The sequence below is a fragment of the Arachis ipaensis genome, chromosome B3 (genome assembly GCF_059453495.1).
Source record: "Arachis ipaensis isolate K30076 ecotype BB chromosome B3, ASM5945349v1, whole genome shotgun sequence".
Taxonomy (NCBI): domain Eukaryota; kingdom Viridiplantae; phylum Streptophyta; class Magnoliopsida; order Fabales; family Fabaceae; genus Arachis; species Arachis ipaensis.
The window spans coordinates 137,664,264-137,733,429 of NC_142438.1; the positions used below are offsets into that span (position 1 = coordinate 137,664,264).

At 34.0% G+C, this 69,166-nt stretch overlaps 10 protein-coding genes and 1 long non-coding RNA gene across 14 annotated transcripts; 6 read left to right on the plus strand and 5 right to left on the minus strand.

Annotated features, from left to right (window-relative positions):
• Positions 1–10,036: 10,036 nt before the first annotated feature.
• LOC107631327 (polygalacturonase At1g48100) lies at positions 10,037–15,132 on the plus strand. Its single transcript, XM_016334739.3, has 7 exons — positions 10,037–10,537; positions 12,041–12,172; positions 12,622–12,849; positions 12,976–13,020; positions 13,111–13,318; positions 14,030–14,220; positions 14,495–15,132. Exons 1-7 carry the CDS (start codon positions 10,118–10,120, stop codon positions 14,885–14,887), a joined length of 1,617 nt encoding a protein of 538 aa, XP_016190225.1. The 5' UTR covers positions 10,037–10,117; the 3' UTR covers positions 14,888–15,132.
• LOC107631328 (uncharacterized) lies at positions 12,137–16,349 on the minus strand. Of its 2 annotated transcripts, XR_015907424.1 has the most exons (3): positions 16,076–16,349; positions 13,981–15,907; positions 12,137–12,209 (listed from the first exon to the last, which is right to left on the minus strand). It is a non-coding gene; the product is annotated as an uncharacterized LOC107631328 (long non-coding RNA). The 2 variants fall into 2 exon arrangements; XR_001618543.3 differs by lacking the exon at positions 12,137–12,209 and having other exon boundaries at positions 13,551–15,907.
• Positions 16,350–17,730: 1,381 nt separating this feature from the next.
• On the plus strand, positions 17,731–21,461 carry ECHID (enoyl-CoA hydratase/isomerase D). The gene is made up of 9 exons (XM_016334737.3): positions 17,731–18,819; positions 18,896–19,018; positions 19,438–19,539; positions 19,734–19,772; positions 20,060–20,158; positions 20,289–20,336; positions 20,471–20,566; positions 20,807–20,929; positions 21,152–21,461. The coding sequence occupies exons 1-9, from the start codon at positions 18,526–18,528 to the stop codon at positions 21,266–21,268; spliced, it is 1,041 nt and encodes a 346-aa protein (XP_016190223.1). The 5' UTR covers positions 17,731–18,525; the 3' UTR covers positions 21,269–21,461.
• Positions 21,462–22,959: 1,498 nt separating this feature from the next.
• Positions 22,960–25,130, plus strand: LOC107631325 (ADP-ribosylation factor 2). Its single transcript, XM_016334736.3, has 6 exons — positions 22,960–23,129; positions 23,472–23,542; positions 23,648–23,767; positions 24,145–24,263; positions 24,356–24,437; positions 24,879–25,130. Exons 1-6 carry the CDS (start codon positions 22,982–22,984, stop codon positions 24,882–24,884), a joined length of 546 nt encoding a protein of 181 aa, XP_016190222.1. The 5' UTR covers positions 22,960–22,981; the 3' UTR covers positions 24,885–25,130.
• A 1,739-nt stretch (positions 25,131–26,869) lies between these two features.
• On the plus strand, positions 26,870–31,428 carry PANK1 (pantothenate kinase 1). The gene is made up of 10 exons (XM_016334733.3): positions 26,870–27,167; positions 27,620–27,829; positions 28,430–28,476; positions 28,660–28,776; positions 29,239–29,358; positions 29,453–29,547; positions 29,635–29,728; positions 29,880–30,011; positions 30,493–30,605; positions 30,913–31,428. The coding sequence occupies exons 1-10, from the start codon at positions 27,083–27,085 to the stop codon at positions 31,139–31,141; spliced, it is 1,242 nt and encodes a 413-aa protein (XP_016190219.1). The 5' UTR covers positions 26,870–27,082; the 3' UTR covers positions 31,142–31,428.
• Positions 31,429–31,676: 248 nt separating this feature from the next.
• LOC107631324 (uncharacterized) lies at positions 31,677–34,627 on the minus strand. The gene is made up of 6 exons (XM_016334735.3): positions 34,360–34,627; positions 33,761–33,904; positions 33,510–33,671; positions 33,029–33,151; positions 32,642–32,785; positions 31,677–32,183 (listed from the first exon to the last, which is right to left on the minus strand). Exons 2-6 carry the CDS (start codon positions 33,896–33,898, stop codon positions 31,749–31,751), a joined length of 1,002 nt encoding a protein of 333 aa, XP_016190221.1. The 5' UTR covers positions 33,899–33,904; positions 34,360–34,627; the 3' UTR covers positions 31,677–31,748.
• An 846-nt stretch (positions 34,628–35,473) lies between these two features.
• On the minus strand, positions 35,474–37,889 carry LOC107634698 (putative nucleoredoxin 1). The gene is made up of 4 exons (XM_016338124.3): positions 37,734–37,889; positions 37,090–37,569; positions 36,533–37,012; positions 35,474–36,259 (listed from the first exon to the last, which is right to left on the minus strand). Exons 1-4 carry the CDS (start codon positions 37,824–37,826, stop codon positions 35,681–35,683), a joined length of 1,632 nt encoding a protein of 543 aa, XP_016193610.1. The 5' UTR covers positions 37,827–37,889; the 3' UTR covers positions 35,474–35,680.
• An 8,714-nt stretch (positions 37,890–46,603) lies between these two features.
• LOC107631322 (putative nucleoredoxin 1) lies at positions 46,604–48,892 on the minus strand. The gene is made up of 4 exons (XM_016334731.3): positions 48,603–48,892; positions 48,024–48,503; positions 47,461–47,940; positions 46,604–47,388 (listed from the first exon to the last, which is right to left on the minus strand). The coding sequence occupies exons 1-4, from the start codon at positions 48,687–48,689 to the stop codon at positions 46,726–46,728; spliced, it is 1,710 nt and encodes a 569-aa protein (XP_016190217.1). The 5' UTR covers positions 48,690–48,892; the 3' UTR covers positions 46,604–46,725.
• A 10,418-nt stretch (positions 48,893–59,310) lies between these two features.
• Positions 59,311–60,132, plus strand: LOC107631319 (uncharacterized). Its single transcript, XM_016334730.3, has one exon. It carries the CDS (start codon positions 59,442–59,444, stop codon positions 59,919–59,921), a length of 480 nt encoding a protein of 159 aa, XP_016190216.1. The 5' UTR covers positions 59,311–59,441; the 3' UTR covers positions 59,922–60,132.
• An 886-nt stretch (positions 60,133–61,018) lies between these two features.
• LOC107631318 (basic helix-loop-helix (bHLH) DNA-binding superfamily protein) lies at positions 61,019–64,274 on the plus strand. Of its 2 annotated transcripts, none has more exons than XM_021119642.2 (8): positions 61,019–61,356; positions 61,793–62,002; positions 62,116–62,170; positions 62,274–62,339; positions 62,424–62,975; positions 63,068–63,289; positions 63,367–63,543; positions 63,870–64,274. In XM_021119642.2, the coding sequence occupies exons 2-8, from the start codon at positions 61,875–61,877 to the stop codon at positions 63,930–63,932; spliced, it is 1,263 nt and encodes a 420-aa protein (XP_020975301.1). In that variant the 5' UTR covers positions 61,019–61,356; positions 61,793–61,874; the 3' UTR covers positions 63,933–64,274. The 2 variants fall into 2 exon arrangements, with proteins under 2 accessions (XP_020975301.1, XP_016190215.1); XM_016334729.3 differs by having other exon boundaries at positions 61,061–61,667.
• A 25-nt stretch (positions 64,275–64,299) lies between these two features.
• LOC107631317 (proline-rich receptor-like protein kinase PERK12) lies at positions 64,300–68,297 on the minus strand. Of its 2 annotated transcripts, none has more exons than XM_016334728.3 (8): positions 67,187–68,297; positions 66,592–67,041; positions 66,407–66,493; positions 66,038–66,108; positions 65,854–65,930; positions 65,518–65,665; positions 65,108–65,269; positions 64,300–64,963 (listed from the first exon to the last, which is right to left on the minus strand). In XM_016334728.3, the coding sequence occupies exons 1-8, from the start codon at positions 67,992–67,994 to the stop codon at positions 64,673–64,675; spliced, it is 2,094 nt and encodes a 697-aa protein (XP_016190214.1). In that variant the 5' UTR covers positions 67,995–68,297; the 3' UTR covers positions 64,300–64,672. The 2 variants fall into 2 exon arrangements, with proteins under 2 accessions (XP_016190214.1, XP_088364890.1); XM_088508764.1 differs by having other exon boundaries at positions 65,854–65,923; positions 66,031–66,108.
• Between the last annotated feature and the right edge of the window lie 869 nt (positions 68,298–69,166).

The window sequence follows — 69,166 nt, forward strand, 5'->3', positions numbered from 1 at the left end:
ATCAAATAGTTTTATAAATTATTGGACCTAAGATTATATTTTTATAAAGATTAAATTATATTTTTATCAGGGTAATGTTTTGGTTTTTTTGGTTCATTTTTTTTTAGTCTATAGAAACATTTGTATAATAATGTTCTAAAAAACGATAGATCTTAAGCAGCATGAAAACAAGGTTTTAGATAATTAAAGCCGCCAACAGTGTGTCATGTTTGGCATTTTCCGTCTCAATATAATTTCTCTTTATGACTTTATTTGAATTCTTATTAGGGGAAAAAACAAAAGAAAGTTGCTACGTGTGACGTATTTATGTAATTTATGTGGCGCAAATTAAATATTAAACGATTTTGTTGGCTTCTAAATTTCTTCAATAGATAATACGATAGTGCAATAAGATTATTAGAGAATGGCAAAGTGACCCTACATGAACGAGTTCCATAGTATATATATCTAATCAATGTATTTAATATAAGAGAGATGTATAATTATTATTATTATTATCGTTATTAAACCAACTTGTTGAAAAATCAAACAACAAGAGACATTTCACTCTTTTGGAGGTTGGTGCAAACTTGCAAAGGAATCTATTTATAGTATAAATGATTTTCACATATTTTCTTGATCATCACTAATTGTTTTAACAAAAGAGTGCAATTTTTTTTTTTAAAAAAAAAAAGAAAAAGGCAATAAGTATGTATGATGTATCTCCCTAGCTACCTTATTCTTAGGGAGAAAAAAAAATTAATTCCTTTGAATATCGTAATAATTAGTTTTACTCTTCAAATTTTTTCAAATCAAAATTGTAGTATATCTCTAATACTATATTAACATGCTTTTTTTTTCATTTTTATATATAAACATAAATAATATACTAGCTAGCTGCTAGTGGGGTAAGGAATAAATAATGTGCAAGTAACATACATTACTGTCTCAGAGTGTCTCTAATTATTGGTTTGGTTCATATTTTGTTGTGTATGTGGACGAACGTGTGAAGTGAAAGCATGAAAATGAAATTGTTTATCATTAGTTTGTCCATGAATAATGAATCATATTCACAACAACTTAATAATAATTGTTAGAAACAAGAGAATGAAAGAGTAATCTGAAAAATGTATTATTGAGTTATGATCAAAAGGTACAATATATAAGGGGTATTTATAGGTGCTAAATGAATCAAAGTAATAAAGACATAGAATCCTACAATTAATGTACAGATATACTATATAAATATAGACGATACTAATTGATCTAAATTGATTTTAATGATTCTCTAACATCCCCCCCTCAAACTCAAGTGGGAGCTAAGGATACCAACTTGAGTTTGGATAACAAAGTCCGGAAACGAGTCGGGTGATGAGCTTTCGTGAAGATATCAGCAGTCTGATCTAGTGTTCCAACAGCAATGAGACGAACAGCATCAATAAGGATACGTTGCCGAACAAAGTGACAATCAATCTCAATGTGTTTGGTGCGTTCATGAAACACATCATTATGGGCGATCTGAATAGCACTGCGGTTATCACAAAAAACATCAGTAGGGGACGACTAAGGAGCACCGAAATCTTCGAGAAGCCAACGAACCGAGATAACTTCAGCAGTGGTGTCAGCGAGGGCACGGTACTCAGCTTCTGTGCTTGAGCGAGCAGTGAACGTTTGCTTCTTAGCACGCCAAGAAATGAGAGCGTCGCCAAGAAACAAACAGTAACCAGTAGTAGAACGACGATCAGTGGGATCACCAGCCCAATCAGCATCGGAGTAAGCCTGAAGAGACAAAGAGGAATGGGCAGAAAAATAAAGGCCATGAAATAGAGTGCCTTTGATGTAGCGAAGAATGCGAAGAACTGCCGCATAGTGAGTAGTACGAGGAGCTGACAAGAACTGGCTAAGTACATGAACCGGATAGGCGATGTCTGGTCGGGTGACAGTCAAGTAGACGAGATCGCCAACTAACTGTCGATAGAGAGTCGGATTATCCAAAACAGTGCCATCCATAGGGGTAAATCGAACATTAGGCTCAAGAGGAGTAGACTCAGTGCGACTATCTGTAATCCCAGCGCGAGCAAGAAGATCTGAAGCATACTTAGCCTGAGAGAGATAGATGCCATCATCGGTGGAGATGACCTCGAGACCAAGAAAATAACTGAGAGAACCAAGATCTTTCATCTCAAAGGTACGGTGAAGTGAGGCCTTGAGATCAGAGATACCATCAACATCATCCCCAGTAATGATCATGTCATCCACGTTCGCTTTTACGAATGAAGAGCGCATTCTCATGAGGGCTAGAAGTAAAACCAAGACTGCATATGGTAGTGCTGAACTTGTCAAACCATTCACGAGGAGCTTGCTTAAGTCCATAAAGTGCCTTGCGAAGGAGACAAACCTTATTAGAAGGACAAGGATATCCCGGAGATGGTTTCATATAGACTTTCTTTTTCAAATCCCCATTAAGAAATGCATTCTTCACATCCATCTGACTGAGAGACCATTTTTTAACCGCGACAATGGCAAGAAGAGCTCTAACAGACGTAAGACGAGCGACAGGGGAAAAAGTCTCTTCATAATCAATACCATACTCTTGCGTACAACCTTGAGCAACCAAGCGGGCCTTATAACGGTCAATAGAGCCATCAGAGCGAGTCTTGATCTTGTATACCCATCTACTGCCCACAACTTCCTGATCAGAAGGAGGATCAACCAGATCCTAAGTGTGTGCTTTTTCAAGTACCTGTAATTCTTCTTGCATTGCTTGTTGCCAATTTGGGTTTGAGGAGGCTTCTCTGAATGTCTTAGGTTCATGTTGATGAAGAATAGTAGAAAAGCAATGGTAATCAAAAAGATGAGGAGGTGGATTTCTTACCCTAGAAGAACGAGCGGGAGGAGGAGGCATGACGGTAGGAGCAGGATCATCGTCCGGTCTGGAATCATCGGGAGATGGAGAAGGCGGAAGAACAGGAGACTGTGGAGGGTCACTCGAGATAGAATCTGTAGAATCATCACTAGGAAAAAGATCAACATTGGAGTTAGTAAACAAAGGTGACTCAGTAGTAGGAATGGACTCAAAGGATGAGAATCGAGAAAACATGTGGTGCTCCCAGAAGACAACATGACGAGATATACGAATACGTTTAGAGAGAGGATCCCAACAATGATAACCCTTGTGTTCAGTGCCATAACAAAAAAAACAACACATACGAGACCGAGGTTCATGTTTACTATGTTCATGAGGCTGACGAAGAACAAAACATACACAACCGAAAACTCGAAGAGAACTATAATCTGGGGAGGTATGATAAAGACGCTCAAAGGGAGTAACATTACCAAGAACAGAAGAAGGGAGTCTATTGATAACATGAACAACAGTAAGAACTGCTTCACCCCAAGTACGTTCAGGACACGAAAAAGAAAGGAGCATTGCCAAGACGGAGTCAAGAATGTGACGGTGTTTGCGTTCAGCTCTACCATTTTGTTGAGATGTACCAGGACAAGAAAACTCAGACAAAGTACCCTGTTCTATAAGAAAGGATAAGAGTTTGGAATCACGGTATTCCATAGCATTATCACGTTGGAAAACCTTAATGACCTTGGAAAACTGAGTTTTAATCATAGTAGCAAAGTTGATATAGATCTGAGGTAACTCATGGCGATTAGTCATCAAATAAACCCAAGTAAAACGGGAATAATCATCAATAAAAACGACAAAGTATCGAGCTCCGCCCATAGAGGCAGTGGGAGCGGGGCCCCAAACATCAGAGTGAATGAGATCAAAAGGAGAGCAAGCAATAGATGAATTATTGTGAAAAGATAAAGCAGGTTGTTTGGCAGTTTGGCAAGAAATGCAATCAAAAGATTCATTTGGAACCTGACCTAAAACACCCTGAGAGACAAGAGGACGCAGTTTTCCTAAGGAGGTGTGGGCAAGACGCTGATGCCATAAGTGGAGGGTAGAGGGAGAAGAAGCAGCACATAGATTTGGTACAGGAGGAATATGAAGATTCTCGAGTTCGAACAACCTTCCGACCTTACGTCCAGTCTTGATGATTTGTCCCGTCCGAGGATCCTGTACATGACAACCAAAAACAGAAAAAGTGACTTCAAAACCCAGATTAACAAGTTGACCAACAGAAATAAGATTGAAGTTTAATTTGGGAATATAATAAGTATCAGGAAGATTAAGAGTTGACTGGGATATAGAACCCTTGTGTATTGCGTGCAAGAGGGAGCCATTTGCAGTATTGACAGAAGGTCCATTTATAGTGTTAGACATGGACGAGAAAATATTACGCAACAGAGACATGTGATTAAAGCAACCCGAGTCAAAGTACCATTTAGAATTACCTGGAGGGGTGGAAAAAACAGCAGGGGTATTACCAGAAATAGAGAGAAGACGCTGAAGAAGAGATGCAATATCAGAAAGAGAGACAGGAGACGAGTTGAGTGGACTAGGATGTGGTGGATGAGTAGGACAGGCAGCAATTAAATGTCCCGAGAGCTTGCAGTAACGGCAGAACAGCTGTGAACAATGGTAGCTAATATGACCTTTCTGGTGGCATGTGCGACATTCAATAGAAGGACAGTCGGGGAAGAGGTGCCTAGAACGGTTACAGCTTCGACAGAATTTACCATTTCTGTCGGTGGCAGCAAAAACATCTGGCTTTTCCATGATAGCAATCACAAAGATCAAAGAGAGAAGAGAAAACGGCAATTTCAGAGCAGAAAATGAGAAATCGGAGTGCAGAATCGGAAAGAGCCCACCAAAAAACCTTAGGGAGGGTCCCACTTGTCTGCCACATCAGCGCCATGTCAGTGCCACATCAGCAGTCTCGTCAGCGCCATGTCAGCAAGACAATGACACGTGGCGGCACCTGAGAGGAGGGAGAGAGACACACTGGCAGCGAGGTGGAAGTGCGGGTCAACCAATGATGGCTTCGGGCCACACGTGGCAGCACCAGGAGCGTTGGATCTGCACCAAGATCAACGGTTGCTGAAAACTGGAGGCGAGGAAGGCTAACGTCGCGACACGTGGGAGCGTGAGGAACGTCCGATCGGCGCCGAGATCTAACGACTGCTGAAGCCTCTGGAAGGAGAAATAATGGAGGTGGACAGCGAACTTCCGGCGGCGCGTGACGGCGCATCCGGTGGGTGATGGCGGCGATGTCGGCGGCGTTGGAGAGCTGACGAAGAGAAGATCACAATGATGCCGGAGGTGACGAACCAAAGCGTCGGAAACAAATCGAAAAATGCGAGCAAAGAGGCACGGGTGGAATCTGGAAGGAAGATCAACCTGGTCGTGGTAGCGTCTTTCGACGGCGCGTGGAGGCATGTCTGGAGGCGTATGGCGGCGGTTCTGGTTGCATTGGAATCACGGTGACAAGACGAACAAGATGGTTACAGGGGTGACGAACCAAAGCGTCGAAAAGGAAACGAAAAAAGAGGCCAAAGAACATTGTCGGAAAGGAAAAAACAATGGGGCTATGAACTAATATTCATTGAAAAAAAAAAAGATCTAAGCTCTTGATACCTTGTTAGAAACAAGAGACTGAGAGAGTAATCTGAAAAGTGTATTATTGAGTTGTGATCAAAAGGTACAATATACAAGGGGTATTTATAGGTGCTAAATGAATCAGAGTAATAAAGACATAGAATCTTACAATTAATGTACAGATATACTATATAAATATAGACGATACTAATTGATCTAAATTGATTCTAATGATTTTCTAACAATAATAAATAAATTATATACAAATCAGAATCGAAGAATCTAATCATCTTTGTGTGCATGAAGGTCACGAGAATACTTTAAAAGTTCACGAGCAATATAATTCAAATAGACCACTACTAAGGAACTTGTGTGGTGCAACATTTTCTTCTTCCCACTCTCTATCTCTATATAAATTAATTCATCATATATATTAATTATGAAAATGAATCGAAAGTTTAAACTATTTTTCTCTTTATTTTTCTAATTTTAATAAAAGAAATTTTGGATATTTTAAACTTTTTTATCTTTTAAAAATTAAATATACATTTGAATTATTAATTAAAAATAATTAAAATTCTTAATCATTCCTCTACATTATTATTGGATAGAATGTGAACTTCAATTAAAACTATTATATAATTACTAGCTAGTACAAATATAACATATAGTGTAGGGGGAAATAATAATAATAATAAAAGAATAAATAGTACACACATGTGGTTTTAAATTTTAATGTCCTAGGGTTCAGGGGTGGGACATTATTATAAATGCATATATATGTTGGATATAATTTTCTTTTCTTAATTGACAAAAGGATATATCATATCATTGTAAATATGTGAGTTCATAATTACATGTATATATGGGCTAAAAAATTTTGATATAAAAATAAAATGAGTGATATATTTTAATATTGTAATTTTTAGTGTTTTTTAAAATTGTGGAGTACACAAATCGAACCATCCGATTTGTATTAAAAATTTGAAAAAATTTAAGGTACACAAATCAGACTCTCCGATTACTGTAATCGGACCGTCCGATTACTCTCCTTCCCATTGGACCGTCCGATTTGCTTGACGCAATCATCACAACTTGATGAAACACCCTATATCCCCATAACTATGCTATACACCATTACTTACTCCATATCAAAATTAAAAAAGTGGTATATATGCATTCTTTGAACCAAAAGTAAATAATGTTATTTATTTGTGAAATAAACTAGTCACCAATAATGAAACAGATAGAGTGACAGGTAAAAATAAAGTACAAAATCTATTATAATCGTTGAACCAAATCAAATTGTTGTTTTAATTGAAGTTCTTAACCGTACTACATACTATTGTTTATTTCTAGTAGCTTCTATATTTTATATCTTTGTTAATAAGATTTTACTCATTTAGAATCAATCTTAATTACTACATGCTATTATACCTGGAGGGAAAGGGACATGTGAAAGGGTATCTTTCAAGCTGAATAGATGAAGAAATTAACCTGCAGTGGCATTATCGTAAATATGTAGCCACCATGTTTCATGTTTCATCATACATCACCCCACCTCGTGCCTTTCTTTGTCATCCTAAACGCCAATATTAATATAAGTGTATTAACTTTAATTAATTTCTTCAATCTTTTTGGTGACTTACTATGTTTCCATCAATTTATCCAATTATATATTATTACCATGAAAATAAAAACAATTAACTTCCATGTTTATGTAATAATAAGCAACTCTATCTGTTATGTAAAATATATGTTTCACTTTTTGTTGAAAGCACATCTATGTTTTGAATTTAACCATGTGGAAAGTTACTTTTTTTTTAAACTATTATTTTTTAAGAGGATTTAAGATTTAGAATTTATAATTTAAGGTTTAAAATTTAAAATAAAAAAATAATTTAAAGTTGATTGATTAAGTGAATAAAAAAGTGTTAAAGGACAATTTTTTTCATTAATATTAACCAATATTTTTGATCAATACCTTATTTTTATACTATTAAAATTTATAATTTAAAATTTAGAATTTATTAAATATTAACCTAAAATGATAAATTTATCGGTGATCTAGCATTGCATGGTTGTTTATACATAATTCATAATTTTCTATGTCTAGTGAAAGAAATATGTCTATGACATCTTTTCTACTCTACAATGTGCTGACTTGCTGATTAATTGAAATTCAAATTCTTACCTGAAATTCTTTGCCAATGGCACCTATACTCCATTATTATTATTATTATTATTATTATTATTATTATTATTATTATTATTCACTTAGACTCTTAGAGTTACACCAAAAAATTTTCACTTTGTTGAATAAAGAGGAAAAGAAAGAAAAAGAGGGAGAATCATAAAAAGGGAAGATGGAAGGAATTAAATTAAAAGTTAATAATAAGGAGTGTTTGTGTGACAACAGAAATATTTTGTAAGTAAAGAAAATTAATCAAAAATAATTATAATTTATTTTATTTAATATTTATTAATTATTATAATAATTAATAAATATTAAATAAAATAAGTTCTTTTATTATTTTTTTTTGTCTCTCTAACATTATGAGGGTAACAAATATAGGAATGGTTGATGGCTTAAGAAGACAAAATTAAAGTGAGAAAGAGTAGTAGTATTATAGACCCGTGAAGTTTGCATGTGACCGTATATAAAAGATTTATAGACCCACTCACGTGGATTTCTTTTGCCATTTGCATCAAAATCTTGGTTTATTGCATTACTAATTAATACAAGTTAATTATATATATTAATTCCTTTTTATATGCACAATTTGCATGGACCAATAAATTTGATGAACACCTCTCATAATTATTGGTAATTGACAAAAATGAATAACGAGTGACAATTTCTCTTGAACTAACAGTTCTTGTTGATTGCATCTACAAGAATCTTTTCTGAACTGATGACATGGTTTTATTCTGGTGATGCTGAAACATGCTTGCCCTTGAAGAAATCTCTGTCATTTTTCACATTTTAAGTTCTTTACAATTATATATTGTTACTAAGCAAACCAATATTATTGCTATACTTACTTTGAGCTAAGGAATAAAATTCAATGATACTAATAAACTTGGACACTATTAATTGAGAAAGTATATATAGAGAACCAAAATTTAGTTAATTAATATTAGACATTTTTTTTTGAGAATTTACGGCTTAAGAATTTATCATTTAAGAGATAGAATTAAAAATTATAATTAAGAACTTAAAATTAAATATAAACAAAATAAATTTTAAAAAATTAATTAATGTTAGCTAAAAAATGTGGTTCCTTAATAGGGTTGAGAAATTCTTTTAGGTTTAATATTGACCTAATTACTTCATTACCAAAAATTATTCTATATATGTACAGAAATAAGAGAATAATTTTTTAAAATTTATAATTCCTTTATAAATAAAAATAAGATAACTCATTTTTTTGTGTATTCAGTGAAGGCTTGTCAGTTACCAAGAGCATGTATGCATGGTTAAAATGCAAATGGCAGTTCCCCAACTGTCACTTTGTTAGGTCACATGAAATGATGACTTTGGAGTTTGGATATGTGGCAAGAGATATAGTTGCAGCCATACTGCTCATCAATTTAAACAAAAATTAAAATATAGTCCTTCTAACCAAAATTCACAAAAAGAAAAACCAATCAATTAATGAAATAGAAAAAGAACAAATGGGAATGAATCATTAATGCCTGGCATTATCAAAGAATAAAATATTTTATACTTTTGTGTATGTATGTATGTATGTGTGTGGCTGATGCACAATTATTATTATTAGGTGAATGTTATCCTATCCTCTCTAAAATAACATATAAATTTTTCTCTGATGTGTCACATTTTAGTTGGATGTTTATTTTAACCTGAATTACTTTAATCTCATGAGAGTTAATATTTTTAGAGGACGGTGATGGCCCAACAGAAGGAGAAAATGGGACACTTAATGAGACGGTGATACTTGGGAGGCGCAACGACGACGAAGGAATAAGGAGGAGTAAACGCAACTAAAAAATTACTAAAGGGGTAATTGTATAATATTTTAAAATATTAAAAATTAAACCTTGTCTTTTTTTTTTCCAAAGCATTCTTCGAGAAAAGGTACTTGAACTCTCTCTAATTACGTTTATTTCTCCCCACTACTTTATTATTGTCGTTGTTGCGCCTCCCAAATATCACTGTCTCATTGAGTGTATCGTTTTCTCCCTCTGTCAGACTGTCACCATCCTCCAAAGATATTAACTCATAATATTAAAGTAACTCAAATTAAAATAAACATCCAATTAGAATGTGACATCAGAGATTGTAGAATAGTATTCATCTTATTATTATTAGGTGAAAATGCAGGTGTAGTCAACTTTACATGAAGTTGATAGTTGAGAGTCGTTAAATAATTTGATTAAATTTTCATCTAACAACTCTCTGTTATCAACTTCACCTGAAGTTAACTGCACCTAAATTTCTACCTTATTAATTATTATTATTAATAATAGTATTAGCCTTTAGGTTCAGCTGCTTCCCTTTATATAAACTTAACCGTCACTTGTTTATTTGGCAACACAAAGAGCTACTTACTTATTCTTCTTTTTCTTTCTTTCTTTCTTTCTTTCTTTCTTTCTCACACTACATACCACGAAAAAATGATAGGTGGCTTTAGCTTAAAGAGCTTCACATACATTTTTCTAATTGCAATTCTTATTTGGTGTTCAAATTTTGAGTCATGCATTGCAAGGAGAGGGAGGCATTGGAGGCATAACAATAATAGAGCTTTCTCTTCTTCTCTTATGAAGAAAAAAGTGAAGAATTATGGTAATCATAATAATAATGGTGGAGGCTCAAATTCAAAACCAAAACCAAAGTCACCATCATCATCATCATCATCACCAAAGTCTACTCCACCACCATATAAAATCACTCCTTCATTACCACCACGAATTCCTAACCCAGATTACCCTCCAAGTCCTCCAACAAAAGGTTACAACAAGGGTGGCTCTTCTTCTACCACATTCAATGTGCTAGATTTTGGAGCTAAGGGTGATGGAAATTGTGATGATACCAAGGTAACTTACTCACTAACTCTTCAATCTCATTACACTCAGCTAGTAAATTTTTATAACACTAAGATTTTTCAGTTTGTGCCCCCATGAGAATTCAGGGGAATGCATTGTTATGCCATGAAACTTGATGAGAATCTTTATGTTGCTTAAGGTTTTACGCATGCTATCATCCAATTATATATTACACGTTAGCAGAAATAATTACTTCTCAAAAACAATAATGGTCGTCCAAAATTTTACATTGTTAATAAATCAAAATTAAATTCTTAATTTAAACACTTAAATTTACACATTCTGTATGGACATTTATTTTACTCCATCCAACTTTAGTGTGGTCCCGCTCAAATATTTAAACTCTTAGTTCTTTTACTATTAGATTGGTCCAATGTCTATAAACGCCTTCTGTTTTTGATATTCAATTAAAATAACAGTAACTCTAAATGTAAACAATAAATAAAAATATTATTTTTATGTTAAAATTAACTATTAAAATTAGTTATTATATATTTATATATAAATATATATAATTTAATTTATTTTTAATATATTTTTTATATTTTAAAATAATTAATTTTAATATATACCTAATATAGTTGTACATAAATATAAATATATTATTTAATATCATTCACATTAGAAAGCAGGGGAGTTCAGTAGTTCACTCACGAGAGAACATTTGGTTAATGAAGACAATGTAAGAATCTTTTTTTTCTCTATAATAAATGTTAATGATTATGTGTGTGGTCTAATCAATTTGAACGGCAAAGTAATATTCCATTAGGAGCAACAAGAAAGGTTTGTCCTTCTGTCCTTTTTGCTTTGGGATGTTATTTGGAGTTAACAATTTGCAAATAAAGAAACTACAATGAGTCATGACTCATAAGCTTGATTATAGATAGAAAGTTTAAGAAATGAAAAAGAATACACAAAGGTGGGACCTACTTCACAAATGATTCTCGTTAGACAGTTAGGTCACAGTCTCTTAATAAATAAAAATATGTTATTTATGTACGGTTTAACTTTTATATATTAGATGTTTGATCTTATTATTATATTAACAAAATTAAATATTTATCTCATTAACTATAGAAATTTAATCTTGAATAAAATAATTTTATACATGAATTTAATTACGTAACCTTACATCAATAAATCTAATTACTTTTTATATTAACCGTATGAATAATAATTTAAAAAAAACGAATTACGAAATATAAAATACTTTATTTAAAGTTTGATATCCTATTGTTAAATTTATGGTGTCTAATTATTTTTTTCTTTCTTTTTTTTTTTTTCAATGTATCAAATACAATTTTTCCTTTCCAAATAGAACAATTTTTTTGCCCCGGAAAATGAGTAATCTATATCACCAAATACCGATCACTTAATATAGTAAATTTTATCTTTAATTGAACATATATATATATATATATAGTGATGATATTCTACTATGGTTGTGGTTGGTGGCATTAAATAAAGTTGCTATGCATTGAAAATGCAATGCAGGCATTCGAAGCTGCGTGGGCAGCAGCATGTAAGGTAGAGGCATCAACCATGGTGGTACCAGCAGATTACACCTTCTACGTGGGGCCCATCTCATTCTCGGGCCCATACTGCAAGCCCAGCATCGTTTTTCAGGTACTCACAACCACCCCATCAGGAAAGGTAGCTCAGCCTGTGACTCAAACCACAACAAAAATACATTTACTGATTTACATGTACCAAAATAACCAACACTAAATTTCTACTCATCATATACAAAATTACATTTACATGTACCATTGTACCTCTCATATTTTTGCAAATTTCAGAATAATTACATACCAAAGAATAGCTATCAAACTTAGCAGTCAGCACCACCATCTCTTGGTATTTGTTATTCTATTATTATTATAGTTTAAAGGTTTATAATAGAATTAAAATAAAAAAAATTCATAAATAGGATTAATTTTTTTTACTAAACCCCTAAATTTTACATATTTTCAATAAAGTCCCTAAATTATATAAGAATTCTTATAGTTTAAAAATCTTATGATCAGACAACACTTTTGTATTAAGTGAGGCTAATGAAGTCATTCTTTTGTTAGCTTGATGGCACCATTGTTGCTCCAACAAACTCCAAAGTTTGGGGTGGAGGAATGTTCCAGTGGCTGGAATTCTCAAAGCTAGTGGGAATCACCATTCAAGGAAATGGTGTCATTGATGGAAGAGGCTCGGTTTGGTGGAAAGACCAACCATATGATGACCCTATAGATGATGAAGAAAAGCTCATAGTCCCATTGAACCACACAATTGGGAAGCCACCACCAATGCCAGTAATTACCCTTCTTTAATTTAATTTGCTTTTGCACCTTAATATAGCATCATATCATTTCAATTAAATTCATTCTTCTAAAACTTAGGCTAATCAATTGATAATTTTACTTTCCAAATTCTACTAGGTTGAAAGTGAGCTTGGAGTAAAGATGCCAGGCATCAAGCCAACTGTGAGGACCATTCTATAATATTTCAATTTCATTTCCATGTTTTGTTGCATTCCAAACACACTCATAATGATTGCAACCTCTCTGAATCAGGCATTAAGGTTCTACGGGAGTTTTTACCCAACTGTCACAGGCATAACTATTCAGAATAGTCCACAATGCCATCTCAAGTTTGACAGCTGCAATGGAGTCCTGGTCCATGATGTGACCATATCATCGCCGGGCGACAGCCCCAACACAGATGGAATTCACCTTCAGAACTCTAAAGATGTTCTCATCCATAGCAGCAACCTTGGATGTGGTAATATTAATAATGCATTTCAATGATTCATGAGTTATTCCACTTTTCTTATTCATTTGAATAACAGATACTATAAGCTAAGTTTGAGGATATAGAAAAAGACTTGTGAGCAAAAATACCAGTATATTAAGATGGGTATGTAGTAGATACTACAAAGGAACAAGGTAGAGTGAAAACAAAGATTCCAAAAGGAAACAAAGAGTGAAAAAACAGAAGGAGAAAGCGTAGAGTAGATGCAAGTTATATGATCCTTAAAAAGAGCCTGACATTATCTTATCCTTTCTACAGAAAAGTTGGACACTACTAAGCAACAAACAATCTCACAACTCATTGAAAATGAATAATCAGCCACATGGCAAGTGTCAAGTTCAGAAGCCCAAACAGCATAATCCAAACATGAAAACTTAATACTATGTTTGTCTTGTTAGAAAATAGAGCTTCAAAGATGGTCATGGTCCTGAGCCAAAGTTCTCACAGCATGTAAAACCTTGTTATAAATAATGAATGGATATGGTAAAAGAATAAAATGACAAAACACATTGATCTTCCTAATTACTAAATGATTGAATAAATTAATTGTTTTTTAAGATTTAAGATATTAGAAGTATCTATTTTATACTTCATATAGTATTTAGGAAGATTACTAAGGTGATATATCTTACTCTTCAAAAATTGGCTTAAGTGTTGTTTCGAATTTGAACTGTTTCGCAGGAGATGATTGTATTTCCATACAAACTGGGTGCTCAAATGTATATGTACACAATGTCAATTGTGGACCAGGACATGGAATCAGCATTGGGGGCCTAGGAAAGGATAACACCAGAGCCTGTGTCTCAAACATTACTGTCAGAGATGTCAACATGCACAACACAATGAATGGTGTCAGAATCAAAACATGGCAGGTAAAATTGCATTAAAATATATAGTCATAATTCCCATGATTCCTGAATTTAAGGTAAAGAAAAAACATCTGGAGTAACACTTCCAATGTGCAGTAAGCATTGTATTTTGTTATAGCCTACTATCCAGTAGTATACCATTTCTGTGTTATCAATTTTGAGTATGATTCAATCAAATCCTGCATAGTTCTCTCTCAATCCATGTACTGCATCACTTCCAAGATCTGAGCTTGATGAAAATGGTTAAAGTCATACTAATTAAGTGACATTTATGCAGGGTGGATCAGGTTCTGTGCAAGGAGTACAATTCTCAAACATTCAAGTTTCCGAAGTTCAGCTCCCTATTGTGATCGATCAATTCTACTGCGATAAAAGATCCTGCTCGAACCAAACAGCCGCTGTGGCGCTAGCAGGAATCAATTATGAAGAGATAAAGGGAACATACACAGTTAAGCCAGTACACTTTGCATGTAGTGATAGCCTGCCTTGCGTTGATGTTTCTTTGACCTCAATCGAGTTAAAACCAGTTCAAGAACAATACCACCTGTATGATCCATTCTGCTGGCAAACTTATGGTGAATTAAAAACTCCGACACTGCCACCAATTTCTTGCCTTCAGATTGGGAAGCCGCCGAACAATCGGATTCAGACAGATCATGATTTATGTTGATTTATCTTAGATATTATTTCAAAATGGTTAGCAAGTTAGATAAAGCATGTATATTTTAGAAGTTCTATATAATAGGAAATTTTCTTCAATAGGGTAATATTGATTTACTATTGTGAGAGAGTATACTGGCCCTGCTTTTAGCAAGAGGCCAATAATAGTGTGAAAAGCAGCTATGTAACTATAGCATATTGTGAGAGCTATTATATTATATATACAAGTTTCAACATCTGCATATGCAACTAAAATATCATCATTTATATAAGTCCAATATTATGAAATTTTAATCCAAGGACAACAAGACCAGAACATAGTAAGCTGTAGAACATCAGTTTCCTGAACTATAGAAAAGAATGACCAACTATATATATATACACACAAATGCAAAATAAACTAATAGAGTTTTGAATTTTAAACTACGCTAACAAACTAACAAAATTTTGAATTTTAAACTTCAACGGAGAAAAATGCTCATGCATGACATGAACAAAGAAAGGAAGATGACATCAAGCATAAATAATGGAAAAAACGTCAAATTATATATTGGTGATTATGATGAGGATTTAACATAGAAAAAGCAAAAATATCAACTGCATACAGATGCACTGGTAAATGGAAGCTTCCAACACAAGCTCAAATATCAAGCTGCCAAAAGATTAAAGGATAAACTCTTGGTTATAACCTTCTCAGAAATCATGTTTCTTGAAATACAATTTCAAACATTGAAATAAATGCCTCCTAAGAATTCATGTTCAAACAAGAGAAGAGAAGATACCTTCCTCTTTTGTAACTCAGCTCTATCAATGTACATTTTTAGTTAAAAACACAGCAATGCATCAACCAAGCGGTTCTAGTCTTTAGAGTAACTCAACCATGAACCTGCTGTGCCTTGGCCCCATAATCAAGTGCTGATGAAGCACAAGACTCCATCAACCAAAACTTTTCAGTCATGTATTGAAAAAGCTCTGTTAAAAATCAATGAAGATTCTGTGTTACCACTTACCAGACATCTGCTTTTACTACCTGTCACATCAAAATATTAAAGTGCTATCAACTTCCAAATCAATATTCTGAGTTACAGTGATGTATATATCATTTGCATTATTTCGGAAATAACCATAATAAAGTACTTGCATGTTTTTTGTCCATTCAAAGGAAAGAAAGCATAGTGAGAGAACAAAAACGGCTTACTTGCCAGAAATCAAATCAGAATCAGCAACTTTCACCGGAGTTGGATCTCTTCATGAAACAGAGGCTCCAAAATTATGAGTTAAAACGAAAGAAACTTGGTACTCGAATTGGACAGACTAAGTTCCCCTTCTGTAATACTCCGAAATTAGGTCATCTTCTTCTTGCACTAAAACTGTTCGATGAATTGCCTCACTCACCTGTCATACAAAATTTCAGCTAACCTCCGGGTTCACTCCCTAACAAGTTGCATATGAGAATAATTAATTAATAAACTGATGTGTTTATCTGAATTATTTCACATTAAACCAAGGTTCGAAAAACCGGACCGATCATCAAATCACTCTAGTTACTTATTCATTGGTTCACTAGTCTAACGGATTCACCAGTAATTTAACCGAAAAAATCATTTTAAAATAAAATAATAAATAAATTATAAATAAACATATAAAAAATAATTATAGTCTAATATAAATCTTAAATATCTTCCAAATTTAAAATATTAAATAAAATGTGAACTAAATCCATATGATATTATTAAAATACAATCTCAAAAGTTAAATAGTGAAAAGAGCAATGGTGCACGGCAATATAACTAGAAATAATCATTAATCACTCCTAAATTAATTCAAAACAGTAACATAACAAATCATAGTTATCAAACCCAGATCGAACCGGTCGGTTCGACCGAAAAACCGATGAACCGGATTCCAAACCGATCCGGGTTAGCATTTTAACCGTATAAGTAAGCGAACCAATCAGATTCGGAAAACCCGGTCAAACCCGGTCTAAACTGTGATTCAAACCGGACCGGTCGAACCGCTGATGCCAGCCCAGCATCACTCCATTTCAAAAATTTAGAAAACAAGTCAGGCACTTTGGGGGTTCGAACTTGGGTCTTTCAAGTTGAAAAAAAGCCTTCAGCCACTAAGACAAGTTTTTCATATGTATTATATGATGTCTTTTAATAAATATATTCCTAACTATTAAACATATCTTAATTAATAATTTATGTATTAATTCTTTTAGTCATGTAAATTTAAGATATATTTTTTTTACTCTAATAAATAGTGTTCATATTAATTTGATTTATTTTTTATTTTATTCTTACTTTTTTCAAAAATTAATTATTTTTTAAATTATATATAATTATTAAAATAAAAATTAAACTTTGTTCAATATCTATAAATTAAGAAAGATAAGCAAAAAAATTTTATTAATCAATGACATATTTTTGTTATTGATAATTATATGACATCTATTAATATTAATATTTTTTAACATATATTTAAATAATATAATAAATACTAATTAATTAATGAATTAAAAAATAAGTTACTTTGATATAAAAAATTAAATTTTATATAATTATTTTATTATGACTGGGTTAACCGGTTAAATCTGTGACTCATCGGTTGAACCAGTAATCCAGTGACCCAGTGACCTAGCCAGATCGATTGCCGGGTCAGTTCTGATAACTATGTAACAAATAATCACCCCTAAATTAATTCAATACAGCAGCATAACAAAATCACAAATCACAAATCACTTATTACAAATTCAAAATTCAAAACACTCACTGCCATAAGTCCATAACAAAACAGCAACATAAGTACATAACAAGTTAACAACAGCAGCTTAATAAGTCACTAATCAATAATCACAAATTTCAGTAGCATTACAAAAGACTCAAGAAATCACAAATCACAAATTCAACCTCAACTCCCTGAAACAGAGTAACACTCAACTTTCCACTAACCTCAAATCAGTAAATCACAATTTCATTAACCTTCCACTGGCATCAGGAAGACGACGGCGGGACGACGAAGACACGACAGCCAGACGACGGCGACACCACGGCGCGCCAGCTGGAGGCCTCGAGCAGCGAGTTCACCTGGGAATGGAAGACGTGCCGAGCTAGAAATGGGAGACGCCGCGGAGAATGAGAAGGAAGAGGCCGCGGAGACGCTGACACAGACGAACGGCGGCGGCGGTTCCGTCCAGGAAGCTGGATTTTTGGGTTGGGAAGGAGCTAGGGCTTGCTCTTGCTGTGTGTTTCGTCCAGGAAGCTGGAATGAGCTGGGTATTTGGTGGGGTGAGGGACTGAGGGGGTAACTCGCGTGGGGGTGGTTGGGTATTCTTTTTTCCCCTTAACAAATCAAAACGACAGCGTTTCATACGAACCGTCGGTTCCCGGTCCGGTCTTTACCGGCCGGTTCAACGATTTCCTAACGGTTTTGTCTCAACAGTAAGTGTGCCGTTATAGTAAATCTCTTTCACCTTATCAGCTTATCTTATCCAAAAATTCGGTATGAAATCTCCTCTCTCCCTTTAATTTCAATAAAAGTTAGCGGGGGAAAAGAAAAAGAGCACCAATGCTTTATGCTTCACTTCATTCGTGCATAACTAAGTAACTAACTAACCATAACTTTATCTCTCACAAAAAAGCTTCAATGGCAGAGAAGAAGAACCTGCTTGTACTTGACACCGTGACCAGGAGACTCACCTCCATAGCCAACCACCTTGGTGCCTCTTCTCAATCTGATCACCCTTCTCTTCATCCTCACAACCAACTCCAACTTGGCCTCTGTGACTCTTCAACTTCCCGGAATGATAGCTACGAACGTGTTCACGGTGATGTTCCCTCCCACGACGTCGTTTGGAGGGTCATCGCTTCCGATGCTGACTCCGACAAGGAGTACACTGACATCATCTACGAGAAGGCTGTTGGGGAAGGCATAGCCAAGGTTTCAATTTCAGCTTTCAACTTTTTCAAGTTCATTTTTATTTTGGATTTTTGTGATTGGGTGAGTGTGGTTGCAGATTAGTATTAATAGGCCTGAGAGAAGGAATGCCTTTCGACCCAATACAGTTAAGGAACTTATTCGTGCTTTCAATGATGCCAGGCATGATAGCTCTATTGGGGTTGTCATTCTTACTGGCAAGGTATGCCTCCTCCCTACTCCAGTGTTTTTTCAATTTATGTTCTTCAGAAATTTTGTAAATTGATGCGTTGACCTCAAAAATTAAGGTTAATTGAGATGGATTCAGGCCAAATGGTTGGGGTTCATGCCCCTTTTGACTAGAGTTTAATTTTGATACACTATTATCCAATCAAATCTACTCTTAGAGTCGGATGATCATTCAAGTGATTGGTGTTAAAATGAGTTTAATTGAATGTCAGTGTATTGCATCAAATTAAATCCTTCTTTGATTATTTTAAACATGATGCTTCCAGTGAAAAGGACATTTGGCCATGTTGTTGTCCCTTTGACATGAATGGAATATTCACATTTTATGTGCAAACTAGTGTGAACTTGATGTTCATGACCCTATTGATGTTGATTTGCCTATTTATTTTGTAGGGGACCAAGGCATTTTGTAGTGGTGGTGACCAAGCTTTGAGGACAGCAGATGGTTATTCTGATAATGAAGATATTGGTAGCCTTAATGTGTTGGACTTGCAGGTTTATTGATTGTTGGCATTTTTTTATGAGGCAATTAGTAGTGTTATTATGCCAATTTGGAATACGATGATAGCTGCGTTCAAGGAACATTTGTTTGTGACAGTTATCTATGCTGTATTTATCAAGTTACGTGAAAACCATTTGTCCCTCTCTTTCTCTGCTTTCTTCTTATCCATGCTTTTCTCCCTTTGCAGGTAGTGATTCGCCGCCTTCCAAAACCAGTAATCGCAATGGTACTCTCTGTATACCTACCTTTATGCTTTTACTGGCTTCCTTAATTATCATGTAGTCTTGATACCTTAAACTCATGGTTAATCATATCTTGAACAATAGTTTTTAGATGACTTTTTTTTCTTTAAATTCCTGGAAAGAAAGAACAAGGTTACTTCAAGGGCCTACAATTCTAGGCCTAAAAAAATTTCAGGTAGTGATACATGTCTAGTTTTGGTTTTGTTTTTGTTTTTTTTTATTTCCGGCGAGTCTAGTTATATGCAGACTATTTTCCTAATATTAAAAACAGGTAGCAGGTTATGCTGTTGGAGGAGGACATATATTGCACATGGTCTGCGATCTAACTATTGCAGCCGATAATGCCATCTTTGGCCAAACTGGTCCTAAGGTGCATTGCTAATTTCTTTAAGACACTAATATAAAAACAGAAGCAAACTTATATTGCTCTCCCCTGCACCTGTTTGTAATAATACTCCATCATGAATTTGTAATGTGTTCTATCCTTGCAATGGTGAAAGGTGGGAAGCTTTGATGCTGGTTATGGAAGTTCCATCATGTCCAGATTGGTAAGAAATAAGAATTACATGCTACTTATTTTACTGACAATTCATCACATTGCATTAGTTGTTAAGGATTGAATGTTTTTTCATGCTAGTGTTTCTCATTTCAAAGGGATAAAAAGTGAACATTACTTAAACAGGTAGGTCCAAAAAAAGCACGTGAAATATGGTTTCTCACTAGATTCTATACAGCTGATGAAGCAGATAAAATGGGCCTTGTTAATACTGTTGTGCCAGTAAGTTTATTTCTATCTACCCTATTCTAATTATAATAATTCTTATATATTTCAATGTTTAAGAAAAGAACAATTTGATATCATTCAAATATTTCATCTATATATTTCCTATGAAATTCAAATATAACTAAAAACTCCCATGGACTTTTTAGAACTCACTAAAAAAAGCAATGATAGATAGACAGATACTCTAGCATCAGCACAGCGCATTTACGAAATGTAATGTTTTTGTTTGTCTAGCTTGAGAATCTAGAAAAAGAAACGATAAAATGGTGTCGGGAGATACTCAGGAACAGCCCAACTGCACTTCGAATTCTCAAGTCAGCGCTTAATGCAGTGGACGATGGGCATGCTGGACTTCAGGTATATCATGATTAATTTTTTCATCCATTAGTGTTATATGCTATATGCAATTTCTAAAAGATGATTCTGAATGTACCAAGCCTCCAATGTTTTGCAATGATCTATATTTCCTTTAGCTGAATGTGAAGTTTTGGTACTTGGTATTTCTTTTCAGTTTTCACCCTTGGGGTATATATACATGCCTATTTTAATTTGTATTTTCATATCAAATTGTATTCATAGGAAATGGCTGGAAATGCAACCCTGATATTTTATGGCACTGAAGAAGCTATTGAGGGAAGGACTGCATTTATGCAACGCAGACGCCCTGATTTTTCCAAGTTTCATCGGCGACCTTGAATTCTAAAGTTTTCATGTCTATTGATATTACCTTACATTCTAAACTGATTTGCTGTCTCTTATCTCTTGTCCTTAATTTAATTGGTCTTTGGGATACAAAGCTATTATCCCAAATCATTTACTTGTCCTGCTTGTTAAGAAGATGAACCACTCAAATAAATGAGAGCAAAGATCTCTAATTATTTTTTCTTAATGCCTATTCTTGATCCTTGATCTTCTGCATACGAAATTTCTAACAACAAAAATAACTGTTACATGAACTACTTACTTTAATTTTTGTACTTAAATCTCTCACCAGAAGCTTAGAACAGAGCCTTCATGCTTCTGTTGTTTAGGCTTTTAGTTGGGTTGTAAAAGCACCGTTTAATTTGTTTTGGGATAAATCTGTTTTATATGCAAATGCAACCATTACTCAAGAAGGGTTTATTAAGATAATAATTAATATGCAATATCAATAATTATATAGTGTTCCTCTCCTCATATGGCTTTGTCCATTGAAAAAAGTGAAAAAAAAAAACATTGATATATACATTTATTTATTTAAGGAGACAATGTTCCTTTCATTTTATGCTTTCCAAATTTAACAAGCAATTTCAAATCACTAAACGGACACTTTGATTGTGTTATTGTGTATTTACTTTTATCTTTAACTAAGTTGGGTTAAAGAGGAGTAATAGCAAATAATAAATTAGTAAAATCAATTAATAATTAGTGGTGTATCTACCAAAAAATAAAAAAGGGATAACCAGTGGTGTAATTTTCACTTTTGAGTTTTGACAAAGAATCTAAGTCCAATTTTTTAAGGTTGGTTGTGAATGGAAGCTTCCAAAATCCAGAGTACAAACAGGTATCCAGCCATCGAAGGGTACCATGGTAATTTGACCCAAAACACGCAAATATGTCGGGTACCCTTCGCTCCGGTCTCCGCGCTATAAAAGCCACCCTTGCACCCTCCCAATTAGCGTTCTTGGAAAGCATTCTTCACCCTTCCTCCTTCTCTCTCTCTCTCTGTTTATCCTCTCTCATCGTTTCTCTCCCTTCCTTTTTCTGGTTCCAGATCCCTTAAGGTAAACTTCATCTTCTCAGATCGCGTTTCTTTTATCATTTCTGCGTTCTGTTACTATTCGATTTGAAACCTCCGTGACTTCATTTCATTTTCGATATTTTCCCTTGCTTTGGAGATTTGTTCTTGCATGAGAATTCTGAGCTGGTTTATCTTTCGCGAATCGCTTCTGAATTTTGGCGATCCTCTTTATTTGTTTTGTTTTCGTTTTTATATGTTATATGCTTTGGTTTGTTGTGGTTTGTTCTACATCGTTTGATCTCAGGGTTTCGGGATCGAGATGTTCAGATCCGATCAGGGATTTTAAAAAATTTCATGTTTATTGCGTGATTTTGTTATGCGCAATCTGTTTTGATTCTCCCTTAATGGTTATCTGGTGCTTTTAATGGAAATGCATGTCGATGTGTTTCAATATTTGCTGTTTAGCTTGAGATCTGGCGGAATCCATTGGGATTAGTATGATTCTCTAGTGTGTTAGCGCATTTGGTCTCTTGATTATTAGGTTTGCTGGAAATAACTCGATTCAATTGATTTTTCTTTTATTATTTATTCGGTTGATATAGTTTGGAATTCTACTCGGAGAATAAACAGAGGATGCTAATATTGATAGAAAATTTTGGAAATGTAGGGATCCACAAGCTGAAGGAGAAATGGGGCTCACATTCACTAAGCTTTTCAGTCGGCTTTTTGCCAAGAAGGAAATGCGAATTCTGATGGTTGGTCTTGATGCAGCTGGTAAGACCACCATCCTCTACAAGCTCAAGCTTGGAGAGATCGTTACCACAATTCCTACCATTGGTAAGTTTTTTTCTTGATTTAATCTTGTTACTGTTGGGATTTTGTATCTCATCATTCTTCACTCTTGTGGTAATACTAATTTATATGATATCCATTCTCAGCTTAGTTATATAGGGACTCGCTCACATAATCACATGTTGTGATGTCAAATGGTTTAAGCCAAATCATGAATTGCTAATCCATAAATGAACCTTGAAAATGACAATACAGTTTTCAGATTTCTTCGGTGTCTCCATGGTCATGCAATATATGTTTGGAAAATCTTTTGTGCATAGAGGTGGCATATTTCTGGATTTCTATGTCTGCTGCTGCTATATTTTTTATTTCTCTTATTTATTTCAGGGTTCAATGTGGAGACTGTGGAGTACAAGAACATTAGCTTCACTGTTTGGGATGTAGGTGGCCAAGACAAGGTGTGAAATTTGGTTCTCATGCATCTTATAATTTTCTTGATATATCCTTTATAGTTCTCTATTTTGTGTGTCTTGGAAAGCAATGCTGAAATGTTTTCATTCCAGATTCGTCCCTTGTGGAGGCACTACTTCCAGAACACACAGGGTCTTATATTTGTTGTTGACAGCAATGACAGAGACAGAGTTGTTGAGGCCAGAGATGAGTTGCACAGGATGTTGAACGAGGTACATAGTCAATTAATGAATTTAGTACGGCTTGTGTGCGAGTTTAATGTCAGACAAGTTTGGACCTTTTTTTTCCTTTTCAAAATGTTGTATGTCAGATACTGAGATATTCATTTGACATGTAAGTTATAAAATTTCTTCCTCTATTATAGTTGATATTTTGAATAGTGGAAAGAACTATAACCCTATCGAAGATAAGAGTTCTGATTTAAATATCCATTACTTATTTGATGCAACTATGATTGTTCATCATGTTTCTCTTGAAACTGGGAAGATAACTTGATATAAATTAGTAGTGGTGTTAAAGCCTCTTTTTCTCATATTCCGGAGATGAAATGATAGAATGTGTGACATGCCTTGATTTAATATGCTTTCAGGATGAACTGAGAGATGCAGTATTGCTTGTATTTGCTAACAAGCAAGATCTTCCAAATGCAATGAATGCTGCCGAAATTACTGACAAGCTGGGTCTCCACTCTCTCAGACAGCGCCACTGGTAATTATCTTGATCGTGATGTCCTCTTGTCCAGGATTACGTCTTTATAGCTATATCCTGTTGGTTCTAACATCTTTTTGTGGTTTTTTCAGGTACATCCAGAGCACCTGTGCAACCTCTGGGGAGGGTCTTTATGAGGGTTTGGACTGGCTTTCCAACAACATAGCCAACAAGGTATCTATTGATTTCTTTCTGGCAATCATTATTCTGCACATTTTTATTGAAAAATAACATGTTACATGGATTTATGTTAGATGGAAAGAAAGCATCATGATAGAATATATAATATGATAAATAGGAAGTAATTGACTATTTGGGTATTATTATTAGTGATGAGAGGAATAGTATAATTAAGGGGAAACACCATTGTAATAGAGAAAGGAAATAGTAAAATTTGGTGAACGGTGGTTCATTAGGAGTTTTCTCTTTCACTTCAAGAGAATTGTTCTTAGTTCTTAACCATCTTCTTCATTGTCCTCAAAACACATTCAACATTCTTCTCAAATCTCAACTTAAATACGCTTACAATCATTTAAGTATGTGCTTGCATTGTCCATCTAGTTATGTGGATTTACACTGAAGTTATCTTTTTTGAACGATTATATTTTATTTCAGGCTTAATGCTTGTTGGGAGTCTTCTGAACCGGTGATTCTGGATGCAGGGGTGAATATTATCTAGTTTGCGTTTTTGGTCGTCTTCCGAGACAAATTGGATTTGTGTTCATGTTTTTGTGGTTTAGGACATCTTGATCTCTAAAATTATAGTAGGAATTTGTTTCATGGGATGTCGAATACTTTTGACCTTTCTATTGGGTTTGGATTCAATGTTTATAAATGTAATGGATAACAAAGCAATTCAATGCGCCATCCCATTCTGAGTTTTATAGTTTATTTGTTTGTTATATACCCCTCATTTTACAAGTGTTAAGTTGGAGGATTCACAAAAGTAAAACATCTTGCTTTCCTTCCTTCACTAGATTGTAGTTGTTCCTAAATGCCCTGGTTGCCATTAGATAGTACTCCTATAGTTTCCAGTTGCATCTTTGCATTTTCGCGCCATCTGTATTTTCTTTTACTAGTTATTACTGTTAATTTTGGGTTAACGTACATCCTCCCCCAAATTAATAGCATCTATGATTCAGATGGGAAACAAGTTAGTTGCATCCTAACGCGAACTAATACTGGACACTACTTTATGATCACTAACCTAAAAGTAGAAGCAGAAGGGCGAAGGCTGACCGATAGCCCAATCTTAGTATAAATTATCTATGTTCTCGGGTACCCCCAAAAGATTTGTGCTAATTTTGTGTTGCATCATTATGTCAAGGAAACAAATTAAATCAATAAGGAAAATTTAAATCCGGTTGAAGGGTTAATGCGCAGTTCAGCGCACCAGATTTGTATGATATGTGCTCTTAAGTCTAAGTTGGTGGAATTAATTGCTGATTAGTTGATGAAAGACGTCATTGTTTTGATTTCACATGGCAGTAGCAATAATAAGCTAGTATTTGATCAAACTGATCATGAAAATAAGCTATTGCTTAGGAGTTTTTTTTTTTTTTTTGGGTTGCCCTCGAGTTGATTACTTAAGAGCACATTTTGATCATGAAAAAGGGATAAGCTTTGGGAAGTGCGAGAGAGAGCATCATGGTATAAGAGCCTGGTTAACCATGTGCTTGGGATGGGAATTGAACACAAGATCGCTTGGTGAAGCAGGACCTGATACCACGAAAGCAGCCGCTCGACCCAAGCATCTATTTTAATTTTGTATCGCTGGATTAATATATATATCTGAAAAACAATCAAACGAGGACCCACAACGTCGTTTGGCCATAATATAAAATATGTACCTGAAATTCAAAGGATAATGAATATTGGTCTGACTCTGATATATGTCAAGGTTTCACGGCGACGCCAGTGTAAATAAAATAAAACTGCTATCCACTTGGTCACTTGGCTGAGTATTATATACATGTTGACCCTTTTATTAAATAAATTTTCTGTCTGCAATAGTGCAAAGTTGCATTGGCAAAATAAAACAATCTTTTATTTGCACTTAAGATAAATTGGGAAAAACGATCGGTGATAAAATATATTAATTTATCATCCTTATTTTAATTTATTAATTAAAAAATACTAAATGAATAATATTTTTTATATTGAATTAATACTAATTAATTTTTCATCTTTTTAAATAAAAATATTGATTCCTTAATATTCTTCATATTCAAAATCCTAGAAAGATAATTTTGTATAGGTGTATTATTTTAAGAGATAGATTAAAATTTAATCAAAACTAATTGCTGGTATTTGAATTATATCTTTCATAAAATACTAAAGAGAAGTGTAATGGAACTAAAAAATATATAAAATACGTCATGTATATATCAAAAATTAGTTAATTATATAAAATATATATTAAAATATATAAAATAATACATGTATATATAAAAATTTATAATAACTAATTTTTGTGTATACATAATATTTTAAAAGTATATTAAACAAAATTTTTTCACAAATTTACATTTACAGTACTCTTATAAAAAATAAATAAATTTTTAACTTAAAGTATTCTTAAAAATAATAAACTTTAATTAATTATTAATTACTACAGTTGAAGAAGGGGAAGCTCAACTACTTTTCCGTTCTTTCCCGAACGACATACATATGTTTCAATATTTCTATGCCATCATCAATCATATATATGCTACCAGAGATGAACCCTTACGAATTATGATCACTCACGTAAAACCGAGGTATGCATCATTCACCTAACAATTTCAGAGCGTGAATCACAAAATCCCCCTGAAAACAAAATGGATCCCAGAAGGGCTGAAACTGGAAAAAATTCGGATCAGATTCAATCTGGTCATGTATATCATCTCGCTTTGGATATTGGGGGTAAGTTTTTATTTTCTTTTTTTGAATTTTATTTTCAGAGTTGTTTTCATTGCAATTGAGCTTATTTGGTTTCCGCAATATTGTGGGGTGCACTCGTTTGGATAAAAGTTGCCATCTTTTCGGAAATTTTCTCTTTTTTTTTTGCGCTGTTGATCGTGAATTGTAATGTTCCAATTATATGAACTTGAGTAGAAGATTACATGAGTTTCTTTTGGGAATTGGTGTTTTTATTAACTTGCAATCTAGCTTTCTGCTTAAATTCAAATGTATGAGTTTAGTTTGTGAAGGGTGATGGTCATTCTTTACTCTCTCATTTTTTCTGATTGATGAATTAGTAATTTCGCATTCTCGAGGGATCTTGGTAGCGTAATTTTGGTGAAATTGTCCAAAAAATGTTCTGCTTCCGCATGACCTGCATCTTGCCTTCAATAATTTTGTTTATCTTTTGACAGGATCTCTTGCCAAGCTAGTTTACTTCACCAAAAATGATGAGCACATTGTTGGTAATGAAAAGAAAAAATCTCCGTTGAAGGCTTCAGGGATCTCCAACAGCAGTAGAAACAGTCCTGTTCTTAATGGAAGGCTCAATTTCAAGAAGTTTGAAACAAGCAAGATTAATGATTGTTTAGAGTTTATCAACAGCATGAAACTTCACCTTGGAGGTGTGTACAAAATTGTTGTTCTTTGTTTTTTGAAACTCCGATGCTGTTTTGTTTAATTCTGGGTATTCAAAGTTTATGTGGCTTGTAACCAATTCAATTAGCAATATTTATCAAGTCTTTTAGGGTTTTGATAAGCTAGAATGCTGAACTGAGCTTCCTCAATGGGAATTCCTCCTTCAGTCCTTCCTATTCTTGCTAAATTCTTTTCATCCTTTTTTTTTCCCCCTTTACTTGCTTTCTGCATAATATGTCATAGAAGTCTTCACTGTCTGTCAATGGTACATAGGTAATGAGAAACTTAACCTAAGGATACCTAGTCTTTGATCAGGAAATTAATCTTAATTTAAGTCTGCTAATGCTAAGGTGGTAGATATGCTTCATAAAATTCAAATTCAGTTTCACTTCAATGACTTACAAACTGATGGATACCCCTCTAGCACACATGCACAAACACACGCGCATGTGCGCGCACTGATATAATTCTTACAGGGATTACTACCATACATCTCAAGTTGTCTAAAACCAATCTTGGGGTCATTCTGAAATTTTATTACTGCTTAGCTATATCTTTTCAGTTGATTGCAATGGTGATGAATGCAGGTTGTCAGCAGCCAGAAAGTCCTGGAAGCCAGACGATAACTATTAAGGTAATCAAACAAATTAGTAGGATTGAAAGTTTATTAGTAGTTTCCAAAGGTAAACACATATGCCCAAGCTTAGGGAGATATTTCGCATGAAAATATTTGGCTTGTACAAAATACTTGATTAGTCTTAAGGCACTTGAATTTACATTATCTAGTTCTTAAGAATGAAAAACTATTGGTGCAAAGGCCACAGGTGGTGGTGCATACAAATATGCAGACCTCTTCAAGGAAAAGTTTGGGATCAGTCTTGACAAGGAAGATGAAATGGATTGTCTTGTTGCAGGAGCAAATTTTCTTCTTGAGGTAGGATCCTGTTATTTTGATTATTCTCTTATTTTCTATTTAGTCATCAAACAACTAGAAATTCATATTTAGTTTTCCTCCAAGTTAGCCACGATTATTGTATGACTGAATGCTTTAATATTTAGAATCTCTAAGCACTTGTTGTAGAAGTGAATATGATTTCTTGTGATTGCCATATTTGTTGATTTGTTATATTTTAATATATTTTTCCTTCCAAGTTTATTTTATCTCTTTTTGGAGCCTTGGGTATACAGTAGGCTTTCTTTACTTGTTTGGAGTATGGGTGTGCGACATTTCGGTTTTCCTTCATCAATGATTGTATGGAAATATATGAATTTGCCTGTGATGTTCATTTGGTTTGGGTGGGGCTTGTACAAGGTCTTTTTGGTGTGCTATAAATTAGTTATGCGGTCATGTTCTCTAAACATAACTCTTGTCCCTCATTTTCTCTTCTTTCAATAGACCATCCACCAGGAAGCGTTTACCTATATGGGCAATCAAAAGCAATTCGTGTGGATTGACAAGAATGATCTATATCCCTATCTTCTTGTTAATATTGGATCCGGTGTTGGCATGATCAAGGTAGTTAAATGCAAGCTACATTATTTTCCCTATTGCTTTCCAAATATTTACTCTTTTTTAAGCACTTCAAGTAGTCTTTACGATTTTCATATAGGTGGAAGGAGATGGGAAGTTTGAGCGAGTTAGTGGAACAAGTATAGGTGGAGGCACTTTCTGGGGTTTAGGAAAGCTTTTAACTAAGTGCAAGAGGTTAATGTTTTGTGGTTAAATTCATTATTGATCTATATATAGACTCATAGGATTAACATAAATCCATTAATTTGCATTTTGTTTCAGTTTTGATGAGTTGCTGGACTTAAGTTACCGGGGGAACAACAGAGCAGTGGATATGCTTGTTGGAGATATTTATGGTGGAATGGACTATTCAAAGGTATGACTAGGTGAAGTTTGCGCTTTTTCCTGTTTAAAACGATAAGATATCATTCTTCTGTTCCATTATTGAAGAGTTTTTGTAAACCATGATTGATTCAAATCAAGAACTGTCTACTTAATGTTTGCTTCCCCCCTCTGATTGATAACAGATAGGTCTTTCATCTACTACAATAGCATCTAGTTTCGGGAGGGCAATTTCTGAAAATAAGGAGCGTGATGATTACAAACCTGAAGATATTGCGCGATCTCTGCTAAGAATGATCTCAAATAATATTGGACAGGTATTCCCCCTTATATGACTTCTATTTTGTTTTAGTACTTGGGAAAAAACAATTGATCCGTGGAATCATTGCTAGTGTCATTTCATTACAGATATGTTTGAGAAATATTTATTACACATACAAATGAACACAGTATAGTAATGGGGAAAAAGGTCAGAAACATTGATGAATCTATCTATCTATTTCTTAACTGATATGTTGATAATGATTAAATGCCATGTATTATAACAATTTAGCAATAATACCTCTTCCATTTTCTGCATATGTATCTTCTAACCATTTTTTATCCTAATATATGTATTATGCAAACTTTGAATGAAAATGTGGATATAGTGGATTTATTGGTGCACAATTGATCTGTGCGCATTTTAAATTATGCCTTTTGTAATTCATGCCTCCATTTATAAACAAGTTCATACCGTATTTATCTGAGGTTGCAGATGTGAAATGGAATTGAGCTATAACTGTTATTTGCTTGTAGATCTCTTACTTAACTGCACTTCGATTTGGACTGAAGAGGATTTTCTTTGGTGGATTTTTTATTCGGAGGCATCCTTTTACAATGGACACATTATCTGTTGCAGTTAATTTCTGGTAAGTGGGACAAAACTTAATGAGTGACATTGCCTTGTCATAACTGATACAGGGCTTCTATATATGAATCATCTTAAAGCTTCTTGCCTATAGTAACATATAAAGAATATAATCTCAAAGATTGTATTGAAAATTATCAAAGCGACTATGATTTCCATTATCCATAGAAGTTATGCAAATTTTCTCTGGTTATTTCATCAACAAAAGCCAATATTTAGCTAAATTGGTATGTTTCTCTGCACATGCAACAACATATAGTAATTTACAAATATTCATTAAATTTCTTTTCTTTTTTTAAATTTTGTAGGTCCAAAGGAGAGGCAAAAGCAATGTTTTTGCAGCATGAAGGGTTCCTTGGAGCTGTTGGTGCCTTCATGAGTAGTGACAAACATGGCCTCAAGGAGTTATTGGCGAATCAAAAGGTGGAAAGACCACCAAGTAAATTGTCCTTTTCATTGGATCAAACACAAGTTCCACAACAAGATGGGGAATTAAATGGAGATGAAAGTATAGAGTGTAGTGTCTATGGAGCTTAGATGAAGCAATTCTTCGTTGCTTGCATCACTTATTGTTGTGACTTTCTGTAATTTAATTCTGTAAAATGGTCAGAAGAAGCTAGTTATTGGAATTATACACACTGAAAATTAGAATAAGACAAGTAGAACTACTCATAATAGGTCATGTATCATTTTACACTTCCACTCACAGCATTGTTACTCATTCAGTGAGATCCTTTTCTATTATTTTTTCTCTTCATCTGTATTTTGGACAATTTTTAGCTTGAGATCTTCAAATGAATTTTGCCATTGAATGTTGTTCAAAATTGTTTGATAATCTACAAGCAGATTACTTGTGTTTGTTGCCACGTCAACATTGCCATTAAGGGCAAGAGTATAATAAGCCACAATGACTCATCTTATAAACACTTATGACATTAATTCATTAATTGATTATTGAATACATGATACATTGAATTTATCTTTTTCAAAAAGAATTTGGACATTGTTTTGAAAGCTAGTGTGATGATGCATCAAAATAGTTGTCTATCAAGACATGTAAACTAAACTAATATAGAGAAATCTAGATAGTTTTCTTTAAATTATAAAAAAGAAAAAAAAAAGAAAGAATCTAATACATGGAAAATCATTTAGCAGCCAGCAGCCTCCTATTGTTTTGCTTTGCATTTTTTCTATGTAAAATCCATCTTTCTTTAATGTCTTTTGTGTCAGAAACAAGGTCTAAACTTTTCCCAGGTTTTCCCTTAGACTTTTTGGCCTCATTTCCTCTAATTCTCGCAGCTTCCGCAAGAAGATCATGTATAAGCATCTCAGTCGTCCGGGTTGTGATTCCCCTCAGATACCATGATATAGGAGGTGGAGGAACAATGGCTGGTTGAAGTATTTGTTGCAGGGTCACTTTAGACCCTACTCTTCCTTTGCCTCTTGTGCATGATTTGTAGTCTTCTTTTGTCAGTGGTTTAAATGGAAAACATATTCCTTCATCAACAAGTAATGGCTCTACTCTCCAACAGCCCTCAAATTTTTTCATGAATCCTGTTTTGATTTGCTTGAACTTCATCTGACACACAATTGAATGCAGCATGTAAGATAGTCATCCTTTGTTGGTTTTGAAAAATACAAAAAATACACTAAATTTTTTAATCATAGAATTCAATTAAAAATTGCCTCTAAGATATATCTCTTATGTTGAAACACAGAAATTATCTTAAAAACTATACCAAAATAGGGAAAATTTTTAATTTTTTAATCTTCACTTTCTCCATAAGATACTTTTATGCATAATATCTTTTGTTTCTCCTCTGTCTTGGGATAAACCATACATTATTTCTATAGAATCCATTTATCCAAGCAAGAGGTGTTAAACTCACACCACATCAAAACATATTTGGTTAAGAAAGAGTGTCCTGGAGGAGAGATAACAGCTAACTTCGGTAAGTCTCTACTTGCCGAAAACAGTAAAAAACAACTGATATAGGATCCATCCATCCATTATCTAAAAGAGATGAAGATCCTTACAGAGTGGTCATTTCTGTTTTGATCTACCAAGACATTAATCGCAATGGTCCCGGACCACCACAGAAATCTCCATATGGCTGCTTGTTCTAGTTGAACCACTTGCCTATGACCCTCATCAACTAAAACTTCTCTGGATATCACTTCCTGACAAAGAAAGACAATGAAGTTAAAAATTTCAGACCTTTTGCGGGATCTCCAAAAATAATGTAGCCGATATGTAATACAAGCTAGAAGTTCCAAAATGTATCAATTAATAAGAAACACAGTTTTCCAAAAATGGCAGCTTTCACTTTTCAATATTTTTAAATTTAAAGCACTTTTTTTTCCTATTCAGAAGTCAGTAGTAACCGATTACATTATGGGGAGAGGAATGGATTAGTGCAGTACTTTGATATTTTTGAAAACTCTCCTATTATCAGGATCTGTTACTATATTATACACTGCATCAGGTGGCAAACCAACATCAACTTCTACGTTGAGGTTGCAAAGAGAGCCTTTTGGAACAGTCACCTGCCAAAACAGAACATTAAATTCATTATCTATACTTTGAATGAGACATGAACATTGCCATGTTTGTTTCAAACAGCTACTATGCTACATACTGGAATTTTTATACCAAGCTTGAGGCACACAAAAAAGATAACTATTTCGCCTTCTGAAATCTTAATCGAATTAAAGTACTAGACACTTAATTTATAGAATATTAGATATATCTCAACAAAACTGTATCAACAACGGAGAATAGCCTCTAAGGATAACAGTTAAACCTAATGATCACCTAAACTGTGAACCCAAGCATCATTTTTACTTCTGAAGAAATCAAAATTTTACATACAAAATAACAATTTCCCATTTAAACTCTGTTCACCTTTATCTCAGGTGCCCTATCAACCCAAGAAGGGTTTTCTCTCCACAATTGCAGTTGCTCATTCAGTTCAGCTTCAGAGGCACTAAAAGACTTGTACCCATTATTCTGGACAGATCTCGTCGAGTTCATTCCATCCCTCTTTGCTAATCTACTCAGCTGTGACTGTAGTTAAGAAATAATTAGGAAACAGATATTGTTAATATTCATGTTCCTAATAAATTTAAAGCCGAAAATATAATTGATTGACCTACCTTAAGAACATTCTGAAGCTTGTTGGGGATCTGAACAAAAAAAGTAGATATTGCAGGATCCAGTGCCTTAGGGAACGCACTTTTTCCATTCTTGTTGATGTTTAGGCTGAATTTTTTCACCTCTGACTCACCCATCATAAAAACCTGAAATTTTTTTCATTAACATTTAATTAAGCTAGTTCATATTATAGATAACTTACTATAAATCATTAAAGTTCACTACTTGGTGGTGATACCAATTTGCATTTGCATAATGTTGCTCTGGATCAAACATAAATTATCACAGGAATTTTAAATGCCCTTCACATAGAGAGGAGGATGTTATCACAACACAAATTGGATTTAAGACTACAATCCCATAACCAGAGCATCATGATCAAATTTTGCAGGAAATTCCTTACATATTGAACTCAACCCAAATTTTGGAGTAGCATGACCCATAAAAAAAAAACTAAAAAAGGGTAAAACTAGCAATTACAAAGAGATAAACAGAAAAAGGGTAACTGCTAATCTTATATGGTTACTAAAATGAAACTTAACAGCTATTGCCGAAAGTAATGAAATGAATAAATTGTGGAAAAGTTTCAAAGCATTCTTACAGGGTATAATCCAAGGAGGAAGCTCAGATCTTAGCTTGGAACTTGGAAATGAAATATGAAAAAAATGGTTTTTTATTTTGAAAGGGTTAATCTTTATTCAATTTATATTTTCCTATTGTTTATATTTTTGAAAAGTAGAAGTCAGATTGTGGAGGATGAAAGAAAAGGATAAGTAAGGAAGAACACGTGCAGAACATGTTGTTATCAAAAGTACACTTGGTCGTAAATGATTGGTCTGCTCTTCCATGAAATATTGGGTTTGATCCGTGCTGTGCTTTTATTCCTCACAATATTTATATAATATAAGATCTTTCAATAAGTTTGAGATTTGCCAATAAGATATAGCTCAAATGGCATAGTCTTTCCATACTCAATTAAGAGGTTGTGGGTTGAGTCTCTTATCTTTGGTAAAAAAAAAAAATTATAAAATTACTCGTTTTTTGTTTAAGTTATAATTAGAGAGAAATATATAAATTTATTCAATTCATATTTTAATTTTACAAATTTGTTCCTTATAATTATATAATTAAAAAAAAATATAGTATTAATTGAAATGTGCTCTATAATTAATTCTAAGGTTAAATATGTTTTTTATTCCTAAAGTTGCAATTTTTTTTTAAAATATCTTTAAGGTTTAGTTTTTTTAATTTTGCTTATAACGCTTTTAATTTGTGTCAAAACTACACTTAAAATTTTTAATTTTATCCTTAAAATTTTACATAGAATTAATATATATTTACGAATAATTTTAATATAAATCAAAAACATTAGAGATAAAATTAAATGAGACCAAATGTTAGTAATATTTTTAAAACTAACCTCCATATATACATACACATGTTTCAAAGCATAAGACATCCTACTTTAAAATTTTCATTTCGGTGTTTTCATCAAATCTAATAATTCATGAAAGTGTGGATGTGTGATGATAATTTTCTAGAGAATTTTTCGTTTCTCTTTTTTTTTTTTTTTTAAAAAAAATCGTAATTTAGCCATACATGTTATGGTTGATTTATGCAAGAATTTCTTTCCCCCCACACAATATAAAGATAGTTGCCCAAGAAAATAAACAAAAGGTTTGTGAGCTTTAATTTGTTCCAACTTCCAAAAAATATAAAATTGAAGATTATGCATTTGATGAAGATGTATATAGACAGGGCTTGTTTTTGAACATGTATTCAAGATTAGCATTCAAATCTCCCAAAAATGGCATACATGCATGCACACGAATCACTGAATCACTTATGTATGTTTGCTGCATGAAGTAGGAGGGTTCTTGAGTGCTATCCGATCGATGTTGGCTAATTCAATTCCTTAATTACTACTCAGCCATTAATGCACATTTTGGATGCATATCAAAGTCACACTTTTCACAGCAATAAGACCATTTACGCCCCTCATCATCACAAACATCACAATAATAAATCATACGGACGGTCAATGAAATCTCATGCTTGTGTTTCTCATGGTCCAGCTTCTCCGGCCACCCCTTTGCAGCCTCATCCTCTTCTTCCTGAACCTCTTTGATCCTCTCCTCCGTGAAAGGATAAGTCCGTGCCCCATGATAGTTTATCAGAAATCTCGCGTCTTTTGTGATGGTTTGCCCGTTTGCTCCAATTGCAACAAGCATGGGGACTTCATACACCCTGAACTTCCGGGTGAGGTATGACTTCCTTGGATCCCCATAAGGGATAGCCAGCCATGGCATCACTGCAAAGGATTCTTCAAATGATGCTTGGTCGTGGTCGCTTGAGATGAAAATCACTTCGAATTCCTCCTCCTTTTCCTTAATCTCATGATATGCTTCTATTAGTTTTGGATGGAATACATGGCATGCAGCACACCACCCTCCTGAAAAGTAGAGGAGGATGTTCTTTCCCACTAATTCTGACACTAGAACCTGAAACAAGAACAACTCCTAATTATTTTATTATCCAAATTACTAATGATAGTTGGTTAAAGAATAGTTAATTCCCTAGTAAAGTTGTTTCTATAACATGAGTCCTATGCAAGAAAAAAATAGTTAGAGTTGGACACTTGCAGATATATATATATATACAACTTCTAGTAGTGATTAATAAGAAGTAAGAAAAGATAAAAAAAAATGTTTTTTATACCATAAGAAAGTGATACAAATATCATTTCTCTTTGTCGCTAAGTTTGTTCTTTTTACCTTGGTACCATCTTTTCGAATGAGAAAATCTTGATCTCCAGAGACCAACAAGGACTCGAGGGTTTGTGATGCAGCCTTGGCCTTCTCGATCTCACTTAGCTCAGCAAACTTTTCAGGGGAGAAAGGGTATGCAATAGCTCCGTGTTCCTCAACAGCCTCAACAACATTAGAATGAAGAGTTTTCCCATTTTCATCAATAATTACCAAACGGGGGAGAGTTAAGACCTCAAAGTATCTTATCAACTTTCCACAGTTCTTGTCCTCAAAAGGCAATGACAACCAAGGCATACTTTCCAATCCTTTCTTAAAGGATTCTTCATCCTCATCAAGAGGTATCATCACAATCTCAAAGCTCTCCCCATCTGTCTTTAACTTGTCATAAAACTCCACAAGGCGGGAAGTAAATTCAGTGCATCTTTCGTATGAACTCGATGAGAAATAAAGGCCAACCATCTTGCCCTCGAGTTCAGAAACAGCTATCTGAATGAATGAATGAATAAATACACACACAATCACATTATGTTTTAGTTTACAAAGTTAGTTAATTAGTAGCTTACTTGATTCCCATGGGAAGAAATGACAAAGTCACGAGAAGGAGATAGCAAGAGAGATTTCAAGGATTGGTTCCTCTTAGCTTCCTCTTCAAGATCCTTCAATTCTTGAATCTTTGCTAATGTAAAAGGGTAGCCTTCAACTCCATATTCACGAATAACATCAACTCCGCTATCAGTAACAACCTCTCCAGTTTCATCAAGTAACACAAGATTAGGAATCCCTTCCACCTCGAATAGTTCATCAAGGCGGTTGCGTGCCTCCGAATCGGAAAACGGAATAGCAAGCCATGGCATCTGAGAGAAGTACTCCATAAAAGTGGCATCATCTTCATCAGCAGAGATAAACACTACTTCGAAGTCACCTTTGGGGGCGAGTTCATTGTACACCTCCACCAAAGCTGGGGTGAATCTTTGGCATGGAGGACACCACGATGCTGAAAAATACAAACCGAGTTTCTTTTGCTTCAAGGTCTCTACTTTAACCTGCAATTCGCAACTAACCCTTTTATACAATATTCCATTCATCACCTTTAAAACAAACGTATCATACTCCAAATTAGCATCTAAATTCTATAGGTTTAAGTGAACATGAGATCAATTGAATCAAATCTAAAATGAGAATAGATCAATTGAATTGAATGAATTACCTGATCGCCATTGTTGTTGATTAAAAAGTCCCTGTCAGGAGAAGAGAAGAGGTCTTGGAATTCGTCGGGGGCATCATCTTCAGAATCTGCCATGAAAAGAGATGTGGATGCGAGTTGCGAGTGAAAGTAGTGACTTTTTCGATTAATGCCATGTGCGCGAATGAAGGGGCCTATTTATACATTCGGGTTACCAAATACCAATCAAACCCAATATCTGTTCTGTAATAAATTTTTAATTAACTAATGTCTGTTAGTTTTTTAAAATTATTTTTTTAATTTTTTATATTTGTTAAGATTTAAGATTTAGAGTTAGAATTTAAAATTTTAAATAAAACATAATTTTAAAAAATAACTGGTATTTAATGAAAAATTTTGACTCTTTAATTATTATTTTTTTGTAAATATACATGTATTTATAGATTAATTTAATTTATGGTGTTTTGATGAAAAAAAATTTAGTTTGTGAGACATTACCACGTACCTAAGATAGAATATACATCTTACTGTTTTTATGACATATGTTAAATTCATTCTAATTAATTTAATTTTGATAGAGATATAACAATTTCTGTCGTTTTTATTAGAGAAATAATTCAAGGATCAAATTTATTGTTTTTAACTATTATTTTTAGTCATCAACATAATTCACTTAGTCTAATAATTTAACAATATATTTTTATCTCATATTTTTAAACATTAATAACTAATTACTAATTAAAAATAATAAATTCTGATGACTCTTAACCTTATTTTTTTATTAAACAAGCCAATTTTGATTAAAATTTGATGAATGTAAAAAAAAAAAAAAAAAAAAAAAAAAAAAAAAAAAAACTTACTTTAAAGATTATCAATGAAAGTTATCTTCTTCTTCATTTAATTTTATAGGAAAAAAAAAAAAAGAATGCGTCAAGTAGATCATCTTAATTTTAATATGGAGGTAAAGTTTGGGTTGGACGTGGTTATGTAGAAGAGGGGTGTTTGACCTGTGTGTGGTGTTAGAACACCACAAATCGGACCATGTGTGTTTCTCATAGCTTGTCGGACGGTCCGAGTTGTAGGTGAGAAAACGGACTGTGCATGTTGTGGTTCTTCAGCCACGTGTCGCGTACAGATGTCTCCTCACAACGGTGCCCTTATACCCAACCTTACCCCATGCTGAACCCACACCCATCATCTGTTTTCACTTTCATCTTTTCACCAAAGAACAGCTACTACTTCTTTTTCTTCCTTTCTCCACTGGTTCTTGGTTTGCATGGTGGAAGAAAACTCAAAATACCAAAAAAAAAATCTAGAGAAGTTGATCGTCCTGAACTTCATATTATACATTATCTCAGTCATCCAAAATATGTAAGTTTTTTTTTTAATATTTTATAATTATAATTATTATTGTTAAGAAGTTAATTATTATTGTTGTGGTTAGAAATTGAATTTAGGAATTATTATTATTATTTTTACTTGATTATGTAAGTTTATTTTAAAATTTTTTTAATATTTTATAATTAAAATTATTATTGTTAGGAAGTTAATTATTATTATTGTCGTTAGAACTTGAATAGGAATGTTTATTATTTTTACGTGATTACGTTATTTTTTTTTTGAATTTTTTTAATATTTTATAATTATAATTATTATTATTAGGAAGTTAATTATTATTATTATTATTGTTGTTAGAAATTGAATTTAGGAATATAAATAGAATAATTATTAGTTTTTTTTTTAATTTAGAAATATATGTAAAAATAATAGTTAGAATATTTGTTTAAATGTAGTTAGAATATTTTTTGTAATAGTTTTTAAAGTTATAATTAGTTAATTAAATTTTATAATTAATTTTAGAGATTATAATTTTAGATATTATAACATTTTTTTGTAACCGTGAATAAATAAACAACTAATCTAGAATTGTTAATTAAATAAGAGCATTATTAGTTTAATAAGAATTGGAATTATGTATTACTTGTTATTGTTAATAGTTAGTTATGAGTAATTTTTAGGATTATTAAGTAAATTTAGAAGTTAGAATTATTTGTTTTAGTTGGATTTAGTAAGATAATTTATGATAGTTGTGTGGTTTCAATTAATATATTGTTGAGTTAGTTGTGCAGATTTTTTACTAATGAGAGTTAATAAATTGGTGGGTTAGTACATGGTAACTACTAAATATTGTAATTAGGAAAAAGTTTAGCACGAGTTTGATATTTTAGTTGCTCTAATAGTAAATTAGTAAATGTTAACGAGTTGATAAATAATAATTTGTTATGTTTTTGTAGAGTTTAAGGATGTTAACATGTGATCACCCAGTCCCTCCAGATCGGTACAATGATAGGGTGGAGAAGCATTTATGATTAACTGGTTTTTATCATGTATCTAGATTGGGGTAGTCCAATGTCAAAAAGCACTGGTGAATGCTCTAATCAAAAGGTGGCACCCAGACACACATACCTTTTACCTTCCGATTGGTGAATGTGCTGTGACGCTTGAAGATGTGGCAATAATTCTTGGTCTTCCGACGGACGATTTTCCAGTCACAAGGATGACAATGAGTAGTTTTGAAGTCTTGAAGGCGGAGTGTTTACACCAATTTGGAGTTGCACCCAGTAAGTCGGACTGTAGAGGAAGCTACATAAAACTGACCTGGCTGCAGGATCTAAAAGAAATTTTACAGTTGACTGATGATAACAGTATACAGAGGTACGTGAAGTGCCACATTATGTTGTTGATTGGAACAATCTTGTTTGGGGACAAGTCTGGCGCAGGTGTGCATTGAAAGTTTCTACCTCTGCTTCGTGATTTTGGGAGTATTGGACAGTACAGTTGGGATCGGCATGTCTAGCACACTTATACAGGGCGTTATGTAGGGCATCTCGTTATGACTGTAAGGAGATTGATGGTCCGCTAACACTTCTGCTGGATTGGGCTTGGATCCGCCTGCCATATCTAGCGCCGCTTCCTAGGGAACCCCGCAGTTTTCCGCTTGCAAACAGGTAATGTTCTCCTACAGTCACCTCGTATCTTATTATTTAGAATCCAATTGTGTTAATAAAATAAGTCATATTAGGTGGCGTAATTGGGAGCATGTAGACCGACGCTATAAATATCTTACGCTTGCTCACTTTAGGAAGGCCTTGCATGATCTTCAGGAAGGCCAGGTGTGTTTTCATTAAAGAAGTATTTATTTCGGGTTTAGTGTTAGTGTTAATCTTATTGTTATTGTTATTGTTATTGTTATTGCCATTGTGATTGTGAAATGGATTGTAATCATGAGTTTACTTTATCTTTCCCAGTTTGTATGGGTTGCTTATGCTGTCGATCGCGTGGATCCAGACATAATTCCTCCAGACATCTACATGCACTCGGTTTGTTGGAGCGCTACGATGCCGTTGGTCTGTTTTGAATGCATTGAGTGGCATGCAACCGATAGGTATAGGCGACAGTTCAGTTTTGTTCAAGGAGTTCCTCATCAGGAACGGAATCTAAACAAGGCACACGGAGAAGTCATGACTGGTCCTAAGAATCTTAATTAGGCCACGGCCACGACTCATTCATTTTGGGTGATGAAGTGGACAAACAGGTATAATCACGTTCTCACTGGGCTTTCCATGCCTTTACAGCATCCCTTGGATACTTACAAGTACTGGTATTGGGCAAAATTTGGGGACCGTTTGAGGTTGTCCAATCTTGTGGTTCAAGAGAATGATGAGAGTAATCAGGATATGAATGTTGACAATCAAAAGCAGGAGCCACAGTCACCTCCACCACCCCCTCCACCTCCAAATCCACTTCCACAAGAACAACCTATGTCCTCAAGCCAATATGTACCTCAAACACAGTTTACCCCATCGTACCCAATACATCAGCAGTATTGGGGTATGCCATAGTTTGACTCAAGAGAAGGAGGTTCTTTTAGCCAGTTGCTTGGTTTCATGGCTACAAATGCAGGACAATCACAATATGCCCAGCAGCCTAATTACTTTATGGCCGGTAGGTATTCCTTGGATGCGAGGCATTCGTGCCGCACTTCGTCGGGTGCTTCTGGAGGGTTTGTATCTGTTGACTCTAGTAGGAGTGACAGTGGTCGTGGAATTCTTAATAGTCAACACCCTAATCGTGTTTCAATGGGACTCATTGAAGAAAATGCTAACACACTTGAACAAGAGACTAATGGGTATCTAGTAGATGAACCGGACGATGAGGACGAGGACGAGGAGGATGAAATAGAGGAGTCCGACGAGGATGAAGAATCCCGTAATGATGGTATTATATTTTATACATTGCTTTACTTGTTTAATGGGTTGATTATATTGTGATTCAGTTGACTATATGGTATACTTGGTTGGTTTGTAGAACTTATTATTATACGACTGTGGTATCTTTGCTGGTTTGATTACTTTATGTACTTGTTTAATTAAATTGTATACAGGTGAGGCACGTACTCCAGATGAGGCAGACAAAGGTTACAATCTCAGGGTTAATCCGCCACGTCGTAATGCTAGTCGGTACATTCCTTCTGTGTTCAAAAGGCCGCCAAGAAGTGCAAGAATTTTGTGAAGGATGTAAAGTGGGCAATGAGAAAGTAGTTGTTAGCAACAAACTTAGAATTACTCAATGTTACCCATATTGACGACCAGTTTTTGTAGGTACGGTGCCTTGAATTTTCTCAGAAAATTCGACTCTATATGCCTGATGCAAAACATGTGAAAAGCTCTGGGAGGTGACCAAGCTCCGTTACTGCGTACCACAACTGCATTGATGGATTCGTGTTGGTCGGATATCAGCCCCACACCATCCCGAGTGACAACATGTTGTCGCAGGTTACTGAGGAAAAAGTGCCACGCATCAGAAGTATCTCCCTCCACAATAGCAAATGCAATTGGGACGATATTGTTGTTGCCATCCTGTCTCAAAATGGACAACAGCTGATGGCTCCTTATGACACATGGCCTCAAACCACATAGGCAATGCTTCGTACGATGCTTCCCAACCTCTGTATATTTTTTCTACTGCCTTTTGCTTAGCCAACCATGCTTTCCGATAACTAACGGTATAGTTGAACTTCGATTGCACTTCTGCAATAACTGATTTTACCTTTAACGAAGGGTCAGCCTCGACTAACGGCTTGATGGCTTCTGCAATTGTGATCGAATCTAGCTTAGAATGATCCTGAGAAATGGTGGCTCTTGATGCTCTTGAATTATTACCGGTTCAGAATTTCACAAGATGAATTCATTAATAGAATAGTATAGTCCAAACCAATAACCGATCCCCGAGTCAAATTTTAAAGGATTTGGTTGTCACAAATTCAACCACAATGAAAGTTTAACCGAAGTATTCAAATCTCGGGTCGTCTCACAAGGAATGGGCAAACATATGCTTCAACATTGGTTAGAAATCCGGGGTTGGAAGTCATGATCACAATTTAAACTACTAAACTTAACATGTAAGAAATCTTAAAGTGCAAGAAACTAAATCAAGAGAATCTATGATCTACTTCTACTCCAGAATTAAGCAATCAACTAAAGCAAGGACTAAACAAGTGAGATTTTTGGTTTTCAAATGTGAATAATAAAAGGAACTCTTGGCTAAGCATGGGAATTGGGGTCACCATCCTTGTCTACAACTATAATTCGCCAATTATGATGAACCAAACTCACTAAGTCTACCTCCAAGAGCCTTAAGTACGTAACATCTACTCCTAGGCTTGAGGTACGTCAAGTGGCTTGATCAATTTCAACCCATAAGTCTCAACCAATCTACTAATTAAATTAGTAGTGGGTTGGTGTCAATGGGTATCAACTTGACCACTAAGGGTTCTCCAATCAACAATCCAATGAGACCCAATGACTCAAGGTCACCCAATTCTCATAGCTTAGACCAAGAGTAAAGAGAACTACTCCATAATCAAAGGGAACATTTCATCAAACACATGGAATGCACAAACAAAAGACATATTCAAATTGCAATTAAATTGGAAATTATAAGGACCCACTAACCATTATCCATAGAGAACAACTCAAATAACACTAATGATCATAGGAAACATCAATGTACTCATAGAATTCAAGATCCATAATATTCATAAAATTGGGTAGAAAATTGGAAAATAATAAGACAACATAATTCAACACAAGGTCTAAGCAAAATCATACTAGAGAATTCAAATTAAGTAATCCTAACTAGCAATTAACAAAATCCAATCCAGAAATTCAACAATGGGAGATCAAAATCAAACTAGATCTAGAGAGGAATAAGGGTTTCTCTCTCTAGAAGAACAAGAACAAAAAACTAGCAAAAATTGTGTCTAAGTGTCTAATGAGTGATCCCCCCCTTCCCCCTACAATCCCTGGGTCTTTTCCCTTAAGAGTCCTCTTGGAATTGGGCCTGGAGAGCCTCAGAAATCGCCAGCCATGATTTCATTGATGAGGTCACGTGCTGGACACCACGCGTACGCGTTAAGCACGCGTGCGCGTCGATGGGCTTCTCAATCCACGCGTACGCGCGCGGTGCGCGCGCGCGTCGGTGAGGTTTTTCCAATGCACGCGAATGCGTCAGCTGTGTGCGCCGATTCCCAGCAGCCTGCATCCACGCGTGCACACAAGGTACGCGTACGCGTCGATGCCTAAACTCCAAAGCTCCATGTTCCCTCCAATTGTGCATGCTTTCTTTCCATCTTCTAGACCAATCTTGCCATGTAAACTCTGAAATCATTTAACAAACGCATCACGGCATCGAATGGTAATAGAAGAAATTAAAATATAGCATTTTTGAGGTCAAGTAAGCATGTTTTCAATCATGAGGCGAAATAGGGAAGGAAACACAAAACCATGAATTTTATGTGGATAAGTGCAGAAAGTATTGACAAAATCCCCTAAAATCAGCACAAGATGAACCATAAAATTGGAATTTATCAGCTCTGGTACAGGTGTGACTACCATTATACCTCCTTATAACCCAACAGTGCTTCCTGCTGATCATGCTAACCCTGACAAGCCAATCACACCCTGACCCATACTGTGTACACTTGGCATAAAATGTCAACGGCTCCGACTCATACACTCGGTAGTCTATACTTCTTCGGATGATATACTCTTTCATTGCCTTAATAACAGCTTATCTGGAACTGAATTCTATCCCAACGGCAAATTCACCATCTGCGACAATAGGAATTTCTGTTGCGAAGACAGCCGAACAGAAAATACTTAATACACGAATATTTAATAAACGAAACTAGAAGTAAATCAATACTCACAGCATCAATTATGATATAAATAAACTGTACATTTGGTCATTATCTCATTCTAAACAAAATAACAACATAAACACATAATTAAATACTGATTAATAAATACTAATTACTAAATCAATAACTAACTAACAACATTATTATCTTAAACTTAACTAAATAAACCGATAAACAAATGCTAGTTGAGTATATTTTCACACTTCACTTAACTATTTGGTCCATCGATCAATCTAAATTATTACAAGCTTCTAATCCTATTTATAAATATAGGCAACCACGTACCTGCACTCATATATTCCGGAAATTCCGGAACATGCATGGCATCTAAATCCAAAACTCACATGAAAGATGGCTCCTCAAACGGCACTTCGTTTGCGAGTGCATTTGCCACGTCTGTCACATTTGGAGCCATGATGCCGTCACCTTGATCTTCATCACCGTCTGGACCAACAATTTCGTAATTGCTTTCGAACTCTTCTTCACTGTCACTATTGTAATCTTCGCGTACAATATTCTGGCCAGCCTCAGATTGTTTGAACTCAACGTACAACTCGATGAACGAGATTTGAGCACGACTTTCAATATATATTGAAAACATCTCTTGTAAACTCGCTTCGTCCGTTATATATTTGGTTTGAAATTGGACGAATCCACCAAACACCGGTATGAGATATCTGTATAAAATACAAGATATTTTCCTTGATATCTCAGAATCTATCTTCTCACAGATCACACCTTTGAGCTCTTCAAATGAGATTGTGAAGGGAATAACAACATCTAACAGATTTTCACAAATGAATTTTACTCCTTCAGATGTTTGTAACAAAATCTAACCAAAATAATACACTTTTAAAAGAACTCTATCATCCATTTCTCTCACTCTACTAAATAACAACAGAAACTACACTACCAGATTTTTGGGCTACATACCAAGAAGGAGAAAAACACAAATGGAAGAAACCAGAGGAAGAAGCCGAGCAAGATGAAAAAGAAGACGGGATCTAAGACTCTTCTACGAGTTACACACTTTTATATATACAATATCCATAAATCGGACCTACCGATTAGGGAGAGCTGATTCAAATTAAATTTAAAAAATACAACTCGGACCGTGCGACTTCATTTTCGGATTAATACAAAAATTCATATATATACATATACAAAACCCACCGTCCGATTTACATGCTGTGAAATTCAAATTTCAGTCCCTGCTAAATCGGACCCTCCGACTTGTTAGCCAATTTTTTCCAACAAAAAACTCGGACCATGCGAGTTCTAACCCCTGCCACTCACATAAAGCTGTCCCACCATTTGATCTAGCACGCCCTATTTCCATATCCAGGCACATCACATTCATGGGTTCCATAACGAAAAAATTGAGCCGCGTCAAGTAACCTATCCACAAGTGCAAATACATAAAAGTTGTTTCCACTCTGTTTTCCTACACTTTGGTATATTATGGTAGATGACATTGTGGCACAAGTTTTGAGAATGTACCAATGTTGAGTAACAGTTATTAATGGAGAATGACTGAAGTGATCAATTGAATTCTTTAACTTAACACCTTTTCCAAGCAAATAGCCAAAATAAGACAAAGGAAGATGCAGAATAGGAGAAAAAACTCAAAAAAGATGAAACCATAGTTTTATTAACATTCACATCATATTATATAGCATCCAAATTATTCCACACAACTCACAAGACATAATATAGATATAATAAAGGCCTGAAAATGTAACATGTAAGGAGATTTCAAGCTTTAGTGCAAACTTGTCCATCACAAACCCAACCATGTTTAGACTTGTCTTCATCGTTGGCCTCATCATGTTTGCTTTCTTTGTTCTCCAATGCACACTTTGGATGCAGATCAAAGTCGCATTCGGCACAATAGAAGGACCAAACACGGCCCTGGCCATCACAACCATCGCAGTTATATATCCTGCGGCGCGTGAGCACAAGCTCATGCTCATGTGATTCATGCTTCAACTTCTGAGGCCACCCTTTTGCAATCTCTTCCTCTGCTGTCTCTAACTCCTTAATCCTCTCCTCAGTGAAAGGATAAGCATCTGCGCCGTGAAGGTCAACGAGATCCCTGGCCTCTTTTGTGACGGTCCTGCCGCTTGATCCAATGGCCACAAGCTTTGGGATGCCGGATACCTTAAACTTGCGGCTCAAGAAAGCCTTTCTTGAGTCTCCAAAGGGAAGCGCCAACCATGGCATTCCTCCAAAGAATGCCTCAAAGGAGTCTTGGTCCCGGTCACTTGAGATGAAAATTACCTCTAATGCACTATTGTCCTTTTCCTTAATCTTCTGGTATGCATCAATGAGTTTTGGAAGGAATGCGCGGCATGGAGGACACCAATGGGCTGAGAAGTATAAGAGGATGGTCTTTCCTACTAGCTCTGAAACCGGAACCTGAAAAAATTGATAGAATAGAAAATAGTTTAGCTTTGAAATGATAGTTTTCAAGATATAGTGTGTATATACCTTCACCCCATCTTTTGCTATGACAAAATCTTGTTCTCCAGACACCAAAATTGACTCGAGTGTTTGAGACGCCTCCTTGGCCTTGTCGATCTCACTGAGCTCAGCAAACTTGTCAGGAGTGAAAGGGTATGCAGCAATACCATGCTCCTCAACAACCTCAGCAACATTGGAATGAAGAGTTTTGCCATCTTCTCCAATAATAACCAAAGTTGGGAGAGCTGAGAGCTCAAAGTACCTTGCCAACTTATCAATGCTCTTGTCATTGAAAGGCAAGGATAGCCAAGCCACACTTTCAAGTCCTTTCTTGAATGATTCTTCATCACTATCTAAGGGTATTCCCACAACCTCAAACTTCTCACCCTTTTCCCTCAGCTTCTTGTATACCTCCAATAGCTTTGGAGTAAAATTTGCCGATGCATTGTATACAACAGAGTAGAAATACAGACCAACTATCTTGCCCTCAAGCTCAGATACAAGTACCTGCAGGGTATACACCAAAATTAAGCTCAAACTCTGCAAGTTATGGTCATCATCAAGCCAAAAGTATGAATTTACTTGCTTACTTTTTTCCCATCAGAAGATATGAGAAAATCACGAGAGCGAGAGACCAAAATTGATGTTAAGGTCTGGTTCCTCCTGGCTTCCTGTTCTTGATCCTTGAGCTCATGGATCCTTTGTGACGTAAAAGGGTATGCTTCAGCCCCATGTTCATTGATAAGCATAACCCCAGTTTTAGTGACAAGTTTACCAGCTTCATCAAGCAGAACAAGACTGGGAATCCCCCTCACTTGAAACAGCTTCTTGAGGCTACTAATGGTCTCGGAATCCGAGAAGGGAATAGCAAGCCATGGCATCTTGGAAAAGTAACCGTTGAAGGAATCTTCATCTCTATCAGAAGATACAAAAACGATCTCAAATTCACCTTTGGAAACTGTCTCATCGTACACCTCCACCAAAGTTGGGGTGAACCTTCTACATGGACCACACCATGATGCTGAAAAATACAAACCAATGTTCTTTCCCTTCAAGCTCTCAATTTTAACCTGTAAAATAAAATTAACAGAAACTGGTCTAGTACATTATTATCCAGAGTTAGCTTCAAAATCAATCATAAATGAGGAATTAAGTGATGAATAGTTTACCTGATCAGCGTTGTTGCGAATAAGAAAGTCCCTGTGAGGAGAAGAGAGGAGTGATAGAACATTGTGTGCAACTGCAACATCCTCCATGGTAAACCAAACAGAGTATTCACAGACTCAAATTCACTTGGGTACCGTCATCAAGCGGTACCAGAGTTCGTAATATATATAGACGAGAAGGTATAAGAAAATAACGTTTTTTTTTTACAATGTAAACAATAAATTAAAAAAATTAATTTTAATTTTAAAATTTAAAATGCAATTTATTGCTAACATCCTTCATAATTTCCATTAACTATTTAAGGATTGTAGATAGACTTAGGCAACGTCAAGTGGAAAACCGTGTATTCGTCACTCTTGCTTACGTCTATAACCGTCTACTCTTCGCTCTTGCTTACGTCATCTTATGTGAAGCTATTTATATATTAATTATATTATAATATAAAAATATACTAAAAATAAATTAAATAATATAAATATTTATAAACATAAATACACAATTGATTTTAAAAATTAATTTTAATAACAAACAAACAACAACAAAGCCTTGTTCAAGTAAGTGGGGTCGACATGAATCAAACCACGCGATTGTATTCTATCATGTATCATGTCTACAAAAAGACCGTTTACATGTAGATTTTGTTTGATGGTCTTCTTAGGTCTTCCTCTACCTTTTACCCCTTGTCCATCTTCCATCTCATCCACCCTCCTGACTGGGTGTTCTGTCAGTCTTCTTCTCACATGTCCAAACCACCTGAGACGTAATTCAACCATCTTTTTCACAATTGGTGCTACTCCAACTCTCTCCCTCATATATTCGTTTCTTATTTTATCCAATCGCGTATGACCACTCATCTATCTCAACATCTTCATCTCTGTCACATTTAACTTATGTTCGTGCTCTCATTTGGCTGCCCAATACTCCGTACCATAAAATATAGTCGGTCTTATAACAGTGCGATAGAATTTATCTTTAAGTTTTAAATGCACTTTACCAGATGCACTCTGTCATTTTGACCAATCTACTTGGATCTTATGATTTACATTCTGTTCAATCTCCATTATCCTGTATAATACACCTAACATATTTAAAACTTTTAATTTTTGGTAGGATGGTTTAATATATAAATAATAATTTTTTAATATATAAATAATATTATTTTTATATAAATAATATTTTTTTATTTTAATCATTATTCTCACCGCATAATTAAATACATAAAACAAAAATTCAATTAGTCAAAAGTTATGGCATTATTGTTTTCTGTGCTTGTGCAGTTGTGAGTTGTCACTTGTGTTTTCATTGTTTCAAGCTTCATTGATGATAACTAACTATGAATGAGAGAATTCTAGAATTTAGAGTCCTCATTGACTTGGAGTCAATTTTGGAATATATAATACCTTAACCTATGCCTCATTGGACCGTCTTTCTGATTGATTTTGAGCATTCATCACAGAACAAAAACAAAACAAACAAAACAAAGAATACCCACTTCATTTGTTAATCCATTTATAAAAAATACTTTAATATGTTTAATTAAATGATTTAACATGGTATATATTTATATCTTAATTATTATTTTTAATGAACTCACAAAAACATTTTTATATTAATAATTATGTAATTAAAAATTTTATATAATAAGTTAATAACATACATCTCGAAATTTATTTACAAAGAATAAAAAATTGTTCGATATATAACACGCCAAGATTAGACTTGAGAGTTGAGACGTCGACTTACTTAAAGTTGTGGAAGTCACCAAAAAAAAAAAATGTGGTTAACTTAGGAGGGAAGGATATGGCATGAATTTTCCTAGTTCTTTCCTTTCCCTGTAAAATAATATTATCCTAATAAAATAAAATTTTCACGCGTGATAATGTTCATATCTAATAAAAAAAATTGAATATTAATTTAGTGATTATAACTCAATCCAACTATATCTATAAATTAGAATTTAAATACAATAATAAATATGGTTTATTTTCAGTTAGAGAAAATTTTGTTGATAATAATTTACTCAGAAATAAACTAAAGTGATTATCGAAAGATCAAACAAATATCTCAACCTTTCTGCTGAGGATTACACTCTATAAATATCAAACTCTAGCTATGTAAAAGGGACGCTACTTACTCTGAATAACATTATACTCATTTTCAACTCTCACTAACTTGAGCGTCAGAGTATCTTTACAGGTGTCCGTTTGCCACCGTTTCTCTTGAAACCGACGTATACCTCTCCCACATCAGGCAAATGAGAGCCCAATCCCTAAACAGGACGAGCTATACCTCAAGTCCGATTTACTACATAGGAACATTTGGTGCCTACTGTGGAATCGAGTTTACTTAATCTCACTATCATCTTTTCTGTCCAATTACCTACCCTATTTTGCAGGTTTTAATCAATAGCAGAAAAGCAAAACAATCCACGTCCTCAACTCTCTACTATAGCCTAACCATTAGTGATTAAGGAATCATTGAAAGTATAAATTTAAAGATTAACCGAACTTGTGAATCAAAACGAACAAGGTGATGAGAAAGAGTAGAGAAATTTTGGTAACGATCACAGCAGTGATAACCATACTTTGGAAATAACGACCGTGCTTTAGTTTTAATCGACGAATTCAAAACATGTGTTTGCAATCCTCTGTACAAAAAGAAAAATTCGAAATTACCTCATAAAACAATCGAAAGATGAATGACCGCAACAGATCAAATCGATAAAGTATTATACCACGGTAACATAATGCGTACGCATAACCTAACTTGCTTATATAATTCTTTTACTTTAATTTTCAATACGACATGACCTCTTGTAAAGTATACACTACTCTATATACTTGAACCGCTTCACTTTTATATATTTTACCATTTCATATACTAACCTTGGACACACTATATTTTTTCATAAATTGTCAGTCTATGTTTCATTTCTGATAGACCTTCTTTAAGTATATCTGGTATTATTGTTTCTACTATATACTTTCGCGTAAAATTTTGTATACAAGATAATACAATCATGCCGACCAGAAGAAAGTCAAGCAGTGATGTTGAGTTTGGAAAACTAAATTAAAATTAATATGATGAACAAACATTATTAAAAGTATTTTTAATGATTTATTAAAATATTTTCAATTATTTGTTTGATTTATTTGATTAGTGTGCAGGGAAACAAAATTTAGCATCATAACAAATTATCCAAAAATTAGTGGCTGAACCTTGAAATTAAGGAAGAAAAGACAAGCCTACTCACAAGCCCATGGACCAACCTTGATGAATTAAAAGGAAGAGAACCAAAGTGGTCCAAAGCCTTCAAAAGCCCATACAATGATCACAAAATCAAAGGGTCTCACTTTGCAAAGTTATCATTCTTGATAACGAACTTGAAATTCAATTTGATTTAATTTTTTGGAAAGCTTCCACAAAAAGCTATTCTATCTCCTCTCTCTTGCTTCGGTCAAATCATTCATTCATCCAATAAGAAGAAAGAAGAAATGGAATGCTCTGAGATTAGATTATGGATGATGGCAAAAAGGTTTTTGCCAAATCTAAACAAAGCAAATGGGCTACATGGTGGCTAGTCTCTTCCTCTCTCGGTTAATGCAACACAAAAAGTTTCTTTCCTCTTTAGTGCTTTACCAAGGAATCAAGAAGAAAGTTTCAAGGCCTTAAGTATGGAAGAAGCAACAATGGAGAACGTGGAGCCATCTTGGGTCAGAAGCACATCAATAGTCAAAATCAAAATTTGGGGCCAAAGTCAAGCTCAATGGTTAAGATTGAAGAAGTTTGAAGAAAAAGGATGAGAGAGAAGAGGTGAGCATGCATGCAACAGCTTTGGTCCTCTCTATCCTCTCTGTTGAAGCTGCTGCTACTCTGATGTTGGAGAAGAAAACATTATGAGGGTTGAACTTGTTTCAACCTTGGAAGCTTCACCCTTTCTATACTAAAGGTGAACGGCCAAGGGTTGATGGCAAAAAGAGTAAGTAAAAAGTACAGAGTTTACTCTCATAACTACCCAAGCTGTTAGAGTTCTTCTTCTTCATGTAGTTCTATTAGTATTTTCTTTTTTTCTGTTTGAGTCTCATTGTAAAAGGCAAACATGGTGAGGTTTGTAAGAAAAAGCCAATGAAAAGTAAAAGGTAGTGAGTTAAACAGTGAAAAAATGCCATAAGATGTCTCAGAGATTTTTTGTACATCTTTATGTTTTGTGTCATGATCCTGTGGGGATTTCCTTCCAAGTTGGGTTAGTACTTTGCTGTTGAAAGCTAGATTGAGGTCTAGTCAAATTTAGATTGGGATTAGAATCTGGATTTGTCCCAGATAGGATTGGATAGATCCTAGGGAAGGAATTGGTGTTTGTAATTTGTTAGAGATAGTGAAATTTCGTCACTGTTGTGATGGAGACTGGATGTAGGCTACATTGCACCTTGTAACTGAATCAGGATACATCTGGGTATTCTATCTTCTTCCCTTCTACTTTTCTATTTCTGTTACTCAGGAGACAAAAATGAAAATGTCTCTCAGTTGTTCACGAGACAAAAGTAAAAATATCTCCTAAGTACTTTTGAGAAAGAAAAGGTAATAATCAGCAGAAAAAGTAGCTAAGATTCAACCTTCCCTTCCTTAGTTACTGATAACCATTAAGTGATATAAACAAACTCACCAAAAACAACTATAGCAATAGTACCGCTATGCGGACTATAACTCGAACAATCTGAACCTTCTAATTAACAGAGCTCAACTCCAAAATCAATATATAAGATTGGCCTAAAGGTGCATTTCAACTAAGCTCACAAATCGAAATACGGTAATGTTTTCTTCTTTCATTAATAAAATATATTTACTCTTCTATTTTCAATTTTTTATATTAATCTCATTTATCACTATCTCTAATTGATCTATAAGCCATTCAATATAATCAAATCAAAATCGAACTATACTCCGATTTTCAAATACACAAGATACCAAGTTATTTATGATATTCTATTATCCCTAATAACCGATCATAAAGATCGGATACTCAAGCTCAAGTATAACTCACATACACAAGTGATACTTTGATACAATCATTCAACTTCAAAATCAATCAATCAATTCGAGAATAAATTCGGTTAGCAATTAATCCGAAAATAAATTCAGCTATCAATTCGAGAACAAACTCAGTTATCAATTAGTTTCCGAATAATTATATATGCTCTACTAATCATTATCTTTCTACATTTTATAATCTCCATGAGACCATGACTAATAATCTTCTATTCTATTATTGGTATATCAATTCTTGAAAGCTAATAGAACTCTTATCTAAGAGAAACTACGACAAACCAATATTAATGTTGGCATACAAAAACAAACTGACAGTTATAAGTCGGTATCAATCCAACAAACTGACAACTATAAGTTGGAACCAATCCAAATAAATCGGCAATTATAAGTCCAAAATCACTCTAAACAAACCGACACTTATAAGTCGGAATCATTTCAAACAAATTGCCAATTATAAGTCCGAATCACTCCAAACAAACCAACACCTATAAATCAGAATCATTTCAAACAAATCGGCAGTTATAGGCCAGAATCAATCCAAACAAACCGACACCTATAAGTCGGAACCATTCCATACAAAGCTGACTCTGACAAACAATCAACTTTGAGTTCATCCAAAAGTACACTAATGCAAGCAACACCAAATCTCATTCTTAAGATTATCAAGTTAATCTTGGGGACTAATCTTCATCTCATTATTTAACCATTATTTCTAATCATTCTCAAATTTCTTTTACTTTACTATTCACCTCAAAAACAAACTAAGGTGGTTACCGAAAGATCAAGCAAATATCTCAACCTCTTTACAGAGGATTCCACTCTATAAATACTAAGTCTTAACTATGTAAAAAGGACGCTATTCATTATGAGTAACATTATACTCATCTTCTACTCTTATTAATTTGAGCGTTAAAGTGCTTTTGCAGGTGTCCGTTGCCACCATTTCTCTTGAAGCTTACGTATACCTCTCCCACTTCATCAGGCGAACGAGAGCCCAATTCCTAAACAAAACGAACTATACCTCAAGTCTGGCTTAGTACGCAAGAACAGATATAAAATCATTATTTTTTAAATGCTAATTTTTCAATTTAAAATATTAATTACACTTTTTCATAATATATACGTGATTATTGTTAATTAATTATGTACATAAGATTTGTGCTAAAAATATATTTTCTTTATTAGATGTACTAATAACATTTTAAGTTAATATTTTATATGAAATATTAACTAAATACTAATATTTGATTATGAGTATCATCATTGTATATGACTACCCACAATTTTTCACTTACTGTCCAATTAGAAACTAGAACTAAATGTAATAAGAAGATTTACTCTCTTTATCGTGCATTGGAATTGACTTTGAAAGTTTAAATTATGTTTGGAGATCAAAATAATGCAAATATAAGTTGTAAACTTGGGGTATAACTGAGACAAAGAATTCATCTTGCTTTAATTCAATGTCAAAAATTCGAAACTTACTTCACACATGAAAAAACTAAAAATTTTGGATCAGTGTTATCTCATCTCTCGAAATGCCTTAATTACATAGCTAGTAGATACATTATTGTAATTTTAAAACTTTTTTCCAGTATATAAAAATAATTATATATACACAATAATAATAAATTAAAACTTAGGAAACTTTTTATATATTTTTCTCTGACTTTATAATTTTTTTTCTTACACTACACCGTGTTTGTTTGGATTACAGTTTGTAAACGAGAGTTTGCATAGAATTAATTTTGCAAACTTGATTTTGATGTAAAGTAAGTTTGTATTAACGTGATTTATGTTTGGCAATCTTTATGTCAAAATGGATTATAGTAAAATAATTGTTGTTTGGATTATACTACTCAAAATCACTTTTAGATAAAAAATTACTAAAAGAGACATCAACTAAAATAATTTTAAATATTATTCAATTATTTTACTTTAGATATTTGAATAAATTTTTTTAATTCATTTTATAATAATGTTAATAATTTACTTACTAAATTAAAGTAACATATAAAAATTGACAATATAGGACTTTTTTGTCATCCAACATTCATAATTTTATTAATACTTATGAATAATTTTTTATTTAATTTGTCTTTTTTAATGGGATCAATTAATCTATATTATAAAAAAGTTACAATAAAATATAATATATGAGAATTATAATTATAAATTTTACATCGTTCGAATAAAAAATAAAAAATTTCAGCCGAAACAAAAAATAAAGTATAATAAAATATGAAACGAGAACTCACGTAAATAAAAAACGATAAAAATTTTATAAAACCAACAATATATATCATATGAATAACAGAAATATAATAAAAGATTAAAAAAATTTATATGAACTATATCAAATAAAAAAAATAAAATAAATTTCATATAAGATATAAATACAGTGCATAAAAGAGAAAAAACGAATTCATATGAATAAGAAATAATAAGAATACCATAAAAAAATTAATAATATACCTGAGAGATTAGAACACTTAAAAAAATAATATAAAAAAAGTCAATAATAAAAATAAATAAAAAATAAAAAAACAAAGTCAAATAAAAATAAAAAAGACACTTTACATATTAAACATAAAGAACAGTAAATAATAAAAAAAATTCATATGAACTAAAAAACAATAATAAATAAAAATATAAAAGGGATTACTATACATTTTATAATATTAAACAAAAAATATTTTATAATTTATTTTAGTGTCGTTAGTACTCTTTAATCTAGTGTCATTTTGGACTATAAATTTTTATTATTTATGACTCTTTTGTTACTTATAATTAGTATATAATAAAAACAAAAATAAAGTACAGTAAGAAGTACAATAAAAATAAAAAACAAAAACAAAAAAATTCATACAAACATAGTATATAATAATCACAACCAACAACATATATTATATGATCAAAAAAATTATAATAAAAAGTAAATAAAATTCATATAAATAAAATCAAATAAAAAATTAAACTTTATACACAACATAAATATAGTACAATAAAAGATTAAAAAAATAATTTATATAAAAAAAATAATAAAAATATCATAAAAATTAATAAAAATAAAAATTTATATTAACAATAGTTGTCATATAAATAAAAAAATACAATTAAAATATAACAATAAAAAATAAAAAAAATATCAAAAAAATGATATGAAAAATATTTATAATATAAATAAAAAATACAATAAAAAACATAAAACTCAAAATACGAAAGAAAGAACTAAAAATAATTAAGAAAAATAAAATCTTTACTTTGGCAGTGATAAAAATAAATCTAGAAAAAAAATTTGTAATCAATAACATACAGAGAAGAACATATAGAGAGTGTGAAATTATGTGGTTATATGCATCCTTTTTATAGAAGAAATGAAGAGTACAATTGGTAGATATGAAATAAATTTTTTATCTAATTTTTACAACGGTAATTAACTTTCCCAACGTGAACGCAGAAGCTTGAATTTTTAGGGGTTCTAAAATATTGCTAAACATGACAATGAGATATTCAAGACGCTCAAACGGACTTTTTTATTCTCAAATGTGAACCCCAAATACACCCATAGTTATTGGACTTGGACTGACAATCAATCTAATCGAGATACTAAATGATTGAGCCAATAATTTAACCGATGAGTTACTAAAAAACTGTATATTTTCTTTTTGGTCTGAACAAACCGTGTATTGAGTATTGACCGAATGACCTATTCAGTTCTTTGCAATTATGTTTTTGGTCAATTTTCCTGGTTTGAAAATTTGAAATTCCCATCATAAACTTACAAGCACAGCAGCCTAACAAATCAATATGTGTTTACGGCCTTACAAAAAGGCGCCTAACAATCAAGCCCAGCCCAATTATCTCTTAGCTTACTGTATTTCATATGCTTAATATAATTGTTTTTTAGTTAAAATAATTTGATCTCTTCCAAGCTAAGTAAACCAGATATACCATAAGTCTTTTACAGTTTTACTTAGATTTTACTTCTACTAGTGTAATAATCCATGCAAAAGGAAAATTAAATATTAGATAATGTTGAACGCACTTATTAAAATTTTCATCTGTTTATCAATCCTGCAACAATCATTTAAAATTATTTAGATTTTATGGAACTTGTTTTGTTATACATTAAAAAGGGTTAATTTTTATGAAGAAGAAGCAGAAAACAAAGGGTTAGCTTTTTTGTTGAAAAATGAAATAATTACACCTTTTAAAAAAAAATTAAAAATTGATTGGGTATCTATAACAATTGAGTTGTCCTCTTAGGATCAAAAGTTGTAAAAAAGACACTGGTAGAAGAGTCTCTTATTTAATTTCAGAATAATGCAACTGAGGCTATTCTAAAACAAAAGGAGCAACAAACACATCATTCAAAAAGAGATCATAATGAAAAGTATTAAATGTGTATCTAATTATAATATATAAGTAAATATACATTTTCTATCTTTTTTGGTCCATAAGCCTGTGTATATTTATCCCAGTAGAAGCTAAGTGGATTATGACTAAATAGATTTGACTTATGGTGAATCATCTTTAAATAGAGAATTGCAATGTAAGAAATTCAATTCTAATATTACTATTTAAAAAATGGTCTAATTTTATCATTAAGAACGATCCAACTCAAATATCATGTCAACCATATTCCCTCTTTTTATATCATTTTTTCTCATATAACATATAGGTATGCTGTTCCAGTGTTCCTCGCTTTAATTTATTTTCACTAGGCGTTGTTCATTGTTTATTGACCCAAATCCCAGTACTATCTTCATATTTATTCCCTGCATGAGATGCATGAGATTAGGAGTGTACATTTAAAAATCAAAATATAGTTAATCGGTTAAAAAATCATAATTACATGTTGATTAATTAATTTAATAAAATAATTTTAAAATTATATTTATATTTTTTAAAATTGATTAACCAAATTAAATTCAAAAAAATTAATTTTTAATTGATTAACTAAAATCAAAATCAAATTTAAAAAAAAATAGTTTTTTAGAAAACCGATTTTTTGGTTTAAAAGCCAATTTTTAGTCTAAAACTGGTTTTTAGTCAAAAACTAGTTTTATTTTTTGAATTATTTTTATAATCAATTAAAAACTGATTTTTAAATTTTATAACCAGTTAATAACTAATTTATTATATAAAATTTATTTAGTTAATTAACTAAAATTAAATTTTTAGTTAACTAAAAAATAAGTTTAATTTTTAGATTAATCAAACCATATACACTCCTACATAGAATACAATCTGCACCAATGATTAGATTGGAAAACAAATCCATGTAATAAACAATGACCTCAATTCCTTTCTCTACCGTATAAAGCAATGAAAAGGAAGCCAATGCGTAAAGAACACAAGGAGAATATCTTTAGTTGTCTCTTTAATTTATTAAATAAAGTTCCCATCTTCCCCTCCTCCAATATCATTTTCTAAACCAACTAAATAACTTTAATATATTAAAATTTGTTTTCAAATTCAGTAAGCACTTGTAAAAATACTTATATATCATTTATTAAAGAGCTTTTTATAATAATAGAAAATATATATATATATATACATTATTTTATACTAAGTCCTTCCATTTAACATATAAACCTTATACATAACCTATTGTAGTAGGTTTTCTACAATTGCATGATTGCTTGAAGAGTTCATCCAAATCCAAAATAAACCTTGTGATGCACTCAAAGAACAATAAAACCTTGCAAAACGATTAATATCTCCAAACCTTTCAAACCCAATTCATCGTAGCTCTTTCTTCTTTCTTTTCTCTAATCCTACTACTAAACATGTCTCTTCAAGCTCAACCACAACAACCTGCACAGGTTTACCCAGCAAATAGTGTCACAAATAACCAACCTTCATCACACCAATCAAATGGGTCTTTTGGGACGGTTTTCATTGTGCTTGCAATAATACTTGTAATTTCTGTGGTGGCTTGTGTTCTTGGAAGGCTATGCAACAAACGCTACAACAATCGACACAGCCACAATCCAAGACATAGTAGTCATCATGTGAAGCCGAATCGGCAGCAGATCCATAACATCCATCCAAGAGAAGTAGAAGAAGAAGAAGAAGAAGACATTGAATATGGTGTTGAGAAAAGGATGCCACCAACACTTGCAAGGCCTAATGGTAATAATGGACATCATCATGTTGGAGGCACAGGACCCCATCATCATCAACCACCTCCTAATGGTGGTAACATCATGAAAGGCTTTGAAATTAAACATGCCCATCATGAAGGAGATCTTAGAGAAGTTGCATGATATAATATGGTTTCTCTTCTAATAAGATTATATTAATTGTGTTCATAGTTCACACTATTTATAGCCATATATCTTGTGCTGATGACCATTAATTCTTATACTATATATTACATATCCCTTGTCCTGCTCTTTTCTTTAATTTTATTTACTTTGATTTTTCAGCCTCTGGTTGAAATTTTCAACTGCTTAATGAAAATGTAATATTTTCACATCTTTCACTCCTTATATTTACATTTACTAAAGTGTAATATTATATTGTATTCAGACTTTTCTTGCATAATCTCACATGTAATGATGTAAATATTGGTTATATACATAAGATGTATGTCATTTAATTTTCCTTTACTAGTTCAGAAATAGTAGCTTACTTTTAAATTTGTTTTATTTTTTTCTAAAAAAGAAACAAGGTTAATTAGTTTGATTCACAGAAAAGGCCAGGGTTTGATATCATGGTATTTAAACATGGATCAATAAAGTGTGTAATCAAGTTCATCACTTGGCTTATTAATACTTTCATATAACTGAGATCCCTAATATCTTAAAATATGTTCGAAAACACTCATCAAGTTAATTGAGACATGTCTCAGAAGGTTTAATTTATTTATAATTTCATTGATATATACTTTGATTCCCTTGCTAGGTTAGGCTAGGCATCTATCTGTGTTATGCTAACCATGCATGCACATGAACATTCAGGCTTCTTTATTAGCATTTGAAACTTTTATTCTGTGTTTCTAAAACAGTGCAATAGTGACAGAGTTCGTTAGAGTTACAAAATCATGTATATAACTTTATATAGTACACATTTCATTATTGGCAAGGACATGCTATCAGTGCAATTATTTAGGACAGGAGAATATATGTACGGATTTACCCTTGACCCAGGTCATATTCAACAGGAAAAATGATCAGAAAATAATAACAAGAATCAAACCAAGATATGCATGGTCTCTGTTTTGTGATTTGTTTGTGGCGGTTAGTTGATGTTAATATTCAATGTGAATGAAAATAACACAAGTAGGATTATTGAGTAAAATTTATCATTAGGACAAAAAAGCAAAATGATACAACATATGACCCCACAGAAAGTTAGTTACAACATTGCACTGCTTAAGGGCTAAGGACAAATATCCAACCCCACAAAAATAGATGAAATAAACAAACAAGTAATTTTGTCTCCAAAATACAAACATAATAATAAACATGTTCTTTATTTTTGTGTTTCTTATAAAAAAGAATTGTCTAATAAAATATGAATTTTGTAATTCTTAAGTTTTGAGGGACCACTTTTCTGAAATTTTGTGAGATTTGAGGGTTTCAATTGTGCAGTTGTGGGTTGCTCTCACTGCAACTTCTGGAAACTTTGTACCCACTTGCCATGACATGTCAGTCAAAAACAACTTCTTTCTTTTTCTGTGCTCCGATTTTCTTGCAGGTGCATGATTCACACTATATATATACATATCAGAGATATATTTGTACTGAATAGAATGATACACTTGTCCCACCCAATTATTTGGTCTGGAAAATTGTCGTGCACACCATGTGCTTGTGAATTTGTGAAACCGTTAAAACTTGTATCTGCTTACTATATATATAATAATAAGTGGCACAAAGACTGCATTATATTCATAGGAAGAAAGAAACAATGAGTGATTCTACAGTTTTAGAGTGGCTTAGGCCCTTTGTTGAGGCCAAAGCTTGGGACTTTGTGGTTGTTTGGAAATATGGGGATGACCCTACTAGGTTGTGGTTCTGCTATTGTTTGTATATTTGTCATTCATTTTGTGCAATCGAGTTTAGTTTTTTGAGGTATTTATAATATTCTGATTATGCTTTTTTTTTTTTTCCCTCTGGGTTGTGTTGTGCAGCTTCATTGAGTGGCTGGGTTGTTGCTGTAGTGGGAGCTGTGGTGAAAGCATTGAGAATGCAAAGAAGCTCAAAGATGAAGAAATGGATGAAAAACAGAACGACATGGATTCTTCTTCCATTTGCAAGGATGCACATTTTCAGCATCCAATTAGAACCAAGGCTTGTAAGGCTCTTTCTCAGCTTCCTTTTGCAATGTCTCTCTATTCTGGGTACCTATCTCTCTCTCTCTCTCATTCTCTCATTGTTGCACTCTTTTGCTTTCTCAATTTTCAATGGAAAAGAAACACTAATGAAAGTAAAATTATGTGACAACTCATAATAGTGTCCATGGAGAGGTTGCAATATCGCAGCAACCAAAATGGCTTACTCATGGAGAGGTAATGTTATGACACCCTACTGGTCTGAAACTAATTTGAAACAAGCCAATATATTATAATTTATAGGTTTGTTATCCAAGTGAAATTTTTTATAATTTGATAGGAAATTGGAACACAAGTTTTGATCCCTGTTGTTGGTGGTCTTGTTGAGCTCTTCACGACAAAGCTTGTAAGAAATAGAACTCTTTAATATCGTTGACATCGCCTTCGATTGAAAATTTCTGTTACTTAGAAAGTAGTCATCTTTTTTCAGGTTCCAAAAGACAATAACATCTTAGAGTTCATAAGAGCACATTGCTATGTTTCATTGAAGCAAGAAGCTATATGTGCACAGCACCACACCGATGTGAACTTCAGTGAAAATCTGTCATCAGAAGAACAATACACACAGAGCTCGCCACAACTTGCGTCAACTTTAACTGATGGTGTCCATCTTCTTGCAGCAAATTGGTGCAAATCGGATCCTTACATTGAAGAACCTTCCAGTGGATCTAATCCTTCAAGCGAATACACATCATTTGATTCGAAATTTGTCTGCTTGACTCACCATGAATATCTGGGTGAGTCGGTTAAATTATCACCTACCTGCAAAACCGAAAGGCCTAAGTACAATGAAACTTCAGGGAAGCAGCAAGGAACTTTGAGTTCCTATTGTGGCAATGGCAAAAGAAATAAAACAAAATCGGTCAGGGTGCCTCCGAAGGAAGGTTACCATGCTAAAAATCTTGCCACAGAGAGGAGAAGAAGAAACAAGATTAAAAATGGCCTTTTCACTTTAAGGTCTCTAGTCCCAAAGATAACCAAGGTCGATCTAACAATTTAGCTCTAATACATGCATATCATAGTTTTCATTCTTGATTTTTCTTAGTATCTGATCTGCTGAACCTTTTTCGGCAGATGGATAGAGCATCAATTCTAGCAGATGCAATTGACTACATTAAGGAACTGCATGGACAAGTAGAAGATCTAAAAGATGAGGTCAGGAATTTGGAAGTAGAAGACTGTGAGAAGAACACACTGCAATCAATTATGCCAAGTAAAGAACAAGGAGAAAACAGAACTCTCCTTACTGAGCTCAATCAAAGAAGTTCTAATTCCACTAAACAGATAGAGATGAAGGTACAAAGAGTTGGTATTTCTTTGGTACTTGTTTATTCATCATAGACCTATTATGACGTTTTTAACATGTTCACCAGATGCAAACAGAAGTGAATCATATAAGCAGGACAGAGTACTTGCTTAAGGTATGCTGGGAGCAGAAGCCAGGTGGGTTTTCAAGGTTGATGGAAGCTATAAATTCATTTGGATTTCAGGTGGAAACTGCCAATATGACCACAATTGACGGAAAGGCTCAGATCATTCTAACAGTTGAGGTAAATATGTAATATTATTACAATAGCATACTGCATTACTTTGCTAAATATTTGATGCACTCTAAAGAAATCATGAACTGATTTGCTGTTATTAGCTTAGTATGCCAACACCAAACACTTCATCACATTCCACTTTGGCTATGTGAATTATCCATGGTATCCACTTACCCTTTTCCAATAAAAGAGGGAAAAAATCTTGAAAATATTTCATTAATGGAAAATAATTGTAACCTGTATGAAAGTATTCATTCTTCTATTCAGCCCACCTACTTTTAGTTTAGTTGATATTATTACTCATTTTGATACAAACAAGATTTGTTCCACAGGCAGCCAAGGAGGGAATTCACCCAACTAAGCTGAAGGATTTTTTGACAGAGCAAACAGGTTGATGGCAGAAAACAGTAGCCAAAAGGTTTAGGAAAGTAGCGGTGATCTTGTGAAATCCAGAAAGTAATAGCTTAACGCTAGGAAATTCCAGTTACAAGTTAGAAATACAGAACTAGAATTACATGGTTTCAGTAAAGGTGTCATCCCAAATTGAAGGGTCACAAATTAGCTAACAACTTGGTTATGGCTAGGTTTTCTCCCAAGTGGTCTACAAAGATCAAAGGATGTCATAATTCATATCCTAAACTACATCCGTACTTAAAACATGATCGCTACATGTAAATAAACAAAGAACAAATGTAGACAATCATCTTACTATCGAAACTAATTTTTATTTTCGATCATCGTATCATTGTTTAACAACCTGGATCAAGAAAAAAATATTTCTAGATTATAATGTTAAAAAGTAACCTTAACAATCTGATCCTTTTACAAGCTTTCAACACCCCCAATGGAGGGGAAAAAGAAGAGGAAGAGGAGAAGAAGAAAAAAACAAAAAAAAAAAAACAAAATTTAGTGAAAGAAAGAAGAATTAAGTGATGGTTTTATACGTGATTAGGTAGAGGTTATAGTTTTAAGTCCTTATGAAACCAGACGTTTATAACTCCTCTTTAAGATGATGCAATCTCAACACATGATGGAATTTTGGTTAAATTAGTTGGCCTTTAGTAAGCTCGGTTGTGCCTATGCTGATATGCTCATTAATCACTTCTGCGGTGCTATATGCATGTTCCCTCAACCCCTACGAAGAACTTCTACTATGCTTGGTGAGTGCTATGGATTCTAAGTCGCTGCTAGAACTACTTGTCCCGGATCCATTTTGGGATCCACAAGTTGACATTTCTCTTGAGAGACTGCTTTCTTTACTGTACTTATCGGAATCAGAGTCACCACCATAGCTGCCGTTGGCCATTCTCCTGAACATCCTAATGTCTTTATCATACTGGTTAGAATCATAGTTGGTACTGTGACCATATTTCACCCCATTAGATAGATCAGATATTTCAGCTCCACTATCTAAGGCTCTTACAACCTGTTATAAACCAAGTGTAAGATGATTAGTAAATGGTTTTAAATGAATAAGATTGCAATGTTTGAAATGACCATTTTCATTACTAAAGAAAACAAGCATGGATATTTAATGAACCACTTGAAATCTGTTCTATTTAAACGTCACCTGAACCATTCGAGGCCGTTTAGGAGCAGAGTGGCGAACACAAGCCGCAGCCGCCTCAATCATCCTGAGCATTTCAGCCTCCGCAAATTGATTTTGAAGTCTTGGATCTACTAGCACACTATAGTCATGTGTCTCCATTGCATGGAGGAGATGCGGACGAGCCTATGGAGAGAGCAAGAACAACATTAGTAGTGAATGTTGACTAGTATCATGCAGAAAGAATGACCTGAGTCATCAATTGAACGTGTTTGACATGTCATATGATGGGCATGATTACAATAATTTGGAACAAACTTTTAAAACTGAGTAACTTTATGCAGAAACTTGATGTTTATCTTATACTGTTGTCCCTAGTTATCAAGATGGTAGTTAAAGAAAAAAAGAAGAAAATTCAAGTTGACAATTCATACCCATTCAACCAAACTCTCATCTCCTAAAGGCTGAGAGTCATCAACTGGTTTCCTTCCTGTTAGAAGCTCAAGGAGGACAACCCCAAATGAGAAAACATCTGATCTATCAGTTAATTTCCCACTTGTTGCATACTCTGGAGCCATGTACCTGCAAATTGAAGCTACAGCGTATTAGGCTTGGAGTTTATTTAAAGCATTAGCGGAAGTTAGTTTTTTGGCCAATGTATCTATCATTAATTGAAGAGTGTTTTCAAAACTTAGGCCAAGGTGCATTACGAAAGTTGCAATCTCCATTGTTTATATACATTGAAATCTTTTTGTTCATGGGCAACCTACCCAAAGGTTCCCATAACCCTAGTTGATACATGACTTTTGGTAGTGTCAGTTAGCCTTGCAAGTCCAAAATCTGCAACCTGTGTTAAAATCAACTGTGAATTAGAATTTAGACTTTGCTTCTAGATAGATTATAGGTTATAGTTTTATTAAAAAATGAAAAATAAATAAAAACAAAACTGCAGACCTGAGCCTCGAAAGTATCATCCAAAAGTATGTTTGCTGATTTAATATCTCTGTGAATAATCTTTTGGCTGCCTAGAGATATAGTGGGTTAGGGCCAGTAGTATTAGTAAATTTCATCAAACTTCTAGGGATAAGTCAGAGAAACAGAAATTTATGAAGGTAAAAGGCAAATCAAACTGCCATTCTTGCACCTAATAACACATACACATGATGGAATGAGTTTGAACTAAACCAAATTAAACCTCTATGATCCAACCAAAAAAAAACTAAAACCTGCTGCTCAGATTTTCTACACATGATGCAAACTAATAGCGTCAGTCTTAACTATAAGAATCTATAATTAAAAAACAAAATACAAAGATATACATACATTCCTCATGCAGATATGCCAAACCCTTTGCAGCACCAATAGCGATCTTGCACCTCTTGTCCCATGTCAACACTGGCATTCCACTTCCTGCAACATTTCACATATGACAAGCAAATCACACAAGAGGAGAAATCAATGAGCTCATTAACTATGTCCAAGAAAAAATCAAGTGAAACTCACGTTACCATGCAAGTGATGATGGAGTGTCCCATTAGGAACATACTCATAGACGAGCAATCTTTGATCCTCACATATGCAATAACCAACTAAAGATACCAAATGCCTGTGATGGACACGGCTGATGATCTCCACTTCTGCCCTGAATTCCCTTTCCCCCTGGCCGCTGCCAACCTTTAGCTTCTTAACCGCAACCACCTTTCCGTCCGGCAGTGTCCCTTTGTAAACATGCCCAAACCCTCCTTCACCTATGACGTTTTCATCAGAGAACGAATTGGTTACCTGCAAGATGTCTTCATAGCTAAAGGCTACTGGAGCATTCACCTGTTGCCCTATGTCTGAAGGTGCTAAAAGTCTGCTTCCAGGATTTCTTGCACTTCCATGGTTGCTTCTATTGGGAGACAATATTGGTCCATTTCCAACGCCAGCCTTCTGTCCATAGTAAATTCTATCAACACCTGATTCCCAACACCATTAGACATGGGAAATCAGATGCCCAAGGCAATAATTAATTAAGTAACCACTAATATCAAAGAAAAAATTAAAATGGGCATGCATGAACTTGTTTTTTTTCTTCAAAATGAGCAAGTTAAAATAGAATACCTGGTCTAACGTGAAAGTGAAGATTATGGCGAGGTATACCATAGACATCTCCTCTTGATTTCTTCTTCCTGAACATGAAGAAAGTTACAGCCACCAAGGCCAAGAAGAAAACCGCAGCAAGGGTATAGCCGGCAAATTTTCCCATATCAGTATTGCCTGTGGCTTTACCAAAGCTCCGTGGTGAATCCGTGGCAAGGTCTGCCTTCGGTTGCGAGTTAGCGGAGGCGGGTCGGACGGGGCTTGGCGATGACTCATTGGGAGTAGACGGAGGAGGAGGTGGAGAAGGAGAATAAGGAGGAGGAGGAGAAGGTGGTGCTGTATATGGTGGAGGAGGAGGAGGAGGAGTAGAAGCCACTTCGCTTTGTATCTGTGCCAGTGGTGGTGGAAACGACGGCGGTGGAGGCGACACTTCTGGTGGTGGTGGTGGTGGAGGCGACACTTCTGGTGGTGGCGGTGACGGCGGCGGCAATGCCTCTGGCGGTGGTGGTGAGCGCTCCGGTGGAGTCAAATCTTCATACGGCGGTGGAGGATTCCGGGACGATGGCGACGAGCGAGTACCCTCCTTCGCCGGAGAAGTCGGTGAGGAATCGGAAGCATCAGAAATTGGTGGCGGCGGCGGTTTAACTTTACGCTGATTCTTGTTTTGGCGGTTGCTGCCGTTAGAATCGGATGAAGATGAAGAAGAAGAAGAGGAAGTGTCCTTATTATCATCATTGTCTTGACGACGAGTAGAAGACGGAGAAGAAGAATCAGAAGAATCAGAATCAGAAGAAGAAGAATCGGTGTCTCTCTTCTTTTTCTGAGCCATGAATATTATGATGATGAAGATGATTCTCAGAATAATGGCCTAAACATCTCCTTTTCCCCAGTCGGGGAATGGAAATTCAAGAGAGGTTTAGGCCAAAAAAAAATAAAAGAATAAAAAATAAAAGATAGAGTTAGTTGTTTATGTTTGAAGTGCGCAAGTTCTACAAACGGAATTGCCAGCTGGGTGCCAAAAGAGATGAGGTGGATACTTTTCATAGATTCTTGGGTAAGAGAAGAAGCCAGATGTAGTTTCCCATTATTCCATTTCCAATAAGGTTGTTACCTTCAATATCGCCTTACCATGCAAACAACGCGCCTTCCAACTTAACTATAACAACCACCGCTACGCTTCTCTCTCCTTTCATACCATACACTCACTTTCAAGCTCCCTCCTTACCCGTTACTCTACGTAACTCAAAAACCAAAATTCAAATAACCTCAACATGTTACAACAACTATTCATGTGCTACACTAATTTAGGTATGTTCTAAAATACTAGACATGGTATAGTGGAAAAGTGATTTACCATAATATATTAGTATGTTACTTATCATGTGTTATAAATTCAAATCTCATTTACCTACGAGTGTGCTTCAACTCCCTAATAATTGGAATTGATTTGATAATGTTATTGCACTAATTAAAGAATGAGATTGATGAGAAGAGTTATAAATCCATGTTCTTAAAAGTTCATTTTGAAAAATATTTCATGACAAAAAAAATAATCTACTGTTGCGGTGGTTCCTTTCAATTCTTTTGCTTGAATTATAGTTAGGAAGAATACTAAGAGACCAACAATTTTTGTATTTTGTAATTATTAATTAGTCATCAATAATCTTTTTAATGATAGGAGATCACCCACTTTTTTTTTATGATTTAGTCTTGGTCACAAAACACAAAAATTGCTGCCCTGACTTTTTCTTATAATTAGTGTGTGCCTGAACCGCCGAACCAATAATCACAACGTAATTAATTTATTTAAATCACACATTAACTTTATAAGTTGGAGTATATCTAGCAAATTAGCAATCAATTACCACATATATTCAATAGTACTAATTTTTTTGTCCCCTGTACAACCAATCTAATAGGTATTGTGAGGCTGCTTTGCAGAACTTGTCTGTACGAAACAACACTGAAAAGTTGGGCTCATTAATTTAAATATGGAGAATA

Bases quoted from the DNA above. Each gene is read 5' to 3' on its own strand.
- LOC107631324 (XM_016334735.3), bottom strand. From the start codon at position 33,898: ATGATGGGTGAGTCAGAGGTGAAAAAATTCAGCCTAAACATCAACAAG. The intron at 33,672-33,760 runs GTAGGTCAATCA...TCTTAACTACAG, and splicing joins AGCTTCAGAATGTTCTTAAG to TCACAGCTGAGTAGATTAGC. The intron at 33,152-33,509 runs GTGAACAGAGTT...CTGTTTTGGCAG, and splicing joins ATAGGGCACCTGAGATAAAG to GTGACTGTTCCAAAAGGCTC.
- LOC107631325 (XM_016334736.3), top strand. From the start codon at position 22,982: ATGGGGCTCACATTCACTAAGCTTTTCAGTCGGCTTTTTGCCAAGAAG. The intron at 23,130-23,471 runs GTAAGTTTTTTT...TATTTATTTCAG, and splicing joins TACCACAATTCCTACCATTG to GGTTCAATGTGGAGACTGTG. The intron at 23,543-23,647 runs GTGTGAAATTTG...TTTTCATTCCAG, and splicing joins ATGTAGGTGGCCAAGACAAG to ATTCGTCCCTTGTGGAGGCA.
- LOC107631319 (XM_016334730.3), top strand. From the start codon at position 59,442: ATGTCTCTTCAAGCTCAACCACAACAACCTGCACAGGTTTACCCAGCA.
- LOC107631322 (XM_016334731.3), bottom strand. From the start codon at position 48,689: ATGGAGGATGTTGCAGTTGCACACAATGTTCTATCACTCCTCTCTTCT. The intron at 47,941-48,023 runs GTAAGCAAGTAA...TATACCCTGCAG, and splicing joins TATCTTCTGATGGGAAAAAA to GTACTTGTATCTGAGCTTGA. The intron at 47,389-47,460 runs GTATATACACAC...CAATTTTTTCAG, and splicing joins TAGCAAAAGATGGGGTGAAG to GTTCCGGTTTCAGAGCTAGT.
- LOC107631318 (XM_016334729.3), top strand. From the start codon at position 61,570: ATGAGTGATTCTACAGTTTTAGAGTGGCTTAGGCCCTTTGTTGAGGCC. The intron at 61,668-61,792 runs GTTGTGGTTCTG...TGTGTTGTGCAG, and splicing joins TATGGGGATGACCCTACTAG to CTTCATTGAGTGGCTGGGTT. The intron at 62,171-62,273 runs GTAATGTTATGA...ATAATTTGATAG, and splicing joins AATGGCTTACTCATGGAGAG to GAAATTGGAACACAAGTTTT.
- LOC107634698 (XM_016338124.3), bottom strand. From the start codon at position 37,826: ATGGCAGATTCTGAAGATGATGCCCCCGACGAATTCCAAGACCTCTTC. The intron at 37,570-37,733 runs GTAATTCATTCA...TGCGAATTGCAG, and splicing joins TCAACAACAATGGCGATCAG to GTTAAAGTAGAGACCTTGAA. The intron at 37,013-37,089 runs GTAAGCTACTAA...TCATTCATTCAG, and splicing joins TTTCTTCCCATGGGAATCAA to ATAGCTGTTTCTGAACTCGA.
- ECHID (XM_016334737.3), top strand. From the start codon at position 18,526: ATGGCAGAGAAGAAGAACCTGCTTGTACTTGACACCGTGACCAGGAGA. The intron at 18,820-18,895 runs GTTTCAATTTCA...GTGTGGTTGCAG, and splicing joins TTGGGGAAGGCATAGCCAAG to ATTAGTATTAATAGGCCTGA. The intron at 20,337-20,470 runs GTAAGAAATAAG...TTACTTAAACAG, and splicing joins GTTCCATCATGTCCAGATTG to GTAGGTCCAAAAAAAGCACG.
- LOC107631317 (XM_016334728.3), bottom strand. From the start codon at position 67,994: ATGGCTCAGAAAAAGAAGAGAGACACCGATTCTTCTTCTTCTGATTCT. The intron at 65,666-65,853 runs GTAGGTTGCCCA...TTCAATTTGCAG, and splicing joins AGGGTTATGGGAACCTTTGG to GTACATGGCTCCAGAGTATG. The intron at 64,964-65,107 runs GTGACGTTTAAA...GGTTTATAACAG, and splicing joins AACGGCCTCGAATGGTTCAG to GTTGTAAGAGCCTTAGATAG.
- PANK1 (XM_016334733.3), top strand. From the start codon at position 27,083: ATGGATCCCAGAAGGGCTGAAACTGGAAAAAATTCGGATCAGATTCAA. The intron at 28,477-28,659 runs GTAATCAAACAA...ATTGGTGCAAAG, and splicing joins GCCAGACGATAACTATTAAG to GCCACAGGTGGTGGTGCATA. The intron at 29,359-29,452 runs GTAGTTAAATGC...ATTTTCATATAG, and splicing joins CCGGTGTTGGCATGATCAAG to GTGGAAGGAGATGGGAAGTT.
- LOC107631327 (XM_016334739.3), top strand. From the start codon at position 10,118: ATGATAGGTGGCTTTAGCTTAAAGAGCTTCACATACATTTTTCTAATT. The intron at 10,538-12,040 runs GTAACTTACTCA...AATGCAATGCAG, and splicing joins GAAATTGTGATGATACCAAG to GCATTCGAAGCTGCGTGGGC. The intron at 13,319-14,029 runs GTAATATTAATA...ACTGTTTCGCAG, and splicing joins TAGCAGCAACCTTGGATGTG to GAGATGATTGTATTTCCATA.